Source organism: Amia ocellicauda, chromosome 6 (assembly GCF_036373705.1).
Source record: "Amia ocellicauda isolate fAmiCal2 chromosome 6, fAmiCal2.hap1, whole genome shotgun sequence".
Lineage (NCBI taxonomy): Eukaryota > Metazoa > Chordata > Actinopteri > Amiiformes > Amiidae > Amia > Amia ocellicauda.
Genome location: NC_089855.1, coordinates 39,874,997 through 39,947,085, shown reverse-complemented (window position 1 = coordinate 39,947,085; position 72,089 = coordinate 39,874,997). Strand labels below are relative to the sequence as shown.

Here is a 72,089-nt window from a genome sequence, read left to right as displayed (position 1 = left end):
GCAAAACTAAAGGCAAAATGCCCCAAGAACAAGCAGGAACTAAAGATAGCTGCAGTACAGGCCTGGCAGAGCATCACCAGGGAAGAAATCCAGCATCTGGTGATGTCTATGGGTTCCAGACTTCAGGCAGTCATTGACTGCAAAGGATTTGCAATTAAGTATTGAAACTCACAATTAAATTCATGATTTATGTTAGTTTGTCCAAATACCTTTGAGCCCATTAAATTGGGGGGACCACATATAAAAATGGGTGTAATTCCTACACTGTTCACCCAATTGGGATGTAACTACCCTCAAATTAAAGATGAAAGTTTACACTTAAAGCATATCTTGATTGTTTCATTTCAAATCCATTGTGGTGGCGTACAGAGCCAAAATTATGACATTGTGTCAATGTCCAAATATTTATGGACCTAACTGTATATGTACTGTTCACACTTAATACTAATTAAGTGTGAAATAGTGCTATAGTTGTGTGAATGTTACTCTCTACTGATGAAAAAACAAAAGTGCTCAGATGAACTCGCAAGCTAACCACCAATAACAAAGTAAGTTTACAGTGCAGATTTATGTTAATTAAAGTGGATACATACACTCACCTAAAGGATTATTAGGAACACCATACTAATACTGTGTTTGACCCCCTTTCGCCTTCAGAACTGCCTTAATTCTACGTGGCATTGATTCAACAAGGTGCTGAAAGCATTCTTTAGAAATGTTGGCCCATATTGATAGGATAGCATCTTGCAGTTGATGGAGATTTGTGGGATGCACATCCAGGGCACGAAGCTCCCGTTCCACCACATCCCAAAGATGCTCTATTGGATTGAGATCTGGTGACTGTGGGGGCCAGTTTAGTACAGTGAACTCATTGTCATGTTCAAGAAACCAATTTGAAATGATTCGACCTTTGTGACATGGTGCATTATCCTGCTGGAAGTAGCCATCAGAGGATGGGTACATGGTGGTCATAAAGGGATGGACATGGTCAGAAACAATGCTCAGGTAGGCCATGGCATTTAAACGATGCCCAATTGGCACTAAGGGGCCTAAAGTGTGCCAAGAAAACATCCCCCACACCATTACACCACCACCACCAGCCTGCACAGTGGTAACAAGGCATGATGGATCCATGTTCTCATTCTGTTTACGCCAAATTCTGACTCAACCATCTGAATGTCTCAACAGAAATCGAGACTCATCAGACCAGGCAACATTTTTCCAGTCTTCAACTGTCCAATTTTGGTGAGCTTGTGCAAATTGTAGCCTCTTTTTCCTATTTGTAGTGGAGATGAGTGGTACCCGGTGGGGTCTTCTGCTGTTGTAGCCCATCCGCCTCAAGGTTGTACGTGTTGTGGCTTCACAAATGCTTTGCTGCATACCTCGGTTGTAACGAGTGGTTATTTCAGTCAAAGTTGCTCTTCTATCAGCTTGAATCAGTCGGCCCATTCTCCTCTGACCTCTAGCATCAACAAGGCATTTTCGCCCACAGGACTGCCGCATACTGGATGTTTTTCCCTTTTCACACCATTCTTTGTAAACCCTAGAAATGGTTGTGCGTGAAAATCCCAGTAACTGAGCAGATTGTGAAATACTCAGACCGGCCCGTCTGGCACCAACAACCATGCAATGCTCAAAATTGCTTAAATCACCTTTCTTTCCCATTCAGACATTCAGTTTGGAGTTCAGGAGATTGTCTTGACCAGGACCACACCCCTAAATGCATTGAAGCAACTGCCATGTGATTGGTTGGTTAGATAATTGCATTAATGAGAAATTGAACAGGTGTTCCTAATAATCCTTTAGGTGAGTGTATTTGTTAATATTACATAGCTAGGCATCTAGGTATCAATGGTACGTATAAAGGCATTCAAAACAGAAAACAGGAGACACTTCTTCACACAGAGAGTAGTCACAATCTGGAACAAACTCCCCAACAATGTGGTAGATGCTGAAAATTTGGGAACATTTAAAAATAGGCTGGATAGGATCCTTGGATCACTCAGTTATTAATGGACACCAAATGAGCACGATGGGTCGAATGGCCTCCTCTCGTTTGTAAACTTTCTTATGTTCTTATGTTCTTATCTGCATTATTAATAAAACTGCTGGCAGAGAGGATCAGCAGATTAAGACACCAAACCAGTGCTTGGGACATGTCTAATTGCTAAGTGAAGGTGTCTACAACAATAATATGTGCATCATCACTAGCCTGTATCAATCCCCTGCTGGATGAATGAAGGCCTCCCCTAGATGTTTCAGCTTGTTTCGATCCACAATGTCGCTTTTCCAGGTCACAACAGCAAATCTTATTTAATATTCCCAGCCTGTATGTGGTTGTCTTCTAGGTCTCTTTTTCATCTCTCAGGATCCATTCAACATCCTCCATTCATCTTTAATCTGTTCTTCTTGCAATGTATCTTGCCCATTTTAACATTTTTACTCTTTCAATTATGTCACATACTTTGTGAGTGTATATATATATATATATACAGACAGATGACATATGAAAGGAAAAACCAACATAAAGTGTCTCAGTAAGGTGTTGGGCCACTACAAGCCACCAGAACAGCTTCAATGCGCCTTGGCATAGATTCTATGAGTCTCTGGAACTCTACTGGAGGGATGGAACACCATTCTTCCAAAAGATATTCCCTCATTTGGTGATTTGATGATGTGGGTGGAGAGCACGGTCTAACACATCAGAATTGATGCTGTTTTGAAGTCAATGGGTGGTCACACCAAATATTGATTTGATGTAGATTTTTCTTCTGTTCACTCACTTTACATTTTGTTAATTGATAAATATAATCTATGAATGTGTATTTTTGAAAGCATTCTTACTTTACAGCATGTTTTCACACCTGCCTAAAATTCTTGCACAGTACTGTATATTTAAAAATACAGCTGACAGGGAAGGAGAGACCCAAAACTCACTGGGTTCATATACACTTGCTCTTTAAATAAACCCTTTTCCAGTCATCAGCCCAGAAAAGATTATCTAAGATTATCTTTCATTACAGTGTTTCTCTCTCTGTTCTCTGTTCGGCTCCACTGGCAGTTAACATATAGCACGTGTTTTAAGTTCAGAAACTCCAAATGATAAGTACTATGAATCAAATAAATATATTTAGATATCTAGTAAAAAATAACTTTACAAATACTGAGTGCAGCAGTCGGGAGTTTAATAAGTGTTTACAGTGTGTATGGCAGAGACTTTGCCTCTCTCTCTCTCTCTCTCTCTCTCTCTCTCTCTCTCTCTCTCTCTCTCTCTCTCTCTCTCTCTGCCTCTGTTTCTTCCTCTATGTCTCTCTCTCCCTCTTTGTATGTGTCTGTCTCTCCCTTTGTCTTTGCCTTTCTCACACTCACCCTCTCTCATCCTCGCACTCATTCAGCCTCCCCCCACCTCCGTTGAATAAATCAATTTTATAATTCCCTGCACAGATGTGAGATGGGTAGCTCTGTGATAATTGTTTCCATTTCAGAAATCAGTGCCAAGCCTGCCCTCTCTGCACTGCATCAGGGCCAGTGTCCCCAAGCTGGACAGGAGGGAGGATTGCATTGTTTAAAAGCATTTCACCCACCCCCATACACACACCACTATCCCCTGTCTCTCATGTCTCTCACTCTCCTTCTGCCTCTCTCTCCCTCTCTCTCTCTCTCTCTGCTCTGTGTGTCTGTGCTGTCCAACAATGCCTCATTCTCCTCCTAGATTGGAGAGCGGGGACAGGCAGACACACCCTGTGCTCTTTACCCAGACTGACACATTTTTGTGATTTGGTTGATATTTTTTATTATTTTTTTCCAGGAGTTTTGGGTGCCATCCAGGAATGTGTGAGGAAGAGGAACGGGACACTCTGAAGTTTTTGTGACCCCCCCCCCCCCACACACACACCCTACCTCTCTTTCTCTCTCTTTTGTCCTTGTTTTTTTAGTCCAGTGACGGAGATCTCCGTTCCTTCATCTTTCTATCCCTTCTGTGTCATGGTTTTCAGCCTCCTTTGTACTTCTCTCTTTGTCTCATTTATTCTGTCTTGATCTCTCTCTCTCTCTCTCTGACACTCTTGGCTAACTAAAACTATAATCCAGTATGGATGGTACAGAACAGTAAGTTCCAGTCCAGTCCAGCCCAGCAGTTGCCAGTGACATCAGAGAGATAGATAGACAGACACATTGCACAGGCTATACACACACAGTACACCCACAATAAAGACCACACAAAACACATACACACAGCAGCACACCCGCAATACAGACCACACACAACATGCACACACAGCAGCACACCCACAATACACACACACATTCACACCACACACACACTCACATCATACACGCTCACATCACACACCCCACAAAGACACACACTCACCACACACACACACCACCCACACACACAGAGCGTGACCCTCTGTTCTTTGGCTCAGCTCATAAACAGAACCTATGGAAAGGCTCCCACTTCTGGTATCAACAGATCAAATGGAGCAGGGCAAGAATTTTGATTACTCTCCTTTCTTTTTCTGGTTCTTTCATTTCATTTCTGATCTGCTCTTTCCCTCTTTCCTCCTCTCCCTGTCTGCCTCTCCCTTTTCCTCCTCAATAGAAAACCAGAAATAGTTGCTTGCACAATACTCTGCAAAAGGTCACATTGCTAACTTGTAGTAATTACAGGGCCCACAGTCAGTCACTCTCCCTCTTCTCTGTCTTTCTCTCTCACTGGCTTGCCCATTGTTGTGTACATATATATACACCGATCAGCCATAACATTATGACCACTGACAGGTGAAGTGAATAACACTGATAATCTTGTTATCATGGCACTGTCAGTGGGTGGGATATATTAGGCAGCAAGTGAACATTTTGTCCTCAAAGTTGATGTGTTAGAAGCAGGAAAAATGGGCAAGCGTAAGGATCTGAGCGACTTTGACAAGGACCAAATTGTGATGGCCAGACGACTGGGTCAGAGCATCTCCAAAACTGCAGCTCTTGTGGGGCGTTCCCGGTCTGCAGTGGTCAGTACCTATCAAAAGTGGTCCAAGGAAGGAAAAGCGGTGAACCAGCGACAGGGTCATGGGCGGCCAAGGCTCATTGATGCATGTGGGGAGCGAAGGCTGGCTCGTGTGGTCCGAAAAAGGTAATGCTGGTTCTGATAGAAAGGTGTCAGAACACACAGTGCATCGCAGTTTGTTGCGTATGGGGCTGCATAGCCGCAGACCAGTCAGGGTGCCCATGCTGACCCCTGTCCACTGCCGAAAGCGCCTACAATGGGCACGTGAGCATCAGAACTGGACCATGGAGCAATGGAAGAAGGTGGCCTGGTCTGATGAATCACGAGTTCAATGAATTGACTTGGCCTCCAAATTCCCCAGATCTCAATCCAATCGAGCATCTGTGGGTTTGTGCTGGACAAACAAGTCCGATCCATGGAGGCCCCACCTCGGACTTAAGGATCTGCTGCTAACGTCTTGGTGCCAGATACCACAGCACACCTTCAGAGGTCTAGTGGAGTCCATGCCACGACAGGTCAGGGCTGTTTTGGTGGCAAAAGGGGGACCTACACAATATTAGGCAGGTGGTCATAATGTTATGGCTGATCAGTGTATATATGCGCAGAAATCTATAGGAGGTGGACTATGTATTTTTGTTGACGAAAAATGGGCTAAACAATTCTGCATTTGTGAACAAGTGTGTACCCCGGATTTCAAGATATTGACTGTGTCATTCAGACCTTTTTACCTCCCCCATGAGTTTGGGCAGATCACTGTCATTTTGACTTATGTGCCTGGCCTGGACAATGTAAAGGCAGCGGCAAGGTTAGCTGACTGCTCTCCAGCAGTATTTGGACTGCCCTATGCGCTCTACCCGCACACTGGACCTCTGTTTTGGAAATATTATTGATGCATACAAGGCTGTATGTAAGGCCGCCTTTGGGGAAGTCGGATCATAACATCATTCACTTTCATCCCAAATATAGAGCTAAGGTGAAACGTGAGAAACCAGTTAAGAGGGAAATACAGGTATGGTCTGATCGAAGCAAGGAGAAACTCTGTGATTGTTTTGAGGATGTGGGGATGGTCATGAACTCACAGACAGTATAACTTCATATATTATATTCTGTGAATGTGCTGCAGTTGAAACTAAAACCATCAGAATCTTCCCAAATAATAAATTGTGGGTCTCCAAAGACTTGAAGTGGTGTCTCAATGAGAAGAGAATGGCCTCTTGTAAAGGAGAATCTAGAATGTTTTGTGAAAAAAGAAGAGATTGGGAGAAGATAAAGAAAGGTACACTGGATTACAATGACAAGATAGAGAGGAAATTGTGTACATGTAATGTTAGGCAGCCATGGGAAGGTCTTAATGCAATGATGGGTTGGAGGGGTAAAAAACAGGAATGCACAACAATGAGTAATTCCACTTTTGCAAATGAATTGAATATATCGTATTGTAGATGTTGATGATTGTGATAAACTATGCAGCAGTATTCCATTTGCCCCCCCTATATTGCTAGCAGTGAGCAAGGCGGCTGCTAGCCTTGCACAGATCAGCCAAATAAGGCCACTGGGCCTGATGGTCTTAAAGGGCATGTTTTGAAGGGCTGTGCTCCTCAACTGAGGACTTGGACTCGGGTTTCCCTCCAATTGTGAGAGAAACCTTTGTCCAGCAGGGGACATCGAACTGTATTTGACAGTCCTTTTCTTTTCCTTGCAGGGAACTGATCCATCAGGCCAGACCAGACGAGACGGGGAGGTGCCGGTTGACAGAGCTGCAGAGTCCTGGGTCCTTGGAGCGGTCCGGAGGCACGCGGAGATTGGGACGGACCGGGAGCGACAGGGGACCTAGCCAGAGGAGTCGGCGGACTCCTCACGGAGTGGGTCCCATCCAGAAGCTCGGCCGACCATCTACCCAGAACCCGGCCTGACGAGGACTGCTCCCCGCTGACGTCACCAGCCAGGATCCAGGAGAGGCCTCGGATCCCAGGGACCAACCAGGCCGATCGGCGAACGTCCCTGAGGGAGGCCTCCTGCAGCCAGGGCCCGGACTTCTCCCCGCAAGGCCCGCTCCCTGCAAGAGCCCCGGAGGTGGAAGCTGCTCTCCAGCCAGGTGGACTTGCCCCGACCTCTGGATTGAGAGCCTCTGGACCCTTTCCCAGGTAGGAAAGTGCAGCATGGCCCAGCGAACTGCCGGTGTGAGGCGCCACAATGCGGTGCGCTTCAGTCGTGAGGCTGGAGCCGAGACCGTGGCCCTCACCCGGCTGGAGTTCAGCAGGTCCGTGCTGCAGAGGGGCATGGGCTTCGCCCCTTCTGAGCTGAACTGCGTGGTAAAACTAACTGGACCTAGGGACGTGTTTGAGGTGAGTTTTAAGAACCCTCAAGTGCTGGAGTGTTTTTGGAACATTTATAGAGAAAAAAAGGAATGTATGCCCCTGAGTGACTTTGTGGTCGACGCCCTGACCGATAGAGAAATTAAAATTGTTACTATTCAGTTTTATAATGAAGCAGTGGCAGAGTACGATGTAGAGGTATGGCTGAGGAGACATTGTGAGATCCTGTCTGAAAGCAAGAGAGTCAATGACGAGGATGGGGTTTGGACCGGTGCTCGACGGTGGCAGGTGCGCCTGCAGGTGGAAGTGGCCGCCATCGGCGGAGTACGCCACCTGCCGAGCACCGTAGTTTTAGGAGCAAACAGGGGGCTAGTCTTCTACCATGGCATGCCCAGAATACCTAGAATACCTCAGGGCCGCAATGGCAGAGTCACTGGTGCTGAGGGAGGAGGCCTGCGGCAACAGACAGTCGGGAAGGGAGTAACCACCCCCTCCCCCACCATTAGTTAAAAGAATGACTAGCGGGGTCTATCCAGTCCTCTCCTCATTCGCACACAAGGCCTCTGCCCTGCCATCTGCTCGTCGGGCCTCGGCTACAAGGGAACCAGGGAGAACCTCCAGCACCGCGGGCCCTGAGCCCAGTGGACTTTCGCCTGCCTTACCAGGTGGCGGGAGCCGAGCCCCCCACATAGTCTTCCTAGAGGATCAAGCGGTGAGGCAAATGGTTGAAATGATGGGTGCGAGCGCTAAGCTAGGTGAGGGAGAAGAGAGAAGTGGGGAAGAGGAGGGTTTCTTTACATGATTGTTACGGAGCGGGTAATTGCCCTCACTGCCATTATGGCTTTAACTATTATATCTATAAACGTGAGGAGCATTGCTGAGGTGAAAAAGAGGGCCGATGTTTTAAACTCTCTGGCTGGAATGAAAGCAGACATTATCTGTTTACAGGAGTGCGGCATCCTGTTCCAAAAAGAATATAAAGTTAAAAAGTTAAAAAATGTAGGGTGATAGAGGCGGGCAGGTTGGCCAGCCTCGACCTTAAATACAAGGGGGCTGTATTGAGGCTGGTCAATGTCTATGCCCCCACCAGCAAGAGAGAGAGAGTCCTCTTTCTCCCTCAGCTACGCCCGCTCCTGATCAGCACCTTACCGGTTATCATTTCAGGTGATTTTAACAGTGCTCTGAGGGATGTAGACCGGTGTAAGCCCCGCAACGATAGATCCAGCAGAGACCTCACTGCGTTCGTGGAGGACTTTGAACTCTGCGACGCAGGTCGGGACCTGGTCCCCTTGTTAACCTGGGTGAGTTCTTCTGGCAAATCCTTCTCCAGGATAGATCTCGTCCTCCTCAGTAAGCCACTGGAGAGGACCGCCATGAGGCGGTTTTCTTTTCAGACCACAGGACAATCATGGATTGTTTTTAAAAAATTTAAGTGATTTTATGAATTGTTTTTTTATTTTATTTTAATCACGAGTATTAAAATTTGTTTGAATGTTTTTATCTTTGAAATGTAAAATACTTACACCAAATAAAACAGTAGTATATGTGCTCCTCAACTGAAGGGGGTCTTAACAAATTATTTCAGTACCTGTTGGACAAATGTACTGTACCTAAAACATGGAAGCTTTCTGACATTAAGCCTGTGCCCAAAGGCTGGTTTATACTTCTGCGTCTGCGTCTCTGCCTACATGCGCGGGCGTCGTACGCAGACGGTCGCACAGCTGTCTGCCAACATAATTGCACGTAAGAGTGAGGCGTCCATAGGGGGCTGTGTCGCGTTAACACATCGCAATCCACAGATACGAAACTCGATATCTATGGAGCACCTACGATTGTATGGATGTAAATTAACACATACCGTTAATGACATATTATTTTATTATTATTACAGAAACTACACGCACACACACATAAATTGCATCCTGTATGTGCAGATCTATATTGTCTTGCTATAGTTGGCTAGACACTTAACACTAGAACATACATACACACATCTCTGCGTATGTGAATTTCTCCTGCATATCCGTTACTTGTTAATATATATTTGAATTAGATACATATATGGCGTTTCTGCTGTTAAACTCCTCAAAATTTATGAGCTAAAACACGTTGTTCTCCAACCGCCAGACCCGCAGTTTATGTGATAGGCTATAGCCCACTGAATAATATTATACATATAGCAGACAATATGGGCTTTGTAATAAATTAGTAATTGTGAAATATTTATAATCATGTTTATTGGTGAAACACTCTATTTCCTACACATCATATATTAATTATAATTGTATTAATTTACACTTGATATAGCGCTCGTCTGATCGGCTCAGCAAGTTTCTAACTTTCCTTTGTAATTCAATCCTGATCATGTTGTAAACCCAGGTCTCTGGATCAATGGCTTGATCAGTCACTGTTTGATCATGATGCTAATTGTTCATTTCGTCCACGGAAAGCAAAGTACATTTTACCTTTCGTCCACAATTGCCAAGCACGAAATACGTGGTCATTTCGTGGGATAAAATGTGAATTATGTTCACGAAATGTGAATTAAATTAACGAAATGTGCAGTTTGTTGGACAAAATACTAATTATGTGGACAAATGAGTTATGTGGATGAGGAGAAGCATTTTAAATAGTTTCGTACGTCATCACATAGTTTCTCTGCGGCGGCGCTACACATAGACACACATTGCACACCGGCCCCCCAGCACTGCGCGATTGTCCGCTGCTCTCAGAATATCCTGCTCAGCCAATCAGCGCTGGACTGACGCGGAAACGCACAGACGCGCTGTTGAGATCTCGGAGGAGTGCGCGTCGGTGCGTCTGCGGGCCTCTGCGAGCTGCGCTTACCCAGAAACCCCTGCTCTGCGTCGCTACGCAGAGACGCAGACGCGGACCTTCGCAGAAGTATAAATTGGCCTCAAGAAGGTCGGGGCCAGATTAATGAATGAATTTAGACCAATTGCACTTACTTCCAATTTATGCAAGTCCATGGTGTTTGTAAGAGACTATGTCAATCTGGAGGTCCATCAGAGGGGCAAGGAGGAAGCCTACAAGAACTGGCGTATACAAGATCTGGGGGAGCTCAGGATCCCATGATGGGACCCACCTCCGGGGACGGTCAGTTCCCCCTGCTGGAGCCCGAGTCCAAGATCTTTTAAAGATTTTACGGATGATTGTTTTTAAAAAGATTTTAAAAAACGAATCTTAATTGTTTTTAAAAAGATTTTAAAAAACGAATCTTAATTGTTTTTAAAGATTTCGTTGTTTTTAAATCACATTGTTTAGGGTTTTTGGTATAGTTTTGTTATATTTTGTTGTCAAATACATTGACCGTTTTGGGTTTAATTTAAAATGCATTGGACCTTTTTTGTTTGTTTTTTATTTTTTCCTTTTTAATTGTTTCTTTATTTTGTTCAATGCATTTTCAGTTATTTTCAATGTATTTGACTCTTTTGTTGGTGAGCAGCTTTTGCTTTTATCACGTTTGTTTTGTTGTTTTGGGCACGTTTATTTTAAAGTTAATTGTTTTTGTTCCTTGTTAAATCACAGATTTAAAAAAAAATTTAAGTGATTTTAAGGACTGATATTTTAAATGATTTTAATCACAAGCATTAAAAAAAAAATGAATTGTTATTATTTTATGAAATGTAAAATACTTAAACTAATAAACAGTATTATGCAAGTCCATGGAAAGAGTCTTAGTGAAACGCCTCACCTGTTCTGTGGAAAGCTGTCTTGACCCTTGTCAGCTTGCATATGAAAGGAATAGGGGTACAGATGATGCAATTTTAACACTTTTTAACAATGTAGCAAAACACTTACTGCAGCCAATGCTAGAGCATTATTTTTAGATTTTAGTTCAGCTTTTAATACAATGAAGTTGCACATTCTTTTATAAAGGTTATATGATCTGGGGGTCAATAGTGGTTTTATTTTTTGGATAAGAGATTTTCTCTCAAATCGGCTACAGAGAGTTTGTATAAATGGAAATGTATCAGAGCAGCTCATTATCAATACAGGGGCCCCACAGGGCTGTGTTTTAGCACCGGTTTTATTCTCTGTATACACAAGTGAATTTAGGATCCAAGATCAATGCCACAGTTTATATAAATATGCTGATGACATGGTCCTAGTTGTCCTTTTAAGGACGGGAGATACATCAAGTGAAAGTGAGTACCTGAACCATGCTAAGGCATTACAAATATGGTGCCAAGAAAGTGCATTAGAAATAAATGAGGGGAAAACAACAGAGTTAGTAATTTGTGCTAAAAAAGATCTTGTGGTACAGCCAGTGATGATGAATGGCCAACCTGTTGAAATTGTAGACCATTTTAAATATCTAGGCACTTTCCAGGATAAAAAATTAAGCTTTTTGGAGAATACTGGTTATATCTTTAAAAAATGTGTGCAACGCCTCTACCTACTTAGGAAATTGAATAGCTTTGGGGTGAGTCCGAATATTCTAGAGATGGTTTATAAATCTCTGATTCAGAGTGTATTGTCATTTAACATCATTGCCTGGTACAGGAACCTTAGCCAGAAAAATAGGAGTAAGCTCACCAGTGTGGTAAATATTGCTAGTAAAATAGTGCAGAGGTCACAATGTCAGTTAGGAGATCTATATGCACTGAGAACTAGGAAGAAGGCCCAGAGTATTCTGGATGATGACTCGCATCCCTTGTTCTCAGAGTTTGAGATGTTACCTTCAAGAAGGCACTATAGGGTGCCTGTGTCATCCAAAAATGTATACAGGAAATAATGTATTATTATTATTATTATTATTATTATTTTTATTTCTTGACAGACGCCCTTATCCAGGTTTATTCACATTGCAATTAGCTTCCTTAACATAGGATGATTTTGAATAGTATTTTAGAATGTAATTTTATGTATAATGTATTTATTGATTGTATCTATTGACTTATACACCGATCAGAAATAACATGCCTACACCTGCCTAATATTGTGTAGGTCCCCCTTTTACTGCCAAAACAGCCCTGACCCATCATGGCATGGACTCCACTAGACCTCTGAAGGTGTGCTGTGGTATCTGGCACCAATACGTCAGCCACAGATCCTTTAAGTCCTGTAAGTTGCGAGGTGGGGCCTCCGTGGATCAGACTTGTTTGTCCAGCACATCCCACAGATGCTCGATTTGATCGAGATCTGGGGAATTTGGAGGCCAAGTCAACACCTTGAACTCGTGATTCTTCAGACCAGGTCACCTTCTTCCATTGCTCCTTGGTCCAGTTCTGATGCTCACGTGCCCATTGTAGGCGTTTCTGGCAGTGGACAGGGGTCAGCATGGGCACCCTGACTGGTCTGCGGCTACGCAGCCCCATACGCAACAAATTGCGATGCACTGTGTGTTCTGACACCTTTCTATCAGAACCAGCCTTAACTTTTTCAGCAATTTGAGCTACAGTAGCTCATCTGTTGGATCGGAGTGTTATCAGTGTTATTCACTTCACCTGTCAGTGGTCATAATGTTATGGCTGATCGGTGTATGTGGATGGATTATATGCTGTTGTGTTTTTTTTATCAAGTGAGACCAAAGACAAATTTCCACTTTGTGTAGACAATAAAGTATTATTGTATTGTATTGTATTGTATAAAAATATGTGTGTGTGTCTGTGTCTGTGTCTGCGTGTCTTCATGTTTCTGCCTGTATGTATGTGTGTTTGTCTGTCAGTGTCTGCGTATCTCCATCGATCTGTGTGTGTTTTTTGAGGGTGGGTGTGCCTGTGTGTCTCTCTGTATGTGTGTATGTGTGTCTGTGTGTCTTTGTGAGTGTGTCTGTGTGTGTGTGTGTGTGTCAGTGCGATATAATTATTTCCCCCTCCTGATGGCTTGCTATAATAGAGTGCTTTCTATGCCGGCTGGAATTTTTCAGCGGCGTTGGCAGTTTTGTGAAAGGGCATGAGCGGGCGCCTGGTGCCAGCCCTATGAGGTCACGGCTAGAGGGTACCCACGCCAAGACCCTGGCACTGAGTCAGCCATGCCCACTCAAAAACACATACAATCACTCACACACGGCACATTTAAAAAATGTCCTACTTACTTTTAAGTCCTTAAATGTGACCCCGGACAGCAGAATGACTTGCTATGGCCACAATGTGAAATTGCCTTATACATCTCATGCATTCCTCCCATTGGCCGAGGGATGTTGGTTATGTAGTGCTCAGAGCACAGAATTGGTGGTGGGATTTCCCAAAAAATACCTGATGATATTTCAATGGATTTAATGCTCATGGGAGTGGAGAGGAATCCAGCTAAAAAAACTCCACTTACACCATATATCTATACTATAACTTTGTTGTTTTTGTGTTTATCACACAAAATAAATACTCTCCAGGGAGTGTCTCCTTCCTTGTGCTGTTGTTGTTTCCCTGGCTAGTAATCATATCGCATTATAGCCACCTGATTGTGCCTCGTTACTGCACCTGTACCATTAATTTCAGCTTCCGCAGTGCAGCTGACAATTGTTTCCTGTTTCCCTTATATAGACACCTACCTGTATGGTCCGTAGTTGTTAATGCGAAATAGTGTTTTTATCCCCGTCTGTGTGTGTGTTTGTGTCAGAGACTTGACCTGTTATTCCACTTCTCTTTCACACACCTCTCTCCTCTCTCCCTCTCATCTCTTTCACTTACCTCTCTCCCTGTCTTTCTTTGCCCTCTTTATCCCTCCCTCCCTCTCCCTCTCTCTTTTTCTGTGTTCCCAGCTGTCAGGTGCAGTGCAGAGTTAGTCTGTCATTGTGTCCCTGCCTGTGGGAACCACACTGCAGCTTCCTGCCCATGAGACACCACACAAAGTACAGTATGTACAGTTAAGCAGTGTCTCTAGCCCTGGTCCTTGAGAGAGACATTACAACACAGTAGGGGCTCAAGTGCTGTTGTCTGTCTTAAAATATTTTTTAGTACATGCCTGAGGTACAGCAGCCTGTTATAGGTATTAAAATCGCAAATTAATTCCACAGGGAAACGCCTGGACTTAAAAATTGTAGGTCTGGGTAGGCACGCACATACAAACTCGGGGACACATCGCGGTGCCGGCAGGGTTTGAAACGCGACTATACGTCACCGTCGTGTGGCGCTGCCGAGGAACTACAGCGTGATTTAAACCTCGCGCTGACTGCGACACCTAGTGGCCATGATGGCACACGGTGCGTTATATTCCAAGACGGTGCACGTTTACAGGTCGGCTCTAGCTGTGTGTGAATCTGTGAGTGCACGCGATAGTAATGCATCTATGTTTAGCGATAGTACCTTACGGTGGAGACAGTGGCGTGGTTTCCCAACACGCAAACCACGCAATTTCTAGGGGGCCCCCTGATGTCTAGTAGAAGTGTTACAATACAAGCTGAATTGTAACTTGCAACAAGTTACTTATTTTCTCAGATGATAATACAGAAAACAGAGGAGACTACGTGGGGACTTGATTCATGTCTTCAAAATCAGATTTCCAGATTTGCAGGGACGCATGGACCCAGGGACACAAATGGAAATTGGGCTTCAAGGCATTCAAGACAGAAAACAGGAGACACTTCTTCACACATAGAGTCTTCACAATCTGGAACAAACTCCCCAGTGATGTGGTTGAAGCTGAACATTTGGGAACATTCAAAAATAGACTGGATAGGATCTTTGGATCACTTCCAAACGAGCATGATGGGTTGAATGGTTGAACTTTCATATGTTCTTTTTATGTTCTTAACACAAACGCTGATTTTATCCAGTAATCAGACAAATTACCATTCTTATTGTAATCGCAGGCAAGTCTTTTTTGGAAAAAGTGGCGCTGCGAAGTTTCACTTTGGCTAAAATAGACACATTACATTATTTGTCATTTAGCAGATGCTCTTATCCAGGGTGACTCACAATTGTAACCATTTATGCAGCTGGGCATTTTACTGGAGCAATCTAAGTGAAGTACCTTGCTCAAGGGTACAACAGTACTGCCCCACCCAGGATTTGAACCCACAACCTTCAGTTATGAGTCCAGAGCCCTAACCACTACTCCACAGTGCTGACACGGAGAGATAGACTGGACCTATGTTTAGTGTGGGAGACCGAAACAATAAATAAATAAATGCTATATTCCGAAACTCGTTAGAAAAGTAGCTATTCCAGGTGATGAATGCTGTGGGCCAGATAGCGCGGCACCTTTAACAGCGACGCCCCTCAGGGCAGTAGCGCCTCAGTCCCCCAGGCGGCGCCAGAGACGAGACACGCTACCCTCGCTGAGCGCTGGTTGGCTCGGCTGTGACCTGAGCCTCGGTGCGGATCTGTTTTGTTTCAAAGCGACGACAGGAAAGGAAGGAGAGAATCGAGACTTGGGTAGCGGCGCAGTATGCATCTTCCTGCTACGGTTTCCCATCAGCCACAGCTCTTTCTAAGTCTTACAGAAAGCGGAGGAGGAGGAAGCAGCGAACGGTTGGCACCGGAGACACACGGGCAAAGACTAACAAACAAGCCGTGAATATAGGGATCCGTGTGGTCGCATACCCGCCGTAAGGAAAGCCCAGTGACCAGTGTTTCCAAATAAGTAAAGCATAGACTGTCACGAATCAGGTAAGACGTCTTGCAATAGCAGGCACCCTTTTCTGCGAGTTCTTTGTAGCGATTTATTATTGTAATATTTTACTCAGCACTACATTAGCCTGTTATTATTCATGTTATACACACACACACACACACATCATTATTTTCTGTGTTTTCGTCTTCGTGCTGGCTTCGTATCAACTGAACATAATAACGACATGCTGTAGTAACGCTGACAGTACAGACCTGACAGTTCAGCAGCATCTTTGCGCGCGCTCGCGTCCCTCACTGTGACACGCAGGCACGTGGAGGTTGCAGGTCGATTCCTGCTGCGTTGTTGCGTGGAATAGTGTATTTTTACCTCTATGTTTACGTGGGACAGTTGAGCTCTTTCTAGTTTTCTTTCTCCTCCCTGTCCCTCCCTCTATCCATATGGCGCCTACAGCTGGCACAGACCGACTGACGTTGTTTTGAGAAAGGATACAAGTTGCAAGTCATCACAGTATGTTATTATTCTTATTATTGACCCACAGCGACTTAGCTTACAGAAACATGTTCAAAGCCTTACAGAGTGCAGCCAGTCATTCAAAACAATAGTACTACCTTAAGAAAACATATAATATAGTATAGTACAGTGTATAATAGTATGGTACCGTTTATTATAACAGTACAGGATGTTATAATACTACAGTCTAATACTACAATTAGACTGGAGCACACTGGATACAGATTCAGTTGAAAATGGATGGTTCTATTTTAAGAATATACTACTTGAGGCTTGACGAGAAATTTTTACCAAAACTTAGCAAATTGAGGACCAGAAAACATTGGCCAAAATGGTTTAATAGAAGTATGCAAAAAAATATCAAGAGAAAGAAAATGTTGTATAGCACATACAAAAGGGATAGAGACAAAACAAAATACAAAGAATATGTTGCACTGCAACGAGATCTTAAGAAAGGGATCAGGAAAGCAAAGAGGGAAATAGAAAGAAACATATAGCTCTAGGAGCTAAAACTAATTCAAAGAGCTTTTTTCAATAGTACAACAGCAAGAGGTCAATAAAGGTGGAAGTGAAATTTGCAGATGATACTAAAATAGGTGGCTCATCAGGTACAATCTCGGCAGCACAGGTTATTCAAAGGGACTTGGATAGTATTCAGTTGTGGGCCTACACCTGGCAGATGAAGTCAATGTGGACAAGTGCAAGGTATTACATACAGGTAACACAAATGTCCACTATATTTACACTATGGGAGGAATAGAACTAGATGAAGTAACGCCTGCGAAAGACCTAGGAATCCACGTGGACTCCTCACTTTCTCAAACCCAACAATGAGGGGAAGCAATAAAAGAGGCAAACCGAATGCTAGGGTATATTGTCAAAAGTGTAGAATTTAGAATTTAGTTAGACCTCATCTGGAATACTGTGTACAGTTCTGTGTTCCACATTTCAAGAAAGATATTGCTGCTCTAGAGGCAGTTCAGAGGAGAGCAACCAGACTTATTCCAGGTTTGAAGGGAATGTCCTACTCGGAGAGACTGAGGGAACTGAACCTTTTCACCCTGGAACAGAGGAGACTACGTGGGGACTTGATCCAAGTCTTCAAAATCATGAAGGGCATTGACCACATCAAACCAGAGGAGCTTTTCCAGATCTGCAGGGACACATGGACCCAGGGACACAAATGGAAATTGGGCTTCAAGGCATTCAAGACGGAAAATGGGAGACACTTCTTCACACAGAGAGTTGTCACAATCTGGACCAAACTCCCCAGTGATGTGGTAAAAAGCGGGGCCCAGCCCTCCCTGGAATTTTAATGAGTTACTTAATCATTCAAAACATCATCAGCCCGCCCCTTACCGGAGAAAACATCGTCAGCCCCCCCCCCGCTCTTACCGGAGAAAGAACCGTCAGCCCCCCCACTCTTGCTAATTATTTTATCTGACAGTGGTCGTAGGGGTTTCGGCTTAGTAACTCAGCCCCCCTGGGAATTTCAAAACTCGGCGCCTATGTAGTACAGTATACATATTAGTATGTCACAGTAGCTATATTATAATAGTATACAGTATCGTATGGCACAGTAGCTGTATTATAATAGTATAGTACAGTATAATAGTATGGCACAGTTTATTATATGCTAATAGTATAGTACAGTAATAGTATGGCACAGTATATTATAATAGTATATTATCACTGAGATCTTTGTATGACTTATAATAAAAATTGGCCTGTATATATGGACAGTATATGGAGTTAAAGCTGACAGCAGGGCAGTGCCAATACTGGACACATGAGAGAGCAGTGCTGGGGTCTGCAGCCTCCACTGTGTGTCTCAATTTGTCAGACGTGAGTAATAGGCTCCAGAGTTTACAATAGGGGATCCAGTCAGTGTGTGTGTGTGTGTGTGTGTGCATGCGTGCGTACATGACTGTGTGTGTTTTATTTTTCTCATTCAAGGTATTATTACCTTTCTCTGTTCTTGCTCTTTCTCTGGCACTGGCACTGCCCATCAATCCTCCCCTCCCCTCCTGCTCTCTCTGTACCTATTCCTATTCCCCCTTCATCTCTCTCTCTCATTCCCTCTCTCCTTCATCCCCTCCCTTCCTTCATCTCTCTTTCCTCTCTGTGTCTTTATGCCTCTTTACATCTCTCAGTCTCTCGCCCTTCCTCTCTTACCTCCTTCTTCTCTCTTGCTCACCCTCTCTCTCCCCTTTTTTCACCCCCACCTCTCTTTCTCTATGTGTGTCTCTGTGGTAACACTGTGGTTTTTAGTAGGCCTGTCATGTCATGACGTGTGTGTGTGTGTGTGTGTTCCTGTCCTTTTGTGTCTCCCTGTGTGTGTGCCTGTGTGTATATACCTGGGTTTGTATGCCCGTGCCTGGATCTGTGTGTGGGTCTGTGGTTTGTGTGTGTGTGTGTGTGTGTGTGTGTGTGTGTGTATGCGAGCGTGCGTGTGTGGCTGCCTGTGGTTTGTGTGTGTGTCTGTCTGTGTCTGTGTCGGATGCAGAGGGTGTCACGCTATGCTGCTCTCTGTTCTTAACCCCAGGAAGTTGCCCAACGTCCCCCTCCGTGCTGTCACTCAGTACGCTAAGGAGCTGAGAAGTTAATTCGCTCCCTCCTTATGGCGTGCGGGCACCACCAGTGCCTCAAAAAGCAGCCCTCAGCTCTCTCTCATTGACAGCAGCCTGCAGAGGGACACCACCCGAAATAACAATGCATGGACACCAGCACTCTTCTTTGCCAAAACACTGCCTACTGCTGTTTGAGTCACATCCGGACATCTCAGCATGTGCCACACAATTGATATTTATTGGCAAATGTAACTCTAATTTTCCAGATGTGTTCTCTCATTTTAGATTATTATTATTGTTATTTGTTGTGTGTGAGTTCCCACCTGCCTGCCTGCCTGCCTGCCTGCCTGCCTGCCTGTCTGTCTGTCTGTTTTTTTTTACTTTCTCTGGGAGTCTGTATAACTATATTCTTACAGGTAGCTACACACTAATCCTTCCCACAGCCCCCCCTCCCTAGCTCAGAATAGTATGGCATCCATGAGCAGATTAGAAGGCTCCTGTGAGGCTAATTAGTCCAATTTAGCTAATGAACAGGAGCTGAGTTCAGATGCAAAACTTCCAAGTGTGTGTGGGTGCATCTATGTGAGTGCGTGTGAGAAAGTGTAAATGCTTTGGCAACACTTGTGTAAACTTGGCATGCCAGTAAAGCTCATTTTGAATTAGAGAGTGTGTGTGTGTGCAAGAGTGAGTGTACATCAGTTATTGGTGTCTATATTGTGAGTGTGAGTTTCCCACTGTGTATCTCTACAGTACATCAATGCACAGCGAGCACTGAACACTTCCTCTCCAGCCATCAGAAACTTCCTGTTTCTCCTCTCTGAACCACAGCTGTGAGTACTGATGGTGTTGATCTATGGGGCGGCAAATGTAAAACAGCACACACTTTTTTTTCCGAGTGCCTTTATTCACACATTTAACTTAAATCTTGTGTTTTTTTTCCACATTTAGTAAATACTTAATCCATTTATAAAGATTTTATTTTTTTAAATAAATACTTAAATCAATGCTTAATCTCCATTTTTGAAAAATAAATATTTTTCATTTGATTTAAATATTCAACTAAACCCTAAATCTTTGAGTCACAAAATAAATATATAGCTTTTAAATAAATATGTAGTCTAAATATAAATGTTAAATGTGGAGTTTGCAAAATAAATATATAGCTAACATGTAAATACAGTCCTGCCCCTCTGGTCAGATCAGCCTCTCACAGCAGTGGGCGGTACTTCAGTAACCTGTGTAATGTGAGCTGCGTTGCTTTGCATTGTCAGAACATCAAATTGTCTGATTGTGTTTTCGTGATGCAGTCAGTGGAGCTAGTGGTCACTGATCCACTGAGTGGACACTGGCTCCCAGTAAAAACTGAATTAAAAATATTCACCAAACTGTGGATGTGGCAGGAGGATCAGGGCAGGTGTTTATATACAGTGAGCGGCCAGCAGAGCAGAAGCCCAGGGATTAATGTATAAACACACACAGAATCGTTTCTCCCCTTGATACACTCGCCCACAACCACAGACTTTGTTTCCTTTTCAATGCAGTGTGTGGACAGGATCTCTTTTCTTGATAACAGAACAACTTATATATTGGACTCGCTGTTGCTACACTTCAGCCACCGCCATTTAAGGGATCATGCCATGCCCACGGCTGTGGGAGGCTGACCGGCACCAGAGGGGTGGGACTGTATTTGCATGTTAGCTATATATTTATTTTGCAAACACCACATTTAACATTTATATTTATATTTAACATTTAGATTTAACTTTTACATTTAACATTTATGTTTTGCATTTATATTTACATTTAAAATGTACATTTTAAATTTATTGCAAAGTTAAATGTTCAGTTTGCAAAGCCCATATTTAGGATTTAGCTAAATATAAATGTTAAATATTTATTTTTCAAAAATGGAGATTTAGCATTTATTTAAGTATTTATTTAAAAAAACAAAATATTTATAAATGTGGGAAAAAACACAAGATTTAAGTTCAATGTGTGAAAAAACGACACTCAAAAAAAGTGTGCGCTGTTTTACATTTGGTGCCCCATATTGATCAGTGTGTGGGTGTCGGTTTCAGAGAGTGTGTTAATGTTTGTGTGTGTGTGTGAGAGAGAGTGTGTGTGCAGTGGTGCCAGGCCTGTGTGTGTTGGTGTGTGAGTGAGGGAGGCCACAGTCACACTCTTGATTAAGAATAGATACTGGTTTCTCACTTCATGTCACAACTCCACTGACATCACCACACCTCTGTTACCTTCAAACTGCCTTCCCCTTGTCCTGCAGAGACACAGTCCAGTACAGTACAGCAAGGTCTCCAACCCTGGTCCTGGAGAGCTGCAGACTACCCTTGAGGTCACTTTTCAGGAAGTGCGTGTCACTGTCACCATTCTCATTCAGGGAAATCTGACATGTCAGTCAGTCATAGAGCATTAGCCCCTCACTGTATCTGTGTCACACTGACCGGTTGCTATGGGTTCCCACTCAGCGACACAGTGTCCAGTTCTTACCCACAAGCCTGTGTGCTAGCCTTGAGAACAGTGGCGTTTTGACAATACAGCGCATGGGGCATTCCTTAGCACAGCAGCCCCACGTCACACATGCACACAAACACGAACACACAGAACTGACTGTCCTGAGCACAGCATTTAATTTTTTTAAGGCTGCTGTATAGTGTGCTGTACTATAGTGTATTGCAGTGTACGGTGTTGTGCTGTACTGTAGTGTGCTGTGTTGTGCTGTACTATCATGTATTGCAGTGTACTGTATTATGCTGCACTGTAGTGTATTACAGTGTACTGTACAGTAGTGTATTGCAGTGTACTGTAGCCTATTGTTACTGATCACTAACTTGGCATTGGGAGATTGAGGGAGACAATAGCTGAGCTGTTTGCAGGCTGGAGCCCACTCACCCCTCACTAGTGTGCGTCCTTGTTAGCAGGGGATTAATTAGTGTTGGGGGGCTGGGACTGGGCTAAGAAGGATAATTTAGTTCATTGTATTTATTCATTTTTTCTTTCTCAGTTTTAGTGATTGTGTGTCAGCGTGAGTGTGTCCAAGGCAGCCTATTCATTTTAAGAGACACACACACTGCCAACACACTCAAACTGAGACACACACACTTACACGCACAAACGCACTCACTTTTTGCCAAAAACCTGGTTGCCTCTGCCAGGAGGCTGAATCCCTGGCCGTGAGTGGATCTTTCAGCAGAAATTGATAATTGACCACAAAATCAACATTGCAACAGGCATCTCAGTCTCTGGACTTGAATCCCATTGAATCCTGTGGTTTGAATTGAAGAAGGCAGTCCAAAAATCTGGAAAGATTCTGTGAAGAGGAATGGTCTAATATCTCATCCCATGTGTTCTCCAACATCATAAAAAAAATTAAGAAAAATGCTCAGTACCATTATCCCCGCAAGAGGTAGGTGCCCAAAGTACTGAAAACAAGAGTGCCAATAATTGTCTTTTATTTTTCGGAAATAAATGTATAATTTGAGAAATTTGTAATTGTGGTTGATTCCCTTGAATCATGAATACAGTACATGTATTCCACATGTTGGAAGATTACAAACAAGCTCATTAGCTGTGCTGCCAAAGCAATTACAAAATACACACATACCTCAAAATATAATCTAATATTTCCCAAACTGTTCTATAAAGTACAGTAAATAAATACATTAAATGCAGGTTGAAAACAAATTTAAGAACAAGAGAAAGAAAAATAAATAACACAAAAAATTGAAAATTATTCTGTTTTAAAAAATCTCTCTCCCTCTCTCTCAGTGATGTCCAGGCGCAGTTTGCGCTTGGTGACGGGGGGTTATTACCCTCCCCCAGAGGATGACGGGGCGAGCACCAGCTCTACCGGCTCCTTCAATGGCAGCCAGGTCTCCTACAGAGAGAGCCCTATCAGGTACTGTTTGTGTGCGTGTGTGTGTCTCCTACAGTGAAATCATCATCAGGAAATATCTGTGTGTGTCTCGGTCTTCCTATAGAATAAGCCCGATCAGACACACTAATGCCGTTTCCACTGGCGGGTCCAGCCCTGGACGTTTAAACAGGTGTTTCCACTGGCTTAAGTGTCTGGACGCGGTTTTGTAGACGGTTAACTATGACTATGAGGAAATACTTCTCTTTCAGAAGCGGAGATGTGTGCTTGACTTGCAGACAGACAGGGAAGAGATCAGCTACATTATTTTGGAAGATATAATCTCAAGTGCGGTGTGCGATCACAAAGAAATTACAGTTTTATTAGCAGCATGGAGTAAAATCCACATACAGAAACAATGACTGCTTACAGTTAATATCCGAGTGTATTAAAAACTTGGATTTCACAGGACCCAGTGCAGTGCCGTGACTAGTTAAAAATAAACTGAAGGATAATAATCGAATCGGTAGCAGTCGATTTTATTAATATTTTTTGAACAACCAAATGGTGTGTCACGCTGTCGTTTTGTGAATGGTGTAGACAATCCGCAGAGACAATCCGTAGGAAGGCGAACACGATTAATTAAATTAATGAATAAATAAATACAGCAGATCTGGGTTTCCCCCTAAAATATTAAGGACTGGTTTAATAAATGTGTCCATAAGTCCATAAATGCCATGACTGAAACTTGCACTCTTTAGTTCAATTTATAACCTGCTATATTGTAGCTGGATGAATAATCGTGAAATGTGTGTATTTTGTTTCAACTGTAACTTACCATGGTTAAGGACGTCTGCTAAGTAAATGATAAATAATACGGCAAGTATTGTTTGCAGTTACAAATCTGCATAAAGAGTAATAAGTTAAGGAAGTCACGTTGTGCTGTTTAAAATCCATATATACTAGCACAAATGAAGATGATAATGATACTATATAGCAAATATGTAGTTATTGTTGCACATGGAAATGTATTCTTATGGGAACATGCTTGTCTGAATATAATGTTGTCTATACACCAGAGGTGGAAAACAGAAAAATTCTACTCAAGTAGAAGTACTGTTACTTTGATGCAATTTTACTCAAGTAAAAGTACTAGTTTAAAAAACTACTCAAGTAAAAGTAAAAAGTAGCTCATTTAAAAACTTTTACAAATTTACATTTACAAATTGCATAGTTACTTTTAACAAAGCAGTGCCACATGATCTCTAAGCAAACGCTAACACACACATATATATATATATATATATATATACACACACACACACACACAGGTGGGTGACACATTAAAGGAGAAGCCTGAATAAATGAGTGGAGGAACATAACAAATGCAGATGCCTCCAAAGAGATGTACAGTGTGATACAATTAAAACAATTAACATCCTATCATGCTCTGTGGTATGTATAAAAATGGCTCTGATTTAGGAAATTATTAGTTCAGTTAAGTAATTGAGAGCTCGAAGATATGCAGAGATATGTAACAATGTAACAGTTTGATTTATTTAAAAGTTTGTGTTATTATTATTTCTAAATGGCTGTAGCTGATATTTAAATAAATAAATACAAATAAAATCACAACACCACCTTACCTAGAACACAAATAAGTGTTGATATAACTTTATTATTAGTTTATTGCAGACAGACTAAAATGAATGACAAAACAGAATACCCATTAACTATAATGGGGAGTTGAATGCCCATAGACTACAATGCGGAAAACAGAAGGACTGCCTATATCTCCAAATCCAACACAGGAATCCTAAAATCCTGAATACACTTTCTTTAAAATAACATCATATAAAAAATTTAAGTGGAATGACATTTAATGACAGCTGCTTTCTATGGAATGACAGGCCTGGGATACTGAAAACATAGCACAAATAGTCTCTTGCCTCAAAATCTATACGTTTATTTATAATAGTAAAAGTAGTCTAGATGGAGGAATCAATTATTTTGACGGCCGGAAGTCCCACCCTCCCTCCATACCTTAGACCGGAAGTCCCATCTTTTGGATTTTGGATGTTGGCCATCTTGGATGTCAGCCATTTGTAAGGTCACCAGGTCTTCTGCTGAGATGGTAGCCATTTTGTTAGGATGACATCCATCATGGTGAGGGTCCAAGGGTACCTCACCCTGCTGGTGTGGAGGTGTAATGTTTAATAGCAGAAACTGTGTTTTTCTCATGAATTTTTTTTATTGAGTTTATGCAATAGTTCACACAATGCCAAGCAAGGATACATGAATATAATATAAAATGCAGAGACATCATAAACTTGAGAAGGACAAAAGATTAAGTATGGGATGTATATAAATTATATCCCCTTCCACCCACCCACCTCACAATCTTAAAAAAAAACCATAATAATTATACATATATACAAATGCATACATACACCCATATAATACATAATATTAAAAATATATATATTTAGTAATAATAATAATATTAAAACTATCATGCGCAGCCAGCAACAAGTGGAATGAAAGGCAACCAAAAAGGGATTTGGGTATCTCAACCTCCAGCTAAGATAGGGAAGGGAGGCTCAATTTATCAAAAACAGACAAAAAGGGTTGCCAAATTGAATAAAACTTCTCAGTGGACCCTTGGAATGTGTGTCTGATTTTTTCTAATTTGAGAAATTGCATAGTGTCTCTGATCCAGTGAACAAATGAAGGTGGGCAGCCCGCTTCCAATTGAGAAGTATAAGGTGTCTAGCCAGGAGAGTGGCAAAGACCAAGCAATTTGACTGACTTGTGGACAGTGGGACTTCATCTGGTGAAACACCAAAACGAGCTATGAGTGGTGTAGGATTAATTTTGAATCCTGTAATCTGAGAAAAAGTTTCAAATAGAGAAAGTGTGTCCAAAACATATGTATAAGAGTGGCCGGAGCCTGATTGCACCTGTCACACATTGAGTCCAAACCTGGAAAAATCCTAGCCAGTTTGGTTTTAGATATATGGGTACGATGTAAAATCTTGAATTGTATAAGCCCATGCCTAGCACACACAGACGAGGAGTGCACCCGAGATAAAATAGCCGTCCACTGCTCGTCATGGAAAGTTAGGCCCAAGTCTTGCTCCCATAAAGTTTTTAATACGGACGGGGAGGGACAGTGTAAGAGAAAGATAGTGGAATAAATCTGGGATATCAGACCCTTGTTATTTGGTAAAACACAGAGTATGGAATCTGTATCAGTTTTCGGGGGAAGTGAAGTGAATTGAGAACGTATAAAATGCTTAACTTGCAGGTATCGAAAAAAATGGGACTGAGGTAAATTAAACTTATTTGCAAGCTGTTCAAATGTAATAAAAATCCTATCTTTGTATAAATCCTGAATGGTTATTATCCCATGTCTGTGCCAAACATGAAATGCCTGGTCTACCAGAGAGGGAGGGAACAGGTGGTTACTGTCAATAGGGGAAAGTACAGAAAGTGACATCAGGCCAAATCGAGTTCTAAATTGAGACCAAATTTTCAGTGTGTGTCTAACTATGGGATTTTGAACATAGTTTGAAATCAATATCGGCAGAGATTAACACAGTGAGGCAGGAAGAGATGAGGTTTATGGGAATTCATTTCTATTCGTAGCCAAGCTGGGGTAGTTTTCTTGTGATTGGGGCTGGTGCCAATATAAGAGATTCCGGATATTGGCTGCCCAGTAATACATTTGAAAATCAGGTAGCGCCATGCCCCCCATTGCCTTTGGTCTTTGAAGGAAAACTCTCCTTATGCAAGGGGATTTTTTGTTCAAAATAAAGGAGGAGATCAATTGATTAAGCTTAGTGAAGAACAATTTAGGGATAAAAATTGGGATGCATTGAAAGAGATACAAAAACTTGGGGAGTATAGTCATTTTAACAGAGTTTATTCGGCCAGCGAGTGACAATGGTATGGTGGACCAACGGATAAGGTCTTGCTTAGTATGTTCTACAGATGGGGTAAAATTGGATTTAAGAAGATTAGCATGAGAACCCGTAACTGAAATTCCCAGATATGTGAAATTATCATGGGGAATTTTAAAGGGTAAAGTGTGAAGCAGATATTGGGTGGCAGCTTTATTAATGGGAAAAAGTTCACTTTTATCAAGGTTCAATTTGTATCCTGAGAACTTCCCGAACTGCTCCATAATGGATATTGCGTGTGGAAGAGAGGTAGCCGGTTCAGAAATATAAAGTAATAGGTCATCAGCATACAGGGAAACCTTCTGAGTGTGACCTCCCCGTTCTATGCCCTGCACCTGATGATTATCATGAAGTGCAATGACAAGGGGCTCAATAGCTAAGGCAAAGAGGAGAGGGGAAAGTGGACACCCTTGTCTGGTTCCATGCTGAAGAGGAAAATATTTAGACTGGGTACTAGGGCTGGGTGATATGACTTAAAAATAATATCTCGATATATTTAGAAGTTTGGGCGATACACAATATACATCTCGATATTTCTTTTTTTTTTATCCAATCAAGCCACAAAATAAGACCAAAGACATTCAAACTACAAGTATTTTGTTAATCCTTCAATAAGCAAAACTAACAAATACTACATGCAGGCTGTCGTGGGAAATACAGAATGCAACAAATTACAGGGCAAATGTTGTGTGATTACTATTACGTGTGTTATGTTGTTATGGGATATATATACTTACACACACATACATATATATATATATATATATATATATATATATATGTTTATAAATAGCTGGCGTCCATATTTGTAACCACAGTCCATATTCACCGATGTCTCAAAAATTATGTATTAGAGAAAAAGTGAACATCATAATGCTTACGCGTTTCGACCTCAGAGCACATATATACATATACACAGTATGATTTACTGCCACATAACAACAATAACACACGTAATAGTAATCAAGCAACACATGCACTGTAAAAGGTACAGATTCAGGTAGATTTAGCACAGCCGGGTTTATAGTGGTGCATTAACATCTGCTAAACCAGCACGTGTGGAAGAACCGGGAAGAACGAAAAGCGTCCTAATGACGAAAAATACTGCCGTAAAGATTGCAATTTGTGACACCACGATATAAACGATATAGCATAATATGAAACGATAGACGTTTCTCTATCGTCATATGATATATATCGTCATATCGCACAGCCCTACTGGGTACTATTAGTTCGGACAGAAGCAAGAGGGGAAGAGTACAGCAATTTAATCCAATAAATGAATGTAGGGCCAAAGCCAAACCGTTGTAACATATCAAAAAGGTAGTCCCATTCGACCCGATCAAAAGCTTTCTCAGCATCAAGAGACACAAGCACCTTAGGCAGAGGTGTTACCGAGGGAGTGTAAATAATATTAAAAAGCCGTCTGAGGTTAAAAAAGGAATGCCTGTTTCGAATAAATCCAATTTGATCTGGAGAAATTATTGTTGGCAAGACAGACTCAAGATGCAGGGCTAAAATTTTAGCAAGGATTTTAACATCCACATTTAAAAGTGATATGGGACAATATGAGCTGCAGTTGATGGAGGGTTTATTTTTCTTAAGCAATAAGGATATTGAGGCTTGACGAAGAGTAGGCGGTAGGGTTGAGGAATTAAAAGCGTCCAAAAACATAGAAGTTAGGATAGGTGATAACTGTTTGCTAAACTTTTTGTAGAATTCTGCAGGGAAGCCATCAGGTCCAGGAGATTTGCCGGTCTGCAAGGATTTGATTGCCCTAATTATCTCATCAGGTGAAACAGGGTTTTCTAGAGAAGACTTCATATCAGAATCAATAGAGGGAATGTTGAGGTCATTTAAAAAAAGGGTCTAGAGAGGAAGGGTCTGAAGACGATTCGGATGTGTAAAGAGATTAGTAGAAATTATAGAACTGATTGTTTATTTCCTTTTGATCATTTACCAGGCCAGACTGGGACTGAATTTGTGAAATTAAATGGGGAGCAGCTGACTGCCGAAGAAGATGGGCGAGTGCTTTATTGGCCTTGTCGCCATACTCATAAGTTGTATGGCGGGCTTTGTACAGCAGATGTTCTGCCTGTTTTGTAGACAAAAGATCAAATTCAGTCTGATAAGCTAGACGCTCCTTGTAAAGTTCTGGTGTAGGGGAGTTGGCATAAACTTGATCTATTTGAGAGATGAGATTAACCAGTTCTGAAAGTCTCCCTGATCTGCGTTTATTATTTTGAACAGTAAATTAAATTATTTGACCTCGTATATAAGCCTTAAATGTCTCCCAAAAAGTGGAGGGAGAAATATCTGGTGTGGTATTTGTTTCTAAAAAAAATAATCTATTTGAGCAGTTATAAATTTAACAAAATTAGAATCGGACAGTAACAGCGGATTGAATCTCCAGGGATGATGTGTAGCAGACTGAATAGGAAAACTTAATTCTAAGGTTATAGGAGCATGATCTGAAATGACAATACTGTTGTATGTGCATGAACGGATAAATGGGAGTAATTTTTTGTCTAAAAATAAATAATCAATCCGGGAGTAAGTGTGATGGACATGGGAGAAGAAAGAATATTGTCTTGAAGATGGAAAAAGGAACCGCCAAGGGTCAGAGATTGCATAAGAATCGAGGAAAAATTTAATAGCTAAATCGGTTTTAGAAACAGATGCAGGCTTATTAGAAGAGCGGTCAAGGGCTGGATTGAGAGAACAATTAAAGTGCCCACCAAGAATCAGCTGGTGGGAATCCAGGGAAGGCAGGGAGGAAAAAAAGTTAGTAATGAAAGCACTGTCATCCCAATTGGGGGAATAGACATTGGCCAAAATTACAGGAGCATTGGAAAGTTTGCCAGTGACCGCAATGAATCTACCATTCAGATGAGTTAAGATTCTATTACGTTTCACAGGGTGATTAAGGCCCTTCACATTCCAACTGGTGAAGTTTACAGAGCACCCATCACCACAGGACCTCCGTCTGGGATTAGTCATAGTAAAAAGATTTTATAAGATTGGACTGATTGATCACAGGGTGGCATAAAAAATAGGAGAGAGTTACCAATCACATGCTGCTTGGCTGAGCACACAACAGCCACAAAGATGAAAAGTGAAGAAAACAAAACAAAAGCAAAGACAAGAATAAAAATAAAATTCCCACCCTCCACCCAAACACACTTCCCGAAACAAAGTGTGACGTACTAATAAGAGCACAAACACATTTCCTTGCAACACACATTATTCCTGTTCTATCGCTCCGCAAACACATTTTGAAAAACAAAACGGCTACAAAAAATTATCAATCCCCATAATTTCAGAAAAGAGAAAATTAGAGTATAAAAGACACCAAAACTAAATAGCTACCACAATAATAATAATAATAATAATAATAATAATAATAATATTATTATTATTATTATTATTATTATTATTAATGTAAATAACACAGACAAACATGGGCAAATGTGTAAGAAAGTAATGCAATATGTGCCGGGGATGGTCAGAAGTGAGAGAACAACAATAAAAGTATATATATACACACGTACATACACACAGTTAACACACATGCATATATACCATTCTTTCTCTCCCTCCCACCCCCCCAAGATCATTATTAAACAGAGAGATGCCCTAAATATAGACAATATTGGTACTAACAAGAACCCAGCATTTGCCTTAAAAGCAAAGTGCATAAAGTGTTTGATAAACTGCGATACAAACAGCAGTAACCAAGAACAATATATAATAAACGAAAGAAATTCCTCAGCCCAATGGGGAAAGATATGCACTACATTGCACAGTTAAACGCAGCAAGAGGTGCCCAATACTAATGGAATAGACATTAATCCTAAATATATATACAATAAATCGGCAAGCAGTACTCCGTAATTGTGCAAATAGAAACAAACTGTAAATAATAAGCCTCAATATAACTGCAGGGTTGCCATCATTATATAGTAATTACTTTAAAATACCAATGTATGTGAAAATATCTACTGTATTACCGTGTAGGCATGTCAAAAGCTACAACTCACCTAAACTTGTAACAGTGGAACCCCTAAACATGTTTTTTGTATTTATTATCATTATTATCTAAAGTCTTAGTCAGTTATAAAAGAGGAGTAATAAACAGCAAATGAGTAGCAGTAAAGCACTACAATTTAACGATGTCATAGTTCTTGCCCAACCATAACTATGTAAGCAAGTTAAGCCACATTAAGATGAAACACAGAAGGCTATTACAGCCCTGCAGTTCCCCGCCAGACAGAGCGCTCACACAGGGAGGGAACCCGCCGCAGGTAGGACACTCCGCTTGACAAATGTCATCGCATCCTCTGGGTTTTCAAAGATGTACTGGGTTCCCCCAAATGAAATCTTGAAACGAGAGGGGAAAAAGCAAGCCATACCTTACATCAGGGAGATTGATTAAAATGCGCTTAACCTCCCCATAGGCAGATCGCTTCCTTGCAATCTCAGGTGCAAAATCAGGGTAGACAAACACCCTCACCCCCCAAAATCGGAGTTGGTTCCATCTGGCAAGATGGAGAATCTTCTCCTTCACATCAAATTGATGGACCCGTATAATAAAGCAATGTGGCCTCTCTCCCTCTCAGGGTTTGGGTTGCAGGGAACGGTGTGCTCTGTCCAGCAGCGGTGTCTCCTCCAGGCCAAGGATTTCCACCAGAGCTTTAGCGATGAATTCGCTGGGGTGAGGACCTTCCAAGCCCTCTGCAATCCCAACGAGGCGTATGTTATTTCGCCGTGATCTTCCCTCCAAATCAGTGCATTTGGTACGAAGGCTGGTCACTTCCTTTGACAGTGCACTTACTTTTGTCTCCAGCGAGAGTACAGAAGATGACCACTCCGTTGCAGCATTCTCCAGGGCCCCAAGATGTTTGTCTTGAGCATCGGTGGACGGATGAATGCAGCTCCGCAAGAATGGCGACAATCTCCCCTCGCAGAGAAGAGGATAGTGCATCTATTTTTAAATTAAGTCCTTCTTCCATGGATTTTATGGCTGCCATAATAGCTGCACCACTCACGTTGTGCAGGTCAGCTGAACTGCTGCTCTATCCACTTGCTGACGGGGAGTCTGTAGTAACAGAGGTCGAGGGCGCACGGGCCTCTGCATGAGAGTCTTTTTCTTTCGGGGTCCTGGCATTGCAATGGATTAAATATAATCACTAATGGCAGAAACCAACTCCCAAAATAAACTTAAAACTAAATGAAATGGGGTAGTATAAAAAAAATAAAAAAACAGTTTTTCAATAAATAGTAAATAAAAGGATGATGTTTGCCGAGCTCGAGAAAATTGCATCCTCGTATACCTGTGCTCAACAGCGCGCCCCATAAACTGTGTTTTTCAGGTTATATTGTTTTATGATACTGTTTTAGTAAATTAAAAAATAAGAAAAAGAAAAGTTTTAAATCCATCCATACATCTTCGAAACCGCTTATCCATGTGGGTCGCGGGGGACGCCAGAGCCGATCCCGGCAAGCACAGGGCGCAAGGCAGGAATATACCCAGGATGGGACGCCAGTCCATCGCTGGGCAGTTTTAAATACATACATACATATATATATATATATACGTTATAGTGTTTTATGGTACTGTTTTAGTAAATTAAAAAATAAGAAAAAATTAAAGTTTTATATATTTTTAAGGTTATAATGTTTTATGATACTGTGTTGGTAAATAAAAAAATAAAGAGTAAAGTTTTAAATACTTATATATTTTTTAGGTTGTATGTTTTATGATACTGAGTAAAATACAATAAGAAAAACTAAAGTTTTAAATACTTATATATTCTTTTAGGTTATAATGTTTTATGATACTGTGTTAGCAAAATTAAAAGATAAGAAAAAAATTAAGAAATGTATAGACTTGCATATAATATATTGCATCTCATTACATATATATAAATATATTTTTAAGCAAACACACATAAACACATGTATAGATCTCATTGTTATATTTATCAATAGACACTGAAGACAAATACACCACTTTTCTTAGAGAGATACAGTGAAATGTATATAATTATATATGTATGTTTTGACCAGCCCTGTACTTATTATTTTTGTTAAATTTGAGAATGCTCAAATGTAGACTTAGCATAGATCATATTTAAGAATATATCACATTCCATTACATATATATATATATATATATATATACTAGCAAACACACACAAAAACATTATATGTGTGTGTGTGTGTATATATATATATATATATATACACACACATATAATCTTGTTATGTTTTATTTATCAATAGACACTAAAGTCATGTACACCACTTTTCTTATATATCCTATTAAGTCTTTCACAGTTGGCTTGAATTAACGTTCTTCTTTCAAAGTTATACCCAATTCTTGCAACAAAGTACAGGAAGTGTCTATTATAAATAAAGTGAGAAACACTTTCAAACATGCATAATACAACATGGGACATGTAGAAAAAGACTCCAAAATTATGTACAGATACGTGTAATCATTAATTTCTGGTTCACAACACCAACATTGGACAGAAAGAAACACTGACCTGTACGGAATAATGTCATTCCATAACATTTCCAACATATTCCATATATATTCTATTAAGTCTTTCACTGTTGGCTTCTTTTTCAAAGTTATACCCGATTCTGGCAACAAAGTACATCAGGTATCTATTATAAATAAAGTGAGAAACACTTATGTTTCTATTCCTTTGGAAATACCTTATTTTTCAAACCTACAAATACATGGGGACAACTGCAAGCATGAAACACATACAAAACACAGAAATAGGGACCACATTTAAAGGATATAATAACCAAAGATTGTATTTTACTGCAAATTTTAAGTTTTGTAAAATGAATTACATGACTTCTAGGAGTAATCTGCAAACTACATAGTAAAAAATGCACAACATTGTATTTATATGACCCAAAACTGCATTTTACTAAACCCTGAAACCCTGAAAAATCACTACAAACTCTATGTTTTGTAAAAATGTTTATTTTACAGACACAGAAACAAATACAGTGAGGGGAAAAAAGTATTTGATCCCCTGCTGATTTTGTACGTTTGCCCACTGACAAAGAAATGATCAGTCTATAATTTTAATGGTAGGTGTATTTTAACAGTGAGAGACAGAATAACAACACAAAAATCCAGAAAAACGCATTTCAAAAAAGTTATAAATTGATTTGCATGTTAATGAGGGAAATAAGTATTTGACCCCTTCAACTTAGTACTTGGCAAAATCCTTGTTGGCAATCACAGAGGTCAGATGTTTCTTGTAGTTGGCCACCAGGTTTGCACAAATCTCAGGAGGGATTTTGTCCCACTCCTCTTTGCAGATCCTCTCCAAGTCATTAAGGTTTCGAGGCTGACGTTTGGCAACTCGAACCTTCAGCTCCCTCCACAGATTTTCTATGGGATTAAGGTCTGGAGACTGGCTAGGCCACTCCAGGACCTTAATGTGCTTCTTCTTGAGCCACTCCTGTGTTGCCTTACCCATCCATGACCCATTTTCAATGCCCTGGCTGAGGGAAGGAGGTTCTCACCCAAGATTTGACGGTACATGGCCCCGTCCATCGTCCCTGATGCGGTGCAGTTGTCCTGTCCCCTTAGCAGAAAAACACCACCAAAGCATAATGTTTCCACCTCCATGTTTGACGGAGGGGATGGTGTTCTTAGGGTCATTCCTCCTCCTCCAAACACGGCGAGTTGAGTTGATGCCAAAGAGCTCGATTTTGGTCTCATCTGACCACAACACTTTCACCCAGTTCTCCTCTGAATCATTCAGATGTTGGCAAACTGCAGACAGGCCTGTACATGTGCTTTCTTGAGCAGGGGGACCTTGCGGGCGCTGCAGGATTTCAGTCCTTCACGGCGTAGTGTGTTACCATTTGTTTTCTTGGTGACTATGGTCCCAGCTGCCTTGAGATCATTAACAAGATCCTCCCGTTTAGTTCTGGGCTGATTCCTCACCGTTCTCATGATCATTGAAACTCCACGAGGTAAGATCTTGCATGGAGCCCCAGACCGAGGGAGACTGACAGTTATTTTGTGTTTCTTCCATTTGAGAATAATCACACCAACTGTTGTCACCTTCTCACCAAGCTGCTTGGCGATGGTCTTGTAGCCCATTCCAGCCTTGTGTAGGTCTACAATCTTGTCCCTGACATCCTTTGACAGCTCTTTGGTCTTGGCCATGGTGGAGAGTTTGGAATCTGATTGATTGATTGCTTCTGTGGACAGGTGTCTTTTATACAGGTAACGAGCTGAGATTAGGAGCACTCCCTTTAAGAGAGTGCTCCTAATCTCAGCAGGTTACCTGTATAAAAGACACCTGGGATTGATAGGGTATAAAATACTTATTTCCCTCATTAACATGCAAATCAATTTATAACTTTTTTGAAATGTGTTTTTCTGGATTTTTTTTGTTGTTATTCTGTGTCTCACTGTTAAAATACACCTACCATTAAAATTATAGACTGATCATTTCTTTGTCAGTGGGCAAACATACAAAATCAGCAGGGGATCAAATATTTTTTTCCCCTCACTGTAGGTTTGAAAAATAAGGTATTTCCAAAGGAATAGAAACATAAGTGTTTCTCACTTTATTTATAATAGATACCTGATGTACTTTGTTGCCAGAATCGGGTATAACTTTGAAAAAGAAGCCAACAGTGAAAGACTTAATAGAATATATATGGAATATGTTGGAAATGTTATGGAATTACATTATTCCATACAGGTCAGTGTTTCTTTCTGTCCAATGTTGGTGTTGTGAACCAGAAATTAATCTGTCCCATGTTGTATTATGCATGTATGAAAGTGTTTCTCACTTTATTTATAATAGACACTTCCTGTACTTTGTTGCAAGAATTGGGTATAACTTTGAAAGAAGAACGTTAATTCAAGCCAACTGTGAAAGACTTAATAGGATATATAAGAAAAGTGGTGTACATGACTTTAGTGTCTATTGATAAATAAAACATAACGAGATTATATGTGTGTGTGTACACTCACCTAAAGGATTATTAGGAACACCTGTTCAATTTCTCATTAAGGCAATTATCTAACCAACCAATCACATGGCAGTTGCTTCAATGCATTTAGGGGTGTGGTCCTGGTCAAGACAATCTCATGAACTCCAAACTGAATGTCTGAATGGGAAAGAAAGGTGATTTAAGCAATTTTGAGCGTGGCATGGTTGTTGGTGCCAGACGGGCCGGTCTGAGTATTTCACAATCTGCTCAGTTACTGGGATTTTCACGCACAACCATTTCTAGGGTTTACAAAGAATGGTGTGAAAAGGGAAAAACATCCAGTATGCGGCAGTCCTGTGGGCGAAAATGCCTTGTTGATGCTAGAGGTCAGAGGAGAATGGGCCGACTGATTCAAGCTGATAGAAGAGCAACTTTGACTGAAATAAACACTCGTTACAACCAAGGTATGCAGCAAAGCATTTGTGAAGCCACAACACGTACAACCTTGAGGCGGATGGGCTACAACAGCAGAAGACCCCACCGGGTACCACTCATCTCCACTACAAATAGGAAAAAGAGGCTACAATTTGCACAAGCTCACCAAAATTGGACAGTTGAAGACTGGAAAAATGTTGCCTGGTCTGATGAGTCTCGATTTCTGTTGAGACATTCAGATGGTAGAGGCAGAATTTGGCGTAAACAGAATGAGAACATGGATCCATCACGCCTTGTTACCACTGTGCAGGCTGGTGGTGGTGGTGTAATGGTGTGGGGGATGTTTTCTTGGCACACTTTAGGCCCCTTAGTGCCAATTGGGCATCGTTTAAATGCCACGGCCTACCTGAGCATTGTTTCTGACCATGTCCATCCCTTTATGACCACCATGTACCCATCCTCTGATGGCTACTTCCAGCAGGATAATGCACCATGTCACAAAGGTCGAATCATTTCAAATTGGTTTCTTGAACATGACAATGAGTTCACTGTACTAAACTGGCCCCCACAGTCACCATATCTCAACCCAATAGAGCATCTTTGGGATGTGGTGGAACGGGAGCTTCGTGCCCTGGATGTGCATCCCACAAATCTCCATCAACTGCAAGATGCTATCCTATCAATATGGGCCAACATTTCTAAAGAATGCTTTCAGCACCTTGTTGAATCAATGCCACGTAGAATTAAGGCAGTTCTGAAGACGAAAGGGGGTCAAACACAGTATTAGTATGGTGTTCCTAATAATCCTTTAGGTGAGTGTATATCTATATGTATATGTATATATACATATATATATATATATATTCTTAAATATGATCTATGTTAAGTCTACATTTGAGCATTCTCAAATTTAACAAAAATAATAAGTACAGGGCTGGTCAAAACATACATGTATAATTATATACATTTCACTGTATCTCTCTAAGAAAAGTGGTGTATTTGTCTTCAGTGTCTATTGATAAATATAACAATGAGATCTATACATGTGTTTATGTGTTTTTGCTTAAAAATATATTTATATATATGTAATGAGATGCAATATATTATATGTAAGTCTATACATATCTTAATTTTTTTCTTATCTTTTAATTTTGCTACCACAGTATCATCCTAAGCCTAATCATAAAACATATGAACTAAAAACACGTATGTTTGCGAACCCCACCGTGGGTGAATGTTTTTTTTTATTTAAAACTTTATTTTGTTATTCTCTTTTATTTTTTAATTTACTAACACAGTATCATAAACATTATAACCTAAAAGAATATATAAGTATTTAAAACTTTAATTTTTTTTTTTTTTTTTACCAACACAGTATCATAAAACATTATAACCTTAAAAATATATAAAACTTATTTTTTTCTTATTTTTTAATTTACTGAAACAGTACCATAAAACACTATAACGTAATATATACGTATGCATTTAAAACTGCCCAGCGATGGACTGGCGTCCCATCCTGGGTGTATTCCTGCCTTGCGCCCTATGCTTGCTGGGATCGGCTCTGGCGTCCCCCGCGACCCACATGGATAAGCGGTTTCGAAGATGTATGGATGGATTTAAAACTTTTCTTTTTCTTATTTTTTAATTTACTAAAACAGTATCATAAAACAATATAACCTTAAAAACACAGTTTATGCTATTAAACATTACACCTTCACACCAGCAGGGTGAGGTATCCTTGGACCTTCACCATGATGGATGTCACCCTAACAAAATGGCTACCATCTTACCAGATGACCTTGTGACCTTACAAATTGCTGACATCCAAGATGGCCGATATCCTAAGGCGGGACTTCCAGTCTATGGTATGGAGGGAGGGCAGGACTTCCGGCTGTCAAAATAATTGATGCCGCCATCTAGACTGCTAGTAAAAGCTGATAGATTTTTAATTACAAATTAAACCATGGTATCAAGGATTACTACAAACATTTACATGTTGCAATATGACTTTTGAAAAAGGTAAGCTTAGAAATTTGAAAACCTTCCCTTTTTTCTAAGGTTGTGAAATGTCAGGTTTCTTTCTGTGAGAAGCTTGTCTCGCTTCTTTTCTTAGTTGGTGTCTTGTTGATTAGGCAAGTTTTTAATGGATTCTTCAAACAAAATTATTTGTACAAGTAAACTAATAATACAGGTCTAATCTACCTACGAGGGAAAGATGGCAATATTTAGTTGTCCTGATATATAATTTCGAAAAGACTAGTATTATTCTCATTATTCTTAGTGTTTCTATTGACAATCGGCTGGGACTTGGGCATATGTACATATTTTCCTCATTGTGATATTTTCATTTTAACGAGATTCGACCTTTATGTTATTGTACAAATACAAATGTATTTATACAAAATGATTATATAATTGGACTGTTTCAGTGTATGCTGGAATACTCCGTATTTTCATGGTACAATGACTACTTTTACAATACTATAACAAATAGAAATTAAATTAAATCATTATGGGCTTTCATATGTTGTTTTTGTCACACTTAATCTGAGAATATGTTTTAATGTATATCTTTGCAGCATCACTATTACACTTCGGTAGCCAGGCCAGTTGGTTTTCACTTCCATTTAGAACAAAATAGATTTTTTATTTTTTTTACAAGAACAACCAACACTCTCAAGATCCTCTGTTGTTGTCATCTGAAAAACCTGACTATCTTTCAGCTTCATGCACCCAACTCTCAACGTCCACAGTGTGTGATGTAGCGTTATGTTGGGTGTATTTTGATAAGAGCATTTTAGCTCTGAGCTGAAGCACTGATCTAAAGACCTCTCCTCCCCCAAAGTTATCAGATTTCCTTAACTCATCAGTGTGGAACTGGTTTACATCAAAGTGACAGTTTTGGGGAGGATGGCACCGAGAACAGGCCAAATATTTTGGAATCCTGCTATGAGATGTCTGGAGAAAGGGGCCTGTAGGTAATAAAAAACTCTTTGAAGTGGACGAGAGCCGAAATCCCGACATAGTGCTACAAACCCGGGCCAACCGGCATTTCCAAAAGTTGGCATGGATTGACATCAGTCATAAATCAAGCCCCCCTCCAATAGGACACTGGGGGCTGAAACCGAAATCCAATCTCAAAAACTCAAGAACCAATCCCCTATTGATCTGACAGACTATAAAGAACAGCGCACGGTCTCTTTCTCTCTCTCCCTCTCACCTGAACCAGTAACTCGCTGCCACAGCTCAACCTGTAGCTCTGTTGCCAGAACCGGAACCAGAAACCAACCAAGTCTTTGCTGGCAACAGAAGAGTTAAACTGGGAGCAGGAGATTGAGCTGTACTAAGAATTCTTTTAAAGGACTTTATTAAATAAAGAACTTTAAAGACTGCGCATGCCCGCCTGTGCCCACCTGATCAGTGGAGTTTTACAGCTGGACAATTGACTAAGTCGACTGTATACGAAAGTGTCAGTCATTTAAATAGCTATTTGAGTCTTAAGAAACTTGACCCTTGGAACGAACAGGGCCCTGCGTTCCTCAAAGACTTTGTCTTCAAGTAACTATGGTGGAACCCTGCTTACAAAGAAGATTTTGTCCACAACCTTGGAGCCTTCAAAAAAAGTGGAAAATCTGTTTGGAAAAGACTCTACTTTCGCGAAACCCCAACTTCCAGGTGCATCGACTGAGTGGAAGTTCTTGGACAAAGCCGCACCGGACTGCCTTTGTTCCAAACCACACGGACCTCGTGCCGTGTGCTGTTATCTGAGACTGAAGACAGAGAGGCCTCTCTGCGACGAAGTTCAGATAAGTTTAACAGTTTGGAGTTCATGATTCATGACATTTGAGAAATCAATTAGAAATGTTAATCTGTGATTCATAACTCTAGAATTTGTAATATCATTTAGTTTTCTTAAATAAATGTGTGTTGCATTAAACTGTTTTGTTGATAATTTTAGAAATAAAATCTGTCAACGCCGAGAAATATCTTCTCATTCCTGTTTAACTGTTTAGTCTGAAATTGACACAAGTTAATAGACACCAGATTATAGATGGCCCTGCCTATCCCTAATCATTGAATAATAATCAGTTAAGGGAAATTGTGGTAACAAGTAATGATAGGATCTTTCTTGGCACCTAAACGTAAATGAGACTGATATATATATATAACGAGAAGTTACCTGACATAAATACTAACCTGCGTAGTTATTTAATGTCTGACTAACGATACTAATGAGAGACTCACCTTCGTCTTACTGACCGGTATTGTAGTCAGTGTGTTTATAACCTTTTTTGTTTAACGATTTGTGTGTTATCATATGCGATCCCATGGTCTTTGATTTGGTCAAGGAAGTGATTTGTCTTTGATTTGTTGATCTAGAGTTGAATTTTAATTAGTTTTTCCCTTTTGTATAATTAGTGTAGTGCTACATTTAGTCTTTGTTTTTGAATAAATTTGACAATTTATATCTTTGGAATTGGTGTCTGCGTCCAATTATTAAAGAAATTTGAGTTCTACAAGATTCCAGGATTCGTGATAAGGTGATACTATAAATTCACTTCTTAAATTGAAATTTATAAGTGTACCTTACGCTACAGTGATGTCATTTACCCCAGCTCGGGTTTTGCAGTGGAAAACACCCAACGCGTACCAGGCCAACTCGACTAGGTTCCGACTTGGGTTGCCAGTGAAAAAGGGGCATCTTCTCTCTGTCTTCCTGTGTCTTTCCTACATAAGGAGCCCAGTCAAATAACACTTTCCCACCAAATCTCTTCCCTCCCCCCCTCCTCTGGATTCCCGCCCATCATTAAAAGTCATTCCATTTCTAAGTGACTTTTAAGGGCCTTAAAAAAATATGAAAATGAATGTTGTTGTCATTAAAAGTAATTGTTTATAAGCTAAAATGTAAAAGTCTGTTTCTCTCTCATCTGCACACTGCAGCAGCACATAATCTGATACCTGCCTTATCATCTGAGAGTAATTATGATTATGAAAAGTCATTAAAATTAATTATTTTTCCACATCCTTAACGTGCAGGAACCTTGCTCCCCTCTCTCAATCCCTCTTTTCCTCTCAGGATCTTCAAGAAGAAGGCTGGCACCCGGCGACCGCCCAGCAGCTCCTCCCACTGCCCAGCCCACCAGAACGCTTATAGCGAATCCCTGGGCAGCTATGCCAGCGAGGAGCCAATCAAGGCTGAGGAGTACTGGGGTGGGTGTTCTCCCTTTCTCTCCCCCACTGAGGCATGCTGGAGGGGAGGGGGGTGGAGTCTCCTGCCCTAGTCTGTGTCAGTAGGGACAAATTGGACATCTTGCTTGGCAGCAGATAAATAACTGAAGTAGCCTTATATTAATTGGATGTTGTCTCTCTCAATACTCCCCTCTCTTCCGTTCTCCTTTCTTTCTCTCTTCCCCTTCCCCCCACCCTCGCTCTCGCTAATCTGTCAACCCCCTCCCCCCTCCCATATCTCTTCCCCACTCCTCTTCTCTCTCAGGTATTGCCCCCTCCGTGAGAGAACTCCACCGCAGTAGCAGGGGGGGCTCCCGCAGTAAGCTGCCCCCCCCCAGTGCAGACGGGCAGGGCCACTCTTCCGGCTACTCCTCCTCTGAGGAGGGCGGCTCTGGTACAACTGAACATTGGCTTGACGCCCTGCACAACACGCTGGACACTGACTAGACATTGACTCAACATGCTGTACACGCTGCGTACTGACTAAAAACAATGACTCAACACACTGTATACTGTATGCTACGCTGTGACTCCCTACTCTGTGTGCTGTTTACTGTGTACTTCTAGCTCAACACACCACACTGAAAAGTGCGCGTTGCACCTCTGTCTCAGCCTTACATTATTAGAGGAAGTTGCTCTGCTTGTCTCAGTGTGTCATGTGATATGGTGTTTCTGTCTGTTGCAGGTTCTTCCCAAGTCTTGCAAGTCCAGCCTGGACTGGGATTCTGGGATCTCCTCCTGTCTCCAGGTAAATGATACAGCACAGTACAGTACAGCACAATACAGCACAATACATTACAGCACAGTGTAGTGCAGAACAGTGCAGTATAATAGAACACAGCACAGTACAGATTCCTCTCTCTCTCCCCAGGCAAGGCAGTGGCGATGCTGTTCTGGTGGCTGGGCACGGCCTGGTATAGCCTGACCACTGGGGCCTCCATGCTGGATGTGTTTCTGCTTAGCAGGTGAGTGCACAGTGTCAGCAGCCACAGGGACGAGACTGATCAGAGAGAACTGCATTGACACTGCATTGAGCTGAATGCAACTGAATTGAGCTGAATGGAATTCAACTGACAATGACCTGAATTTTTTTAGTTTTTGATGTTAGTAATTATACTCTCTCTCTCCTCACAGGCACACAGGCACAGTGAAGAAAGCCATTGAGCTGCTCCTACTCCTGCTCCTCTTGGCGTTTGGTGAGTGTGTGTGAGAGTTTCTTTGTTTTTCATATAATAATGTATCTGCATTCTACTGTGTTGTTATACTGTTCGGATTGATGTGTGAAATTATGTGTGTCCCTACCCCTGCCCCCCCCTCTCTGGCAGGTATTTGGTACTGGTACCCATTCCTGACTCTTTCTTCGGGGGGTGCAAGTACTGTGGCTCCCTTGCACAGCTCTCAGGGTAGCCCTGGCATCAGACAGGTAGGTCTCTCTCTCTTCATCCCACCTCTCTTTCTTTTCTTTCTCTTAGACCATATACTGCACAGTCAAAACAAATAAATGAAACAAGTGTTTATTTGCAGCATAATCACTCAATGTCCACTCAGTCTGACTACAGTTGTATGAAGACACTTGTAATGCTATACAATGTGTGTGTTTTTCAAGCACATGAAAGACTATAGACAGGAGAGGTAGAGATTGCTACCAGGCAGGATTTATTTATAATGTATTTATAATCTATTATAGTTAAACATGTTTATAACCTATATATGTTTGTGTTTAAGCAGCTAAAACACCATAGGCATATTTAATACTTACAGCTCTGGACAAAATTGAGACCACTGCAAATTTGTTTAAATCAGCATCTCTACATATATGGCAGCCATTCCATTCCAGTGTCTGCTGAATTCCAACACAGGCACATCTCATTCTACTGAATGAGGTACTGATTAGGTGATCACCTGAACCAAATCTTATTTAACGAAGAAAAGTATAAAAACCACTGCTGTGGTCATCACTATCCTCTTGCAATAGGACCAGCTGGATGGCAAAAACAGTGGTAGTAGTACCTCAAAAGTAATTGGAATCAAAAAATTACTATTGACCATGCCAAAAGAGTTGAAAAGGAAAGTTTTGAGTGAGGAAAAGGTTTAAATTCTGGCTTTACTGGCAGAGGAATACAGTGAGCATTGGTTTGCTTAAAATTTCAAAGATGGCAGTAGACATTGGGGACAACAAAGCTACAGACCGGCAGAGGGTGAAAACAACTCTCCACCGACCGCGATGACCGCCAACTCATTTGAATGTCACTCAACAACTGTAGGATGACATCAAGTGACCTACAAAAAGAATGGCAAATGGCAGCTGGGGTGAAGTGCACGGCAAGGACGGTTCGAAAAAGGCTCCTAGGGGCAGGGCTGAAGTCATGCAAAGCTAGAAAAAAGCCCTTCATCAATGAGAAGCAAAGAAGAGCCAGGCTGAGGTTTGCAAAAGACCATAAGGATTGGACCGTAAAGGACTGGAGTAAGGTCATCTTCTCTGATGAGTCCAATTTTCAGCTTTGCCCAACACCTGGTCATTTAATGGTTAGACGGACACCTGGAGAGGCCATACAAGCCACAGTGTCTCACACCCTCTGTGAAATTTGGTGCAGGATCGGTGATGATCTGGGGGTGCTTCCGCAAGGCTGAAATCGTGCAGATTTGTCTTTGTGAAGGACGCATGAATCAAGCCACGTACAACGTTGTCCTGGAAGAAAACTTGCTTCCTTCTGCTCTGACAATGTTCCCCAACTCAGGATTGTTTTTTTCAGCAGGACAATGCTCCATGCCATACAGCCAGGTCAATCAAGGTGTGGATGGAGGACCACCAGATCAAGACCCTGTCATGGCCAGCCCAATCTCCGGACCTGAACCCCATTGAAAACCTCTGGAATGTGATCAAGAGGACGATGGATGGTCACAAGCCATCAAATAAAGCCGAGCTGCTTGATTTTACAGTGGTGTCTTCATTTTTTCCAGAGCTGTATATTTAGGAAAATTCACAAATGGGTATGCACAGTGTATTCAGGAACACAGAGTAATTAAAATTAAAATCGGTCAAACTGACCAGCCCTGTGCTTCTGGTGTTCAATAAAGGCGAATCACACAAGAAATCACATCACATGAGCTACAGAGCTACAAACTGGAGGGTTACAAGCCGATAAAGGGAAAACTAAAGACTAGCTTTGGATTCAAACTGGATTCGGAAGGAAACATTATGAAAGGTTTTTTGTTTAATTTGCAAAGTGATGCTTTTGTTAAAAAGGCAATGTGAGTTCACAGTATCATTTGCGAGCAAAACACCAGTTTGCTGTAGTGATTATAATTTAGTTTGCTGATTATAATTATTTAGTGTTTCTAAAATATATTTCATTTTTTTACCATTCCCATTAAGTGTTATACTGTAATATTAATGCCTAGTATTTATTTAATACTGTCAACCAAAGACTGTTACTTATTTATTAATTACCCAATTAATATACCAATTAACCAACTAATGCACATTGATTTACCAAATCAATAATTGTAGTCGACTGACAGCCCTAATAATAATGCTTTAGACATACATTTAAAAGTATGTAAAGATGTGCTCAAATTTGTTGGTACCCCTCCACAAAAAACGAAGAATGCACAATTTCCTCTGAAATAACTTGAAACTGACAAATGTAATTGCAATCCACCATTGTTTATTTCATATTTAATAGAAATCAGACTGCTTTTGATTTTATTTTTCAAAATTATATTGTAAATAATAAAACAAATGAAAATGGCATGGACATAAATGATGGGACCCTCAACCTAATTTTTTGTTGCACAACCTTTAGAGGCAATCATTTGAATCAAACATTTTCTGTAGCTCTCAATGAGACTTCTGCACCTGTGTGCCAGGTGCAGCAAAGCAGCCCCAAAACATAACTGAGCCTCCTCCATGTTTCACTGTAGGTGTGGTGTTCTTTTCTTTGAAAGCTTCATTTTTACATTTGTGAACATAGAGCTGATGTGACTTGCCAAAAAGCTCCAGTTTTGACTCATCTGTCCAAAGGACACTATACCAGAACATGGGTTTTCAAACCAGTCCTGGAGTACCCCCTGCCCTGCTGGTTTTTGTTCCAACTGAGGTCTTAATTACTTAATTTAATGATATTTTGCTTTGTTAGGTCAATTAAAGATTAAATTAAGCAATTAAGACCTCAGTTGGAACAAAAACCAACAGGGCAGGGGGTACTCCAGGACTGGTTTGAAAACCACTGTCCCAGAAGGATTGTGGCTTGTCAATATGCATTTTAGCAAATTCCAGTCTGGCTTTTTTATGTTTTTCTTTCAAAAGTGGAGTCCTCCTGGGTCTTCTTCCATGGAGGCCACTTTCATTTTCAAAAAGCGATGGATGGTGCGATCAGAAACTGACGTACCTTCACCTTGGGGTTCAGCTTGTATCTCTTTGGCAGTGATCCTTGGTTCTTTTTCTGCCATTTGCACTATCCTTCTGTTCAATCTGGGGTCGATTGTTGGGAGGTTGGCTACAGTTCCTAATATTTGCAACTGTTGTCACAGGAACATCAAGCTGCTTGGAGATGGTCTTGTAGCCTTTACCATGCTTGTCTATTATTTTCTTTCTGATCTCCTCAGACAACTCTCTCCTTTGCTTTCTCTGGTCCATGTTCAGTGTGGTGCACACAATGATACCAAACGGCACAGTAACTACTTTCCTCCATGTAAATAGGCTGAATGACTGATTACAAGATTGGAGACGTGTGATACTAATTAAAGAAACAAATTAGTTTGGAATATGATTATAATCCAATTATTTATTATCTTTTCTAAGGGGTACCAACAAATGTGTCCAGGCCATTTTAGAATATCTTTGTAGAATGAGCAATAATTAATCTCTTTTCAGAGCTTCTTTGCTTTATTCTATGACATACCAAAGGCATGCAAGTATACATGATGCAATAGCTTTTAATTTAATCACTTTTTTCATCACAGGAGGAATGAAACATTACTTCAATGAGCTGTAATTGTACCAACAAATTTGAGCACGTCTGTATAATAATGTATTTACAATGATATTGTGAAGGACATCCTCTCTCCAGCCGTGCCTCTATTGAAGTCACTGGCACCCCCCTCAGTCTGTGGCAGGCAGCTCTATACTGGACTGCTAAAGTGTGTCCTTCACCCAGCAGGATGGCCAGTTTCTCTGGCTCAGTCATTTGTGTGAGGTATGCAAGAGACCTGCTGAAGTGTGTTTCCCTTGTTAGGGAGATGAGAGGTAGACACAGAGATGCACTGTCTCAGTGACCACAACACTGCTCCTCTCTGGGCAGCCAGGTCTGCCTGTGTCATCCTGTTTCTATGGTCAGGGTCTATCTCTGCTTCATATCTCTTCATATCCTTCATATCAGTGTACAGAGACTCTGTCAGGGTGGACTCTCTGTTTAGGGCCTAATAGCAATCCAGTTTGTTCTGGGGTTTAGATTCTTTGTCCCAATGTTCCAGATAGGAGGTTTTGGTTTTGTTCTATAGTGTCCCTCTCTCTCTCTCAATCAAATTAAATTTAAATGAGCTTTGAATTGCTGTGTTTATCCCTCTCTCTCTCACCTTGCAGGACAGTTCAGTTATTTCGCGTCTGTCAGCCCTGGAGAAGGACATGGGGAGGATGCTGGGAGAGAGAGCGAGGGAGGGCGAGAGAGAGAAAATGAGGGAGGGAGGTGGAGGCCTGACCCCAGAGATGACATCCTCACTCATCCACATGGTGCTGTCTGAGAGAGAGGCGAGCTGGAGAGAAGAGAGAGAGACATTGCAGGTGAAAGAGTGTTTCTAACTCTTTGTGTTTGTCTTTTGTGTCTCTGTATAACACTTTTGTTAAAGAGTTGTTTATGTAGCCCAACCTGTTGTGCGGCAATTGCAGATAGGACTAGCATTTGTAAAGTGTTCATGCTATAAAGTATTATGGTGTATTAGGTTACCCAATTAATATAGTTAATTCATATATTAATAATGTGTAGTCTTTTGATATATATATTTGCATACTGCTGCCATGAAAGAAAAAAGTTTGCAATTGAAGACCATTTGTAGTGCCTGTGTATGGGATGAAATAATTGCAGAGGAAAAAAGAAACCTAAGAATAGCACATTACATGTACAAGTGGTTCTAAAAAACAGGCGTCTCTTACAGTAAAATTATACTTCTGCTTAGTCAAGTTTTAAGATTTATAAGTTGGTTGCTACAGTTGCAATTGTAAACATAGCTATGCTAATCACCATGAGAAATCTTTTATTTTGTATATGTGTAGTTCTATTGTTTGATTGAACAAAAAAGCAGATTTGAAATGTTGGCTCTATAGTGTTTCTACAAGCATAATTTTGCTTATGTGTGTAACTCCTACATCCTGACTGTTTCCGGTTTCACCGCTAGAGGTCACCCGAGCTACACTTTCCCCAGACTCTGTTCCAGGACCATGATAGAATCCATTATACAATTATCACCCCAGCTGTCCTCATTAATCATCTCCACCTGTATCCTGTTTCACCCACTCATTAAACCACATATATACTCCTTTGTTCCCCTCACTAATTGTGAAGTCTTGCCTAGCCTTTCTTGCAGTATTTCTGAGCCTTAGTATTATTATCCCATCTACCCGTGTATCGACCTTTGCTTTCTTCCTGTTTAACGTCTCCGGATTATCCCCATTATCGTTGTTTGCCTGATCGATCGACCTACCTTCCGTGACCCCGAGTATTCCTTGGCTAAACCCTCTTGATTCTCCTGACACCGCTACTGGATCCTACTATTGCCAGTCTTCTTTGGTCCCAGCCCTGACAATGTGTATTTAAATGATGATTGTAAATTAGACAAAAGGAGTGACATTTTTCAGTAATACTTGAAACATTATTGAAGTCCTTGGATTATTGAAGGATGGAATTTACATTTTTTGCTAAATTATGTGCCGGTATGTGGACATGTTGATGTTTTTTTCAATTATTATAATGTGTAATTCCTAAAAAATTGCAGAGACCAGTAATGCAAAGTATTTAAATCCGATGAAGATTCAGTAACATAAATACCTTATACTCAGCTAAGGTTATAGGAACTTATACTTGGTTGTTTTGAAGAGAATAAACATGATGATGTTTTGACAGTAACAAGTGAGCATATTGAATATACATGGATTAACCGTAAAGAGTGTAAAACATTATGCACTATTTTACATTGCACCTTGAAAACTAGTCACTAAATATTTAATTGAAACTGAAGTTACTGTGTAATCACTGATTTTGACTGATTGTGTGACTGATTTATTTTGGCCATGCCAGGTAACATAACACAATGTCAAGTGTACATGAAGGCTCTCATGAAACATGTTGGGTGTTACAGCACAATAACATGGTGGTGAAATTGTATGTGCTTAGTTCAGTGCAGAAAAGTGTACATTTTAGATGAGAAGTTTTGGTTACCAAAGCTGTAAGGTACTGAAAAAGCTTTGACAGTGCACCTTGGAAGTGTTTGAATTTGACTTTTGAAAAGCTGTATAAACCCTGAATCATACTCAATACTGAAGTACTATGCATTAACACTGCACTGTCTGTGCTAACAGAGGCAGATCACGCAGCTAAAACAGGATGGAGAGACTAAGTGGCAAGAAACTCAAGACAAACTACAGCTGGCTTCTAAGGTACAAACATAACAAATCTATACTATAGTCCACACAGCACTGGCTCACATCTGGGCCCCTATACTATACTATCGTCCACTGCCCTGTTGTCCTATCTATGTTAATGCTGTGTTTCATTCCTCAGAGACTTCTGGCTGAAGTGTCTGAGTTGAAATCCACTGTGACAGGGTAAGTGCTGAGTGTTAGTGCTGTGCTGTGGTTTACTGTGTTGTGCTGTACTGCAGAAGTGTATTGTACAGGTATACAACCCCTCTATGCACAGATGTATACATTCATAAAATTATAATTAAAAAATATATTAAAATATCAAATCTTGGCAAAACTGAAACACAACACTCGCCTTGTATAGATAGATGGCATAGCTGTTTAAACAATGTTCAATTCAGTAATTATAAACAACATTATTTCAATCCACAAAGTGAGTCAAAAATCAAACAAAGCGCATGCATTTAACTGCAATACTTTAGTTAAAACATTTTTTTTAAATAGATAGATTAAAAAGTTTGGCCCGGAAGTGAAATTTCTGAGGAAAAATCTGAATCTAAGTGAAAGAGCATCAGTCTGGAACCAGAAACTTTGGCAGATTAAAATGAGCATTCCAATAAATATGATACGTTTGTTATAATTAGTTTTATTCTTAGTTTTGCACCTGGCAGATGAAATTCAATGTGGACAAGTGCAAGGTATTACATGTAGTTAACAAAAATGCCCACTATAATTACACTATGGGAGGAACAGAACTAGATGAAGTAACACATGAGAAAGACCTAGGAGTCTACATGGACTCCTCACTTTATCCATCCAAGCAATGTGGGGAAGCAATAAAAAAGGCAAACGGAATGTTAGGGTATATTGTAAAAAGTGCAGAATTTAGAACAAGGGAAGTAATGTTAAGACTGTACAATGCACAAGTTAGACGTCATCTGGAATACTGTGTACAGTTCTGGGCTCCACACTTCAAGAAAGATATCGCTGCTCTAGGGGCAGTTCAGAGGAGAGCAACCAGACTTATTCCAGGTCTGAAGGGAATGTCCTACTCGGAGAGACTGAGGGAACTGAACCTTTTAACCCTGGAACAGAGGAGACTACGTGGGGACTTGATCCAATTCTTCAAAATCATGAAGGGCATCGACCACATCAAACCAGAGGAGCTTTTCCAGACCAGCAGAGATGCACACACCCAGGGACACAAATGGAAATTGAGCTTCAAGGCATTCAAGACAGAAAACAGGAGACACTTCTTCACACAGAGAATAGTCACAATCTGGAACAAACTCCCCAGCGATGTGGTTGAAGCTGAAAATTTGGGAACATTTAAAAACAGACTGGATAGGATCCTTGGATCACTGAATTATTAATGGACACCAAACGAGCACGATGGGTCAAATTGCCTCCTCTTGCTTGTAAACTTTCTTATGTTCTTAATTGATCAAAATAATTTTCTGATTAACAGCACATTTATATTAGTATGTAACTAATTTCCTTATTAATTTTCATGTTGACGAAGTGCAAAGCAAGGTGTTCCTGAACTGTAGTGCTGTGCTGTTCTGTAGTGTGCTGTACTTTAATGATATTCTGTAGTGCTGTGCTGTACTGTACTGATATCGTGCTGAACTGTACTGTGGTGTCAAAGCTGCTCTCTGGTCCCCCCCTAGCCTGCAGACGATGGATGACAGCAACACACTGGAGCGGCTGACCGGCCTGGAGCAGCAGCTTAGGATCCTCCACAGTGACTTCAACACCCTGAACACAGACCACCACTCCCTGAGAGAGCAACTCCACACACTGGACACCTCACACTCGCAGGTATACACTGGACATACCGGACACACAGAGAACATACACTGAACACACTGGACACGTTGTAGTCACTGGACACACTGAACAGTGCATACACACAGCAACACACTGAACTCTCACTTGCCTCCCGCCCCCCCTTCTCTCTCTCAGGTGCGCTCCGAGCTGGCTGAGTGGCTGGCGCAGTACCTCTCCAGCCCCCCAAAGGGCGCTGTGCCAGTGGTGCTGCGGCCCGAGATGCAGGAGGCGCTGAGGGGGCTGGAGCGGCAGGTGGAAGAACGACTGTCCCGGGCTGGGGGCGGGGCATGGGCCAGTGTGGGAGAGACTCTGCAGGGAGCCGGCATTGGAGGGGTCACCTTGCAGGTCAGTGGATTCCAGACGGGGGGCGGTCTCATTCAGACATTCACAGATCACTCAGTTCCGATCGGATCTATTTCCAAATAGGGTTGTTTTGTTCAGAACAACCTAATGATTAATCCAGTATATATTTGATGTTCTATCAAACAGAGAGAAGTTCAGATCCAGTTATGTAAAATCGTTGTGTATTAGTACACTGTAAACAGAGTTTTCCATCTTGACATTTTGAGCTATCGTGGATGGTCTTGTTTTGATCAGTAGACTGTCTGCTTGCAGAATTTGTCATAATTGTCAATGTTTTCTGAGATTTTGTATTCCTACTCAGACCAAGTATCCCCCCGCCCCCCCATTTCAGAATGCGGAAGGGTGGCGTAAATTCGGGGGGTATAACATTTTTGTTACATCAAAGAGTGCTTCACATCGTTAGGAAGCTGAGAGTCTCAGCTTTCATGGGATACCAAACACTTGGCAAACACAACAGTGAAGAGTACACATGGGATTAAAGAGAAGCACATGGATTTGGTGATTGTAAGGGTAACAGGGGTTTGTTATTTTAAGGGGTTACATTTTGTTAAACAAAACAATTCCATGATTTCTTTATCTCCAATTGTTTATTTGTCATATGCTTTAATGTCAGAGTACACTGAGATATTAAACCGTTAAAATTTCAATAAAAACTGGAAAAATTGAGGCGTTCTAAAAATTTTGACCGGTAGTGTATATTTACTAAAATAACTATGAAACAAAATACACCCTGACTTTGTGAGTCCATGCTACGACCCCAAATGGGGTCACGAACCAAGTGTCACGATCCCTGCTCTATACACTGTATATGGTCTATCAGTGGGCTCCAACCCTGGTCCTGGAGATCTTCTATCCAGCAGGTTTTAGAGGTCACCCTTGTTTCACCAATTTATAAACACCTGGAAGTATTTCATTCTGATCAATGAAGCAGGTGGTGAATTCAGTCCTTTAGAAACCACTGGAGCAATCATCTGAATACCTACAGCCTCCTGATGGAAGAATTTCCTTGGTTGAGTTGCTTAATTGATTATTAACTCACATGTGTTCCCAGTATTTAGAAATTGGTAATTTTGGGAGATTAAGTGGATTGGGGCTCTCCAGGACCAGGGTTGGAGACACTCTCTACACAGTGTCCACTGTTCTCTTTTCTTCCCCTTTCTCCCTTCCTCACTTTCTGCCTCCCTCTCACTGTCTCTCTCTCTGCAGGAGGTACACAGAGTGGTGCAGAGGGCGCTGGCTTTGTACAGGGCTGATGGGATTGGGCTGGCGGACTACGCACTGGAGTCTTCAGGTAACGCACTGGCACACCGATACACCAGCAGACTGACGGTTTATTTAGACTGTGTGCTTATTCCACTAGTGTCGTCAGCACTAACAGGTCTGTGTGTCTCTGTGTCCCACCTTTGCCCCCCTGCCCCTCTCTGTCTCTGTGTCCATCCCTCTGTGTTTGCGTCCCCTGCCCCAGGTGCCAGTGTGATCAACACACGCTGCTCTGAGACTTATGAGACCAAGACGGCCCTGCTCACTCTGTTTGGCATCCCCATGTGGTACCACTCCCAGAGCCCCCGGGCGGTGATCCAGGTGAGGAGGAGGGGGACACTGAGCGAGGGACACTGTTTTGGACAGTGCGAGAGTGAGACTGTTAGTGTGTTTCTGGGACTGATGGTGGACAGACGTGGATAGACTTACTGTATATTGCTCTCTCTCCCCCTCTGTCTGTATAGCCGGATGTCCACCCTGGTAGTTGTTGGGCTTTCCGTGGTTCCCATGGTTTTGTGGTGGTGCAGCTATCCAGCCCAGTGCGGCCCCGCGCTGTGACTCTGGAGCACATCCCCCGCACCCTGTCCCCCTCTGGCCGCATTGACAGCGCCCCCCGCCACTTCGCCGTATATGTAAGAGACTCTAGCACCACAACACACTGAGGCACTGACGCACCAAGACACTGACACACTTGCATCAACAGCACCTCCTGCTACTTTGCTGTCTAAGTAAGATACACCAGCACACCAAGACACTGAAACACTAACATGCTGACACACTGAGATACTGACACACTCACACACTGACTGATACACACTGTGCTGTAACCTTGACCCTGTCTGACTTGGCTGTGCTGTAACACTGATGCTGTCTGGCTTTGCTGTCTCTCTCTCTCTCTCTCTCCCTCCCCCTCCCTCAGGGAATGACCAGTGAGAAGCAGGAGGAGGGGACCCTGCTGGGGCAATTCACTTACGACCAGGATGGAGAGCCCATACAGACCTTCACTCTGCCGGTGAGACACACACAAAGTGAGACATAGACACACAGAGAGGGAGAGAGAGTGAGACTGACAAAGACAGAGAGAGAGAGACAGACACACACAGACAGAGAGTGAGAGACAAAGACAGTGAGAGAGAGACAGATGCACAGAAAGAGAGAGACATGGACACACACCCAGAGAGAGACAGAGAAAGAGAGACAGAGAAAGAGAGAAATGGTCAGAGATGCACTGAGAGACAGAGAGAGAATCCAAGAGAGAGACTGAGAGAGATGCACAAGAGACTGGGGATCCAGACAGAGGTGCACACTGTATTCCATTGTTTCAAAGGTTAAATCCTCTCCCCCTCCCCCTCTCTCTCTGCAGGACTCACTGCAGGAGGTGTACCCCCTGGTGGAGCTCAGGGTGCTCAGTAACTGGGGCCACCCAGAGTACACCTGCGTCTATCGCTTCCGGGTTCATGGCGAGGGGCCCCACCTCTGAGCACCAGCCAGGGCACTGACGGGGAGGGACGTGGCAAAAAGAAGATCAGGATGAATAACAAGGATGGAGGGTGGGGGGGGAGTAGAAGGAATGGTTGAAGAACAAGGGGGGAGGGAGATAGGGAGAGGGGCGAGAAGAAGGGAGGGATGAGGAAGGGTGGGGAGGGTATTTGTGTCAGACACATTGCACTGATATAGGACATGATGTGGATTTGCTTTAAAATAGGAGAGTCGAATTCAATTAGCGGGCCGGTTTGGATACAAATGCACCTCCTACGGGCCATTGGCTGTTTAAAAATTGTGGCAAAATTTTTGTGAACAAAACACATAATATCAAAATGCATGAATGATTAAAGTGATATGTATAGCTACTCACTCAGTGCTGTGGCTGCTTGCTTCCTGACGCCGGACACCCCTCTGTTTGGTCTACTGCCTCGAATTTTGGAACAAGTCACTGGGCTGTTGTTACCTTTAGTAGAGAGTTCAAGTGTGCGTCGTTAAGTTGTGAACGCATTCTTGATTTATTCATGTTTGTGACGGAGAACAGCTGTTCTCACACGTACGTTGTGCCAAATATGGACAATATTTTTACTGCAAAACACTTCAGCTTGGGGTAATTTGATCCTACATACTGATTGAATGCTTCCACATCAGCACTGGAGAATTTCTCCTACAAAGGAGTCTCACACTGCAAGTTGATTACTTCCATCTGAAGCCCTTCTGAGATCTCAGGCACACTGATAGAAAATGGATTATGAAATATCGCAAAATCTTTCTCAAGGCTTTTAAGTCTGAAAACCTTTCTTGGAATTCCTTCCAAAAGTTGGATTCCCATTGCATCACGGCACTCTTCCGCTTCTGCTTACCATGATTTTAATGTTGGAAAGTGTGCAGTATTATTCTCAGAAAGTTGTGGCTAATATTAGATTCTCCGATATATATCACTGAGGCTGACTGAGGTTAATATTAGCAAAGGCCTGTCGCTTTTCTGGACATGTCCCATCCGAAAAGGTTTTGATGACAAGCAAGTCCATGTGCATCGATATAGCCAGCTGTGACTGTCGTCTCACTAGATGGACCTTTTTGAGGAGGGACTGCTGCTTTTTCAATGCTTTTCAGTCATACGCATCTCCCCGGAGTATTTGTTGTATTTGTTGGCAAGATTGGAGTCATAATGCCCTGGACCAGTGCTTAATTTGTAAATCACGAGGTGCCGGAGCGTGATGTGAATGGGACAGAGCAGATGTACAAGGGGGAGCAGAGGTACCAAAGCGTTTGTGTGACAACATGCGCATAAAGTTTAACATCAATGTAACGCACTTTCAATGCATTTTTGAGACATCACTGAAGGGGGGGGGAGTGTTACAGGGCTCATCAGATATATAAGCTTGTTACAAGTGACTTAACCCCTCTGTAAATCAGTACAGTGATTAACTTTCCGCGTTGGCGTAACGTTTTATTTTTTAGAGTCTACGAGATAGATCAGTGACTTGTGTTTTAAATTATTTTTAAATTGTAAATGCGCATGTTCCATTTCTTTATGTCACAAGGAGGTGCCAAAGCTGTGCATTGAGGTCCCGGAGCGCGGACAGTCTCAAATTGAGGCGAGGTGAGCTCGGGCAACAATTAAGCCCTGCTCTGGATGTTGTACTCTTTGGGGACAGTGGTTTGCTGTGCAGGTCCAGCATGTTGTCTTTCCATGAACCTCCACAGAGAAATATTAATTTCAGATTTTTTCTTGGATAACTCTACACTCCTTATTGACCTTCCTTTTCTTATATTTTTAATAGTATAATTCTTATACTTGTAACTCACTTCAAAATATAAAATAAAAATTGAAAAAACAAGAATCCGTAGTTGTGTATGTGGCTACAAGTAGCCTGCTAGCTTGCGCAAATTTGATAGAAATCCGAATGCATGGATTCTGGCCTATTTTTTTCCTCTCTCGTTTGTTTATAATTTGTTTGGTACAATTTCAACAAAAGACCCCCCCCATTATGGGACAAGATCAGATAGCATTGCAATTGGGTAGAATTATGCTTAGTGCATCAAGTTCACAGAGACTCCAAAAAGCTGATTTTGTTTTTTGTGTTTGGGGGATGCCAAATCCACTGTTTCAGTTTCATGTTGAATATAGGTATAAGCTTAACATTTTGATATAATATATACAGATCTGGAAAAAATTAATTTAATTTTTTCCAAAGCTGTATATAGTTGTACAAATTACTACACGTGGCAGACTGGGGGGCCAGGTCCGACTCGTGGGCCATTAGTTTTTTGCCATTTGACCCGTTTTTAAAAGAACCAATCTAAAAATAATAACAGTTATATGCACAAATAAAAGAGTGTTTGTTACTGTAAGCAGGGAGTGTGTGTTTGTGTTTCGTTACTGAAAGGGTATTTTTGTAGGATAGTGTTAGTCTAGGCAGAAAAAGTGTGTCTGTATGTCTGAGTCTGTTTCTCTAAATGTCTGTCTCCATTGCCATGTAAGTCTGCATCTTTGTGCGTCTCCCTCTGTCTGCCTTTGGTTCTGTGTCTGTGTGTCTCTGTCTTTGTCGTTCTTTCTGTTTCTTTGTCTGTGTGTCAGTAATGAAAGGATATTCAGTGAGAAGCTGTGTATCAGTCTCTGTACATCTCTGTGTGTTTGGCGGAGGAGGGGTGCTGTGGTCGCTGCAATAAGGATGATTGTACAGATAATGTTGCACTATTGTATATTTTTCTCTGAGGTCTGTGTATATAGGTGGCCTTGGGCTCTCATAGGTACTGTGTGTGTGTTACAGAAGCATATGTCATTAGCGTTCAGGTACATGGTCTTAAGAGAGAATTTCAAGTTGTACAAAATAAATGTTAAGGTCTTGCCTCTCTCTCTATCCGTCTCATGCTGTCTTTCCTTGTCTCTCACTCTCTCTGCCTCTCTTCTTCCCTCCCTCCCTCTCTCTTTTTCTCTCACCCTCTTTCTCCTTCCCTCCCTCATGTACTGACCCATAGTGTTCAGTACAGACTGGACTCCACTGACACTGCTCTCCGAGGCCAGACTCACAGCTCCACTATTAAACACAGCAGCTCTTGCCATCACTAGTATATTGGACTGCACTATATTCTATAGTGTGGTAATATATTGTATGGTACTGTACTGCACTAGTGTACTGCATTATAATATAGTGTTACATTGTATGGGACTGTACTGTAATGAGTTGTACAGTACTAGTGTAGTGTAGAGTGCAGTATTGTATAGTACTGCACTGCACTGCACTGTACTATAGTGTATTATATAATATTGTACTGCACTTTACTGTAGTCTATAGTTTATTGTATTGTGTTGCATTGTACTATATTGACTCACTATGTTGAAGCTCTGATCCCCTTAAACACAAACTCAGCTGAAGGGAGACACTGCACTGTTTTCATATGTCAGCACTTTCGTCTCTCCCACACCGGGTCGGCCATCTTTGTGGGGGTCAGTTTTCCTCATTGGTGTTGATTTTGACATCAGAAATAGTCATAAATAGGCTTATATTTGTTCAATGTAATTTTGTATCTTTCTTTAAACTTTATTTTGCAGTTGGAAATCAGTGTCTTTCTGTTGAGAAGGGACTACTCACCAATACAGACACACACACACTTAGTCAAACACACACACCGAAAGAGTTACTCACATGCGCACACACACACAAATGCACACTCTCCCCCACAATTTAAGTACTCACAGGCTAAAACTGTATTATGGGGCTAGTATTGTTATGTTATTATTGTTATTATTATTGCTTGCTTAGCAGTTATTACATTTAACTTATGTCACAAAGAAACAAAGATTCCTTTTGGATTTGCTGTCTTTTAAAATAAAATCATTTTGAATACACGTTTTCTCTTCTACTTATTGGACAGACTGTACTGTGTTTATTAGGGGAGCAATAAGAACATAAGAAAGTTTACAAATAAGGCCATTCAACCCATCGTGCTCGTTTGGTGTCCATTAATAACGAAGTGATCCAAGGATCCTATCCAGTCTATTTTTAAATGTTCCCAAATTGTCAGCATCTACGACATCGCTGGGGAGTTTGTTCCAGATTGTACTACTCTCTGTGTAAAGAAGCATCTCCTGTTTTTTGTTTTGAATGCCTTGTAGCCCAATTTCCATTTGTGTCCCTGGATGCGTGTGTTCCTGCTGGTCTGGAAAAGCTCCTCTGGTTTGATGTGGTCGATGCCCTTCATGATTTTTAAGACTTGGATCAAGTCCCCACATAGTTCCAGGGTGAAAAGGTTCAGTTCCCTCAGTCTCTCTGAGTAGGACATTCCCTTCAGACCTGCAATAAGTCTGGTTGCTCTCCTCTGAACTGCCTCTAGAGCAGCAATATCCTTCTTGAAGTGTGGAGCCCAGAACTGTACACATTATTCCAGATGAGGTCTAACTTGTGCATTGTACATTGTGTCTTAACATTACTTCCCTTGTTTTAAATTCTACACTTTTGACAATATACCCTAACATTCTGTTTGCCTTTTTTTATTGCTTCCCCACACTGTTTGGATGGAGAAAGTGAGGAGTCCACATAGACTCCTAGGTCTTTCTCATGCATTACTTCATCTAGTTCTGTTCCTCCCATAGTGTAATTATAGTGGACATTTTTGTTACCTGCATGTATTACCTTGCACTTTTTCACATTGAATTTAATCTGCCAGGTGTTGGCCCACAACTGAATGTTATCTAAGTCCCTTTGAATAGCCTGTGCTGCCGAGATTGTATCTGCTGAGCCACCTATTTTAGTATCATCAGCAAATTTGACAAGTTTGCTAACTATCCCAGAGTCCAGATCATTAATATAGATTAGAAAAAGCAAAGGCCCTAGTACTGATCACTGTGGAACTCCACTAACAACCTCACTCCAGTTAGAAGCGACTCCTCTAATCAACACCCTCTGTTTCCTATACATCAACCAGTTCTTCTTACATTACCCTGAATGCCTACAGCTTCCAATTTGAGGATCAGTCTTTGGTGTGGAACCTTATCAAAAGCTTTCTCAAAATCTAAGTATATCATATCATATGCTTTCACGTGATCTACAGCTGCAGTTGCATGTTCAAAAAATTATAATAAATTGGTAAGATATGATCTGCCTCATCTAAACCCATGTTGACTATCTCCAAGAATATGGTTTTCATTAAGATGCTCCTCTATTTTCGGTCTAATAATTTTTTCCAACATTTTACAAGTGATGCAGGTGAGACTGATTGGTCTGTAATTTCCTGTGTGAAATACTCATTTAGAACATTTGCTACATCTTGTTCGTTTTCCAAGATACTTCAATTTTTGCCCTTTATCTGTTTCACTTCCTCTCTTATGTCCTCTTGCTGTTGTAGTATTGAAAAAAGCTCTTTGCATTAGTTTTAGCTCCAAGAGCTATGTTTCTTTCTATTTCCCTCTTTGCTTTCCTGATCCTAATTCATTATTCATTCCATATTCATTCAGCTTAAACATGTATTTTGTTTCGTCTCCGTCCCTTTTGTATGCGCAATACAAAATTTTCTTCCTCTTGATATTTTTTTGCATACCTCTATTAAACCATTTTGGCCACTGTTTTTTGGTCCTCAATTTGCTAAGTTTTGGTACAAATTTCTCCTGAGCCTCAAGTAATATATTCTTAAAATATAACCATCCATTTTCAACTGAATCTGTATCCAGTGTGCTCCAGTCTACCTCTTCTAAGTGCCGCCTCATACCTTCAAGGTTTGCTTTTCTGAAATTGTAGACCATTGTTTTAGACTTGGGCCTTGTTTTTTGAAATAATGCCTCAAAGCTAACCATGTTGTGATCACAATTTGCCATTGGTTCTCTAACTAGTGTCCCTCTGACTCTATCTTGGTCATTTGGTCATAGACTTTTCCCAGTCTATGTTTGGGAAATTGAAATCCCCCATTATAACAGCCACATCCTTGCTACATGCAGTCCTGATTACACTGTACAATGCAACATCTTGCTGAATATCTGAGTTGGGTGGTCTGTAACACACCTACCACTAATCCTCCACATCTCTTTTCCAAAAGTTTCACCCACAAAGATTCTGTTCCATTACTGGGATTTAATATGAGTTCTTCTGCCTCAATGTCATTTTTCACATATAATGCTACCCCACCTCCTTTTTGATTTTGCCTGTCTCTCCTAAACTGTGTGTATCCTTCTAACTTGTATTCATCCCCATCATTTTCTGTAAGCCATGTTTCCGTCACTCCTACAACATCATAGTCACATGCCAGCACTGTGGCTTCTAAGTCCAAAATCTTGTTCCTTATACTCCTGGCATTGAGGTACAAACATTTCAGGACTTTCCTATTAGCAGGTTCCCTTTGTTTTCTTTCCTTAGATGAAATCTCCCATTGTCAGAGCTCCCTGCCCCCCTGGTCCCTAGTTTAAATGATTCTCAATGTCTCTGCCCATACGCTCTCCCAATGCATTAGCCCCCCTTCTGTTTAGATGTAGACTGTCCGGTTTGTACAGGTCCCATCTATCCCAGAAGAAAGTCCAATGCTCCATAAACCTAAACCCCTCTTCCCTACACCAAGATTTCAACCACGTGTTAAACTTTCTAATCTCTGCCTGTCTCCCTGGCCTGGCACATGGTACCGGAAGTATTTCAGAGAAAACTACCGTGGAGGTTCTGCTCTTTAGTTTTTTTTCTTGCAGAACCTCTGTCCTACCTTTTCCTATGTCATTGGTTCCAATGTGGACCATGACCAGTGGATTCCTCCTGGCTTTGGCCAGTAGCCCGTCTACTAGTTTAGGGAGATCTGCAACCTGAGCACCAGGCAGGCAAGATACCATGCAGGTCTCCTTATCACTAGAACATACTGTGTGATCTACACCTCCTACTATATCACCTATCACTCCTACTATAACTACCTCCCTCTTCTGGGGGGGAGTGGGCACCATGGTGTTCTGGTGCTCAACTGCACCCCCATCACCCTCTGAGCTGTCATTGTCCAACTCAGTGTCCAGCAGTTGGAACCTGTTGGGCAATTCTAGCTCTCGGGGTGTCTCTAGGGGTTGTCCATCCCCTACTCTGCGGTTACGACCTACTGTAACCCAGCAGTTCTCTAAGCTGTCCTGCTCTGAGGTCTCAACTCTCCTAGGTTTTGGCGTGCACACCATCTCTCTCATGGGATGATTGACCAATTCTTCTATATCCGTAATGCCTCAAGATCACAAACCTTGATCTCTAGGATTTCAACCTGTCGACAACGTTCACAAATTAAACCTTCTTGGATGAGTTAATCCAGGAAGGCATTCATTCTGCAAACCTGACACTGTAGTGGCCACATGCTTCTAAATGTTCATTTTTTGTTTGTTTGTTTTTTAAGTCAACTGCTTAACTTTTGTGACCGAGAAACAGCTGCTTTAAGTAGCTGTAACAAGATGGCTGCCTCTCACCTGTACTTTCCTGTGTCTCTCTGTGGCAACTTGTAAATACTTCTGTTTACCTCTTGGTCTCAACAGCTGCTTTAAGTAGCTTTTGTCTACCTACCCCCAATTCACACCTAACTGGCCACACCTGGCTCCTCTTGCCACAGAATTCCTGCTAGTCCTAGACAAACTCTCCCTTTTAAAACCTGTTTACATTCACCAACTCAGCAGCTGAACTGAACTGACTTCAATTTAGGCAAACTACAAACAATGCTAACTTCAATTTAGGCAAACTTAAAACAAAATGAGCAATGCTAAGACTGGTCTGAAACTAGTTAAACAACAAGATGGCTGCCTCTCACCTGTACTTTCCTGTGTCTCTCTGTGGCAACTTGTAAATACTTCTGTACATGCTGCATGCTACATGCTGGGCCTTTTCTAGTGTGTCTGGAGGGTTTTTGTGTGTGTGTTAGCTGCACCTGTCTGTGTCTGTCTGTTCCCTATTCTAGCACAAGAGTTTAATGCATGCCCAATAAAGTGTAATGGGAATTTGTATTTTTTTCTTTATTCTTTATATTATGTTTTTAATTTCCTTTTGTTTATAATGCAATCATTAGCTCATATTTACTACTTTCTTTATATTAGGGGGATACTTGCTAGTTTTAGTTGGGCACATATATACTGATTTTCTTGTTTGGTTCAGTCGGCACAATCAGTAAACGGTTGGTATGATCAGTGGGGCTTCAAAACACAGGAGTTTGGTTGAGGGGCTTGTATATACAGGAGTTTGATAATATCAGCTGCCTGGGGTTATACTGAACAGCAGTAAAGGCTGATAACCTCTTGAACAGCAATCTGGGCTGTGTCCCAAATCGCACACTTGCTCCCTACACCCTTTGACAAGTGTACACTTCACGTGATGTTATGCTGACGTGTGAGAGTGTGTACTTAAGTGAGGAGGGTGTAGGTGCAGGATGAAGCTAAACACGTTCAATGGGACACACTTCAGCATCATAATTCAGTACCTTTGCCTTTGAATGAGAAAGTACCTATGCAATCTTATCTTGTCAGATTGTAGTTTTAAAGAATGGAGACTGCTATAGCATTTGTACTGTTCCTCTTCCAAATAACTTTTTCAAGGATTTCAAAGTGGTTTCAAGTGGTTGTATAATAATAATAATAATAATAATAATAATAATAATATCACCTCCTAGTAATTAATTAATTAATAGGTGCTGAAACGTTTTTCACGTTTTTTTGTATTTTATAATCATATATTTAACTCATGATTTACAGAATCATTTTATTATCTATGTATTATAATTTCCTAAATAATTGTACAATATCTAACTGTCTAGCTAGCTATATTTACATGACATTATATGCACTCACCATTGCCATATTTTCCCAATTTACTTTGCTCCAACTTAAATGCACAGAGTTCTGGGACTTCAGCACTAAAACACTTTCCCATAAGTGTACGGTTTTTTACACTCCATCGAAGGGAGCATTGAAGAGCTGAAAAGCTTGATTAGGCTCCTTTACTTGTTCCCTAAGGGATTGGGATACCCCTTAAGATGGCAACCATAGTACTTCCACCCTGCAAGGGAAGGGAACAAGGGAGTAAGTGTGAGATGTGGGACACAGCCCTGGAGTTTCAAGCCACAGATCACCTGAAAGTCACTAACAACACACAACTACAATAGTAAATAAACTCATGCATATGCTAATTGTATTTATAAAAGGATTACATAGGCTAATTATTTGTATGTGATTGGATGTCAACATGGTGCCATCATGTCTGATAGGTTACAGTTTTTCATGATTGCTTGAGTACATTTCTCCAAACAGAATTTACTTTTTCAAAAGAATTAACATGCGCCCCAAACTTAAACATGTTTGGCCAAAATGACACAAATCCTTTGCAAAACTGCAAATACACGTCACTAAATCAAATCAGTCCATCAAAAAAGTATAATTTGTCAGCTAATGAAAAGTTATTTCCATCAGCCACTTCACAATGGCACCATAAACACAAACTATGTATGAGTGGCCATTCAATTCAAAATTAACAGAAAAAATAAATCATATACCAAAATGGATATATCATATACCAAGGTGGATATATCATATACCAGAAAAAATAATTCATATACCAGAATGGATATATCATATACCAAAATGGATATATCATATAGCAGAAAAAAATATATATACCAAAGTGGATATATCATATACCAGAAAAAATATCACTGTGCAAAAAAATATATACCAAAGTCACGTGGTGCAGACTTGCGCAGTGGGTGTTGCCAGTTAGTAAGATGAGAGTGCGTTCTCAAACGAAGTACAATATTTTTTACGAGGTTAAATGGAGTCGGTAAATAAACTTATAGATAGTCTAATTGGAGACAGACAACTGTTAACCACGCTTGTAAATGCAATTGAAAACAGTGGAGGTACGCATTTACAAGGTGCAATATTGGAAAGGCCAAAGACATCCGAGCAACAGCGCGAGCTTGCCTCTTATTCCTTCGATGCACGAGGGTGTGGAAAACGAAGTCGGAAGAATTTTCCACAGAACTAATACCATGTCCAGCAACAACAGTGCTGCACCTAATGCCAGTGAAGACACTGGACATGGTTGATCTGAGGGTCCGTCATCTTATTTCACAAGGTCTAGAATTAGACCTCCACAAAGGCTCAATTTTGCCCCACAAAGGTAAGAACTAAACGTGCCCAACTGTATAAAACAATGTAAGGGTAAGGCTTGAAATACAACAATGTTGTATTGTACATTTGAACGCTCATTTGATACAGTTGTAAAAAATACACGTGTATGAAGCCATCAATCATATGTTTTACATGTAGGGAGGGATTTTCATTTAATTGCCAAATGTGCTTTTTTGTGAAGTTGCATGGATTGTGTGTGTGTGTGTATATATATATATATATATATATACACTCACCTAAAGGATTATTAGGCACACCTGTTAAATTTCTCATTAATGCAATTATCTAACCAACCAATCACATGGCAGTTGCTTCAATGCATTTAGGGGTGTGGTCCTGGTCAAGACAATCTCCTGAACTCCAAACTGAATGTCTGAATGGGAAAGAAAGGTGATTTAAGCAATTTTGAGCGTGGCATGGTTGTTGGTGCCAGATGGGCCGGTCTGAGTATTTCACAATCTGCTCAGTTACTGGGATTTTCACGCACAGCCATTTCTAGGCTTTACAAAGAATGGTGTGAAAAGGGAAAAACATCCAGTATGCGGCAGTCCTGTGGGCGAAAATGCCTTGTTGATGCTAGAGGTCAGAGGAGAATGGGCCGACTGATTCAAGCTGATAGAAGAGCAACTTTGACTGAAATAACCACTCGTTACAACCAAGGTATGCAGCAAAGAATTTGTGAAGCCACAACACGTACAACCTTGAGGCGGATGGGCTACAACAGCAGAAGACCCCACCGGGTACCACTCATCTCCATTACAAATAGGAAAAAGAGGCTACAATTTGCACAAGCTCACCAAAATTGGACAGTTGAAGACTGGAAAAATGTTGCCTGGTCTGATGAGTCTCGATTTCTGTTGAGATATTCGGATGGTAGAGTCAGAATTTGGCGTAAACAGAATGAGAACATGGATCCATCATGCCTTGTTACCACTGTGCAGGCTGGTGGTGGTGGTGTAATGGTGTGGGGGATGTTTTCTTGGCACACTTTAGGCCCCTTAGTGCCAATTGGGCATCGTTTAAATGCCACGGCCTAGCTGAGCATTGTTTCTGACCATGTCCATCCCTTTATGACCACCATGTACCCATCCTCTGATGGCTAATTCCAGCAGGATAATGCACCATGTCACAAAGGTCGAATCATTTCAAATTGGTTTCTTGAACATGACAATGAGTTCACTGTACTAAACTGGCCCCCACAGTCACCAGATCTCAACCCAATAGAGCATCTTTGGGATGTGGTGGAACGGGAGCTTCGTGCCCTGGATGTGCATCCCACAAATCTCCATCAACTGCAAGATGCTATCCTATCAATATGGGCCAACATTTCTAAAGAATGATTTCAGCACCTTGTTGAATCAATGCCACGTAGAATGAAGGCAGTTCTGAAGGCGAAAGGGGGTCAAACACAGTATTAGTATGGTGTTCCTAATAATCCTTTAGGTGAGTGTATATATTAGTCATTCCAGGCCTGTCATTCCATATCATTACACTTTTACGTTTTATATTAGGTTATTTTAAAGAAAGCGTATTCAGGATTTTAGGATTCCTGTGTGGGATTTGGAGATATAGACCGTTCTTCTGTCATTGGGCATTCCGTTTTGTCATGCGTTTTAGTCTGTCTCCTGTATTTTACGGAAACATCTCTTTCCAAGAGAGTACGGGTTTGTAATTTCTGATATTGTCTGATATGTTGTCATATATTTGTTATTTTTCTTCACACACTTAATAACCTTTAATTAATAACCTTTCTTGACAAAAATCAAACAATTATTTTAACTCAAGTTGACCCGGTGCATGTTTAACCATCCGAAAGTAGATACAAAAATATTTTTCTGCATAAACATTATCTTTAGCTCAATTAATATCAATTTAATCAATATTTAGTGTAATCAAGTTTTCACCCCTTACAGATCATGGTTTACTTATGATAAGTCACTTGCTTTTCATTAAAAAAACATTTTCAAACAGTTTTTTCTGTACATTGGCAAAAACTAGACATTCAACACATTTTTTTTGTTTATTCTTATTTTATTTTGACTTGGACATGGCTTTGAAGGCATGTATTGCCTAAAGGGGCAGCAACCTGTGAATGCCACCAGCCTTTCATCCACAGTGAAATTAGGACCTGGTTGTAGAGTAGTGGCAGCCGCTCTACCCACTTGTCCCACACTGTCCTAATAGCTGCCAGCTTATCTCTCTCCTTTCTGCTAGCTCTTGTCTCCCGCTTATCAAACCCGATGACCCTTGAGAAAATATGAAAGGTCTCCAAAGACATGGTGGCTCAGAATATGGCTCTGCCTGTCTCTGCATCCCACAGGCTGGCTGTCGATTCATCTTTGGACTTATAAACCCCAGCCAGGATGAGAAGCCCCAAATAAGCATGTAAATGGGTTTCGTCCTTCTAAATTAGTAATTTCTAGAACCATTTTTTGAAATGAATCAGGAATGAGCAGCTCAAAAGCAGACTTTATATCTGTGACAGGAGTTACTGGCATCTTAGGGTGCCCTGGCACTGCCTTTATTATGTTTGCAGCTGATATTGTTCCCCGACGCATGTTCGGGGATGAGGACCATTCTATTTGGCCATTTTTTGATATGAATGTCTCTCTTGGAGTTGATGGCTGTGGGACAAATACCCTCATCATCTGACAATTTATCATCATGATCAGAATTGATCTCAATATCTTCTTCAATTTCAGACACTTCCTCCTCTACTTCACTATCTTGATCAAGGATGTGTTCCAGAGCATCCTAGTCTGTCATTATTCTGCTCATATTGCTCATCTTTTCAACCTCTGAGAGAGTACAGATGCATAATTTGGTAGGACTACATGCAAGGACCCTTTTATATTTGTTGCCCATCCTCCCTGAGTGTGGGCAGTTTCCCCTTGTGAAATAAAAGGTTCCTGTTTTAGGTAGAGTGATATTTGATACTTCTCTTACTTTTCCCGCAGAAAGTGCGGGAAGGGGTGAAGTTGGGGTCCAGGAACAAATTCTCTGCGTGTGTGTGTGCGTATGCATGTGAGTAGAATGGGGGGTGCCATAGGCGTTTCCAGATATTTTATGGCATGTTACGTCACTTGTTTATTATACCTACATCATATCCGGACGGAAGTGTACACCCATAGCGCCCTAACCCCCCATGATGACCCCGATGACCTCCCTTATCCTACTGTCCTTCTCTCGCCCCTAGCCCCCCTCCCTCCACCCACACTGCTTAGTTCTGCAGGCCTTTGTTCTTGCCCGAGAGTGTGAATGTTCAGAGTGTGAATGTTTCAGGTGAGTGTTTGTGACCCCCCCCATTAAGTTAGAATATCTCCATTGTTTCAGTAATAGTTATCTATCTCTCTCTCGCTCTCTCTCTCTCTCTCTCTGTCTCTCTCTCTTTATTTATCTTGTAGTGAATTCATTCTTTTTTTAGTTAAACACCTTCTAGTAAAGGCCTTCTAACTGTCTTAAAAGTTCATAAGATTTAAACTTAAGATATTGTTCAATTTCTTAACAGTCCGTTATCCTGGCTTACAAATGTTACGATATACCACATTATTTTCTTACATTCTTAATCTTTAGAACTCATTAAATTACTCTAGCCCTCTAAGTAAAGTGCTTAGGGGGAAAGTTTTTTTTTAATTATTTTAGCTCTCTCTCGCTCTCCCTCTCTCTCTCTCATGAAACGCATAACGGGCGGGTTATCGCGACGTAGTGAAGAGACATCACCCCACGATCAATGTTTAAAGAGAATGTCTTACCCGAATGCTATGGATGTCGACAGGCTCTACAATCCTCTCCAACCCCGGGATCTACCTTGGTTCTATTCACCCAATTTTGTATACATGCCCAAAACCTCTGACTGCGGCCACCCTCCGGGCCCTCAACCCCCGATTCCACAAGACGAAACAGGACGCTTTGCGATGGACGTCGAAGCTGGTCTCTGGGGTGTACAGGCTCAGGAGATCCTGAACGGTTCAGTGTTTGCTGCACTGTCTATCGCGGACTCGTCTCAGGAAGGGGGCGTTCTAGCGGCTGTAGAAACAACCCACAGCCCGCCGAGCGACCCAATGAGCTGTGAACCGCCCCAGGGGCGTGATGAAGATGATGGCTTTATGCCCGGCGTGCGGGTCGAGGTAATCACAGTCGTTAAAAGCGCCCTGGTGTATATTCTGTCGGCTCTCATCGACCGAACCCTGAAACCAGTCTGTCAGGGTTGTGAAGTGAATCACCCCAGCCAGTTGAGGCACAGCTGTCTGTTTGAACCAGAGGCCTATTATTTCCGATACTATTTCGATGTGATTGACAGAAGACTGAACAAACCGTGGCTGAAGCCGGCGCTAATCAAGGCGCTATCTTACTCCCACCTGCGGGCCACCCCCGGGCAAGTCCAGAAAATCATAGATGACATTATGCTGCAGTTGAAAAATGAGCCGTCTATAAAAGAGAAACTTGATCAGCTGTTCAATGACCAGAATGAGCCGAGTAGAAAAACCGCCGGGAAGCTAAAAGAGTATTTCTTCCATAAAGAATTTAAAGCTGAGACCTGCAAAGAATTTGAGCTCTAAGTCACCGATTCAGACTCTGACTGAACTGAGGGACCTGGAAGATGGGGAATGTTCTGGACTGCTTCTGCAACTGGATCTGCCATCAACACTCGGTGGATAGCCTGAGAGCTCTATTACACCATGTGCTTGACAAAAAAGTAGCCAATGCGAGCCTTTTCTCTACAGAATTAACCGTAGATGATGACCAACTTTCAAACCTGGAAAAGTTAATGGCCGCCGTAACAGATACTGGGGGGTATGAAAACTGGAGTGAGATGGTTGAGGGCGCCCAGAAGGATGTTAGTCCTTTTCATCATCATCTGTATGAACTTTTACTGATCATGTTTAACAAACCTTTGTTTACTTTTAAAATAGCCCATATTGTTGTTTTATTTGTGTATGTAACCGATGTGTGTGCCTATAAGATAAAAAACCATGTCGTTGTCGATATAGAACAAGTAACCAATCATCTGATTTGTTTTTGTTTGGATTGTAGAAAAAATTGTTGTGTATGCTATACTTTTCTCAATTGTCTAAAAAGAGGTGTTTGTTCACCTGAAATGGAATAAAAAAAACATGTATAAAAAACTTTGCTCATTGTGTTGTGTGATCTGACAGAATAACTCGGCAAGCTCCCCAGATGAAGGATCTGTACTACAACCTGACCAAGGCCGGTGGTTTGGCTGGTAAGAAAGGTTTTCAAAGAGGACTCGCTGAGGCTGGGGTTAAGGCTAAGGATGATGTTAGTAGTCTAGATGGCGGCATCACTTATTTTGACGTCCCGCCCTCCCTACGTACCATAGACCGGAAAGCCCACATCACCTTACGGTTACCCCCACCTTTGAACCGGAACTTCTCTCTCCTTCCCAGCAGCCCCCTGGGTTACCCTTTGACCCTCCCTTGTCAGCCATCTTGGATATCGGCCATTTTGGATGTCAGCCATCTTGGGTGATATCGGCCATCTAGGATGTCAGCCATCTTGGGTGATATCGGCCATCTTGGATGGTATCGGCCATTTGTAAGGTCATAGGTCATCTGGTAAGATGGTAGCCATTTTATTAGGGTGACATCCATAATGGTGAGGGTCCAAGGGTACCTCACCCTGCTGGTGTGGAGGTGTAATGTTTAAAAGCATAAACTGTGTTTTTTTAAGTTTAAATTGTTTTATGATACTGTTTTAGTAAAATAAAAAATAAGAAAAGTTTTAAATACACACATATATATTAGGTTATAATGTTTTATGAAACTGTTTAAGTAAATAAAAAAAATAAAAACAAGACTTAGTAAAATATGTGTCAATGTCAGTCTTTTATTGTGACCAATCTAAACATGACAACATGGTATCAGGTCAGAAGTAGACAGTGAGCTTAGATACTGACATGGGTGACCAGTGATCTCCCATGCCCAACTCCTACAGCAGACAGGATAAGAAAAAAGAACATTTACTCAGATTGGTATTCAAACCCATACGGCTATATGTCCATTGGATCTTAAGCCCAACACCTTAACGATTTGACCCCCTGGTGTGTTACTACTCAGTATAAGTTGTTAAGGGCAACAGGCATTTTTGAATCATTAGAGGATTAAAAGAGATATATTATACACTGAGTGAAGCAGGAAGTTTTGGAGGAATCGATACACTACTGAGAAGTGCCAGAGCAAAGGGTGTCCATGTAAAAAGAGATGGTTATCGGATCAATACACATATTCAGTGCACAAACCAGCGCGGGTGAGGTTTAAGAGGAACTTGACACTGGTACAAGACATTGACTGGCAATGGCAGGCGGACCTGGTGGAAATGGGGCAGTCCTCAAAGTTCAATAACGGTATGAAATACATTCTAACCTGTATAGATGTGTTGTCCAAATATGTCTGGGTAGTACCGTTAAAAAACAAAACGGGTGTACAGTGTGTACAGCCTTTAAAAGAATATTCACCCAAGGGTGCGTTCCGAAGAAACTGCAGACAGATCAGGGGAAAGAATTCCTCAACCATGGTTTTCAAAGTCTTCTCAAGCAACACCAAATTGTACATTTTATGACAAAAAGTAAAGTGAAAGCCAGCGTGGTAGAGAGGTTCAATAGGACTATAAAATCGAAAATGTGGAAGTACTTTACAACAGTGAACACTTTTAGATATGTGGATGTCTTACCAGACCTGGTGCGCAGTTACAAACACACATTCCATAGAAGTGTCAAGGAACGTCCAGTAGATGTCACCCCTGACAATGCCCTGAGGGTATGGAGGACAGTGTATGGATCATTTTTAAAAAGCAGAGCTTCAATATTAAAGTTTAAACAAGGTGATCATGTGAGAGTATCAAGGATAAAAGGGAGATTTGAAAAGGGGTATGAGCAGACATTCACTGATGAGATTTTCATAGTCAAAGAATGTGTGCCGGGATTAAGACCCATTTACAAACTAAAAGATTATGCTGGTAATGAGATAAAAGGTCAGTTTTACACAGAAGAGTTACAAAGGATAAACCCGAATGTTGACAGAGTATATCATATACAGAACATTTTAGACTCGAGAAGTCGTGGCAGAAATAAACAAGTTTTAGTCAAATGGCTGGGGTGGGGGGTTAAATGTAATAGTTGGATCAAAGCTTCAGAGGCGAAAGACATAGCCCTGGGGTTGTGAGAGGCTCAAAAAATGAGTGAAAACGGATTTTACTTAACTTTAACCAGCAACGCCTCACAAGATTTATTTCCTAATAACAAGAGCTCCAACTTTACTGATCATCTAGCCAAATCCATCGATCTATCAGGTAAATGGGAGGTAGGAAAGGTGGAGATGCACTACCCCATGACTGTCAATACGTTTGACAGGAAACAGAGCTTCAAATTGCATTCTGAGACAACTGACACAAACTGGTATTATGAAATATCACAAGGCTACTATAAAAACATTGATGTATTGTTAACAGCCATGAATAATGCTGTCAAGGCAGTCCCCACATGGCCCAAGGTATACTTTCAATACAACTATATTAGTAGAAGTTTGCGACTATTCGACTATATTGTTTTTTACCAGTGGTCAGCTAGCACACGTCTTGGGGTTCATTCCCGAGAAGGGGGGGAAAAAATCGCCCCATCCTGCGGATAATACTGCGGGTTTTAACCACATGTATGTTTATACCGATATAATTGAGCACCAATTAGTGGGTGACACTTATGCCCCACTTCTTCGATGTGTACCTAAAAAAGTGGAAGAAGGCAAGTTTGTTACGCTGTTATATGATAAGCCCCACTATGTCCCACTGAGCATGGATCAATTCGACACCATCAGCATTGAAATAAAGACTGACCAGAATGAACGTGTCACATTCGCATACGGCAAGGTGATAGTGAAGTTGCATTTCCGACCTGTTAGATACAACCACTTTTAAAATCATGGTGATTGTTAAAAACTATGGAGATCCGCACATGTAT

General features: G+C 41.4%; 1 protein-coding gene across 1 annotated transcript; it reads left to right on the top strand.

Annotated features, from left to right (window-relative positions):
• Window positions 1-15,576: 15,576 nt before the first annotated feature.
• sun2 (Sad1 and UNC84 domain containing 2) lies at window positions 15,577-57,853 on the top strand. The gene is made up of 18 exons (XM_066707113.1): window positions 15,577-15,896; window positions 22,725-22,854; window positions 41,275-41,408; window positions 41,692-41,820; window positions 42,112-42,174; window positions 42,298-42,391; window positions 42,561-42,622; window positions 42,752-42,849; window positions 47,011-47,208; window positions 49,000-49,077; window positions 49,202-49,245; window positions 50,733-50,883; window positions 51,028-51,237; window positions 52,462-52,546; window positions 52,721-52,836; window positions 52,980-53,147; window positions 53,435-53,527; window positions 53,879-57,853. Exons 2-18 carry the CDS (start codon window positions 22,727-22,729, stop codon window positions 53,993-53,995), a joined length of 1,968 nt encoding a protein of 655 aa, XP_066563210.1. The 5' UTR covers window positions 15,577-15,896; window positions 22,725-22,726; the 3' UTR covers window positions 53,996-57,853.
• The last annotated feature ends 14,236 nt before the right edge of the window (window positions 57,854-72,089 follow it).

What these genes read in the sequence shown, in the direction of transcription:
- sun2 (XM_066707113.1), top strand. Translation starts at nt 22,727, where the DNA reads ATGTCCAGGCGCAGTTTGCGCTTGGTGACGGGGGGTTATTACCCTCCC. An exon ending in GTAGCCCTGGCATCAGACAG is followed by an intron (nt 42,850 to 47,010) that starts GTAGGTCTCTCT and finishes CTCACCTTGCAG; the next exon opens with GACAGTTCAGTTATTTCGCG. An exon ending in AAGAGAGAGAGACATTGCAG is followed by an intron (nt 47,209 to 48,999) that starts GTGAAAGAGTGT and finishes CTGTGCTAACAG; the next exon opens with AGGCAGATCACGCAGCTAAA.